We start from the raw sequence: 70,607 nt of genomic DNA, 5'->3' as shown, positions 1-70,607 counted from the left end.
TTGTATGATGCTCCCAGAATCTGGGAGCATGATTTGATATATTATATATCAAATCACCCTATTGCCTAGTGAGTTGTTTCACTAACGGTTTTCAGTTGTGTTAATAAACCTTATATTTTTCTTTTTATCTAACCCTCCTGTCTCTGGGCTCATTTATGTTACATCCCCTGTCGCCTAGCAGAGCCGGGTCGTAACACCAGAATGCAGAGGTAAAGCCTGCCCTATGCATTACAATCTCTACAAAGTAATACAAACTACTAAAACAATGAATTGGAGCCAATTCGAGCTGTCAAAGAGTACGAGGTGCAGTGCATAGGTCACCAGCGTAGGGTTAACACATAGAGAGAACCATTCACACTTAGAGCCAATTTATCAGGATATTTGCAAATTACATGTCTCACTCCCAGCGAGTCAGATTTTGATCCAACATGTAATACTATGTGGAAACCATCTGATTGGCAACAGTTTCAATTTTCAGCATTACAATGACCCCAAACACATTACCAATGCAGGAAATTCATACATGGATTGAATAACATACAGTGAAACACTAACCATGGATCTGCCTCTCCGGAGCTGAACTTCAACATTTTTTGTAAGCTTAGTTGGATCATCTTGACAGAGAACAGATAAAAAGCAGCCAAAACCTAAAAGAGAGCTCTAAATGACCTTCAAGAAGCCTGGAAAACTATTCCTGTGTCACGACACTGTGTCACACTGTTTTGTGTTTAATTTATATTTCTTCTTTATTGTTATTCATGGTTTTAGTTCTCTTGATGTTATATTTGTTGTTCTATCTTCTAGTGCTCCATGTTTCATATCCAATCAGTCTTGTCTCAGTGTCAAGTCCATGTCTCTGTGCTTACATCATGTTTTACTTTGACAGTCTTGCGTCCTATGTTGATGTGTTCAGTTTTGCTTCCCCTTTGTCCTGTTGTGTCTGATTAGTCCCAGCTGTGTTTCATTCTGTTTCTCATTATCCTGCTGGTGTTTGAGTCCTCAGTATTCCCCTGTTTGTTGTCGCATCCTCCCACTCTACGTATTCCTCACTCGTCATGTTGTCATGTTAGGTTATGTCATGTACTCCCAGTTTAGGTCACTCTTCCTAGCTTGAGTTTTTGTTGTATTTCTAGTGCTCATGTATTGTGTTTCTCAGTTTGCTTTTGCCAGCGAATAAAAGCTGCCACCTTTAAGTTAAATACTCTGTCTCAGAGTCCTGCGTTCGGGTCCAACCACTGCCTGCCACACAGCAAACCTTGACATCCTGAAGACCACTTAAAGAAATTAAAAGAAAGTTTACCTAAGAGAGATAAGACTGCATTCATGTTTTTTGCCTTGTTTAATGTATTTCCTTTTTTACAGCCATTTTGACAAGAAATTTTATTTGAATAAGTGTTTGCTTAATGATGGCTCTGTACCGGAATAAAACTAGATTTCCTCATAAGGTTAATAAGACGCCTACCAACTATTTGATGTCCAAATAACTGCTGAGAGATACTCCAAAAAAAAAAAAAAAATTAGTGGCCCCTCATCAAAATGTAGTTTTTTTATGTCATGGTCTCAGTGTCTCCTTGGCTGACTCAGCATTCAGGCTACATGTTTTGTTATTCTCTCTCTCTCTCTCTCTGCCTGGGCGGAGCTCATCATAGGCTCATGCCCTTGGCCCACACACCTGGTTTGATTACCCACCTGTCACTGAGCTGCCTGATTACCTGGGTCACTAAGGTGGTGGCTCAGTAACCTTTGAGTAACCTTTCTCTGTCTCGGTGCAAATCTCTAGCTTGTTCTATTCAGTTTAATTCAATTTTATTTATATAGCGCCAAATCACAACAACAGTCACCTCAAGGCGCTTTATATTATACAATAGATCCTACAATAATAGATACAGAGAAAACCCCAAAAATCATATGACCCCCTATGAACAAGCACTTTGGTGACAGTGGGAAGGAAAAACTCTCTTTTAACAGGAAGAAACCTCCGGCAGAACCAGGCTCAGGGAGGGGCTGCGACCGGTTGGGGTGAGAGAAGGAAGACAAGATGAAAGACATGCTGTGGAAGAGAGACAGAGATTAATAACAAGTATGATTCAATGCGGAGAGGTCTATTAGCACATAGTGATTGAGAAAGGTGACTGAAGAAGAAATACTCAATGCATCATTGGAATCCCCCAGCAGCGTATGCCTACTGCAGCATAACTAAGGGAGGATTCAGGGTCACCTGGTCCAGCCCTAACTATATGCTTTAGCAAAAAGGAAAGTTTTAAGCCTAATGTTGAAAGTAGAGATAGTGTCTGTCTCCCGAATCCAAACTGGAAGCTGGTTCCACAGAAGAGGGGCCTGAAAACTGCAGGCTCTCCTTCCCATTCTACTTTTAATTCTAGGATCGTGTTTGCTTTGTATATAGGTTCCCTGGACCTGTCCCTGTTTCTGGTAGTGTGGTGTGGTGCGGACCTAGTGAAAGCGTGAGTGACTGAACAGGAGCGTGGAATATTCATGAGAGCAGTGTGGATTGAATTGTGTGCAGGGACCTGTTCCTCTCCTTCTCCGGAAACCCCGACATTTTGGTGTTTTTTGTAAATAACCTGACTTTTATTCTAAAGAGCTGGTCTGTGCTTGAGTCAGTTTGGTCCCTTGACATTTTATTTGTTTACATGAAAATCAGTCACTTTTTTTAACACAACAAAAATTCAATGTAATCCCGTTATGCTACCCAACAACATAAAAGGATCCAACAATGTTAAGTATGGAACATCATATGGAAAATCATATATTGAACTCTAAACACAGTAGATGTGAAATGGCAGAAAAGATAAGTGCTCTGTTGACATACACAGAGTACAGGCGTAACTCTGCCTTTGCAGACTGATCAAATATAGAGATAGAGATGAATGGAAAATTACAAATACCTAAATGTTGCTGTCTTATAGACATTCAGTGCCACCTAAATGCAGTAACTGATAAATAAGACAGCACAGCAGTTACATCATTAGATCTTGCTACAAGAGGTCAGTACAGAAAGACTGAAACTGAACTTTTAAATCATGAATACATTAAAGTAGTAGACACATATCACGCAGGTTAAGGCACATAAAGGAAAGTGAGGTAGTGAGGCTGAAAAATTATATTTTCTTTTTCTTCACACAGTCCAGACGGACTGTAGGCTTCTTGTCTGCTAATGGTGGGTGTTTTTCAGGCTTGCTACCTCTTCTTTTCTCCTTCACTTCCAGAGATGGTTGTGTGGGAAAATCCCAGATCAGCATTTTCTGAATTACTCCAATCAGCCCATTTTGCACCCACAGCGATGCCTTGCTCAAAGTAACTTAAATCACTTCCTACTATTCTGATGCTCAGTTTGAATTTCATTGGGTCATCTTGACCATGTCTACATGCCTAAATTCACTGATTTCCAGCCATGTGACTGGCTGATTATTTCTGCTAATGAGAAGTTGAGCAAGTGTACCTAACACAGTGTCCAGTGAGTGTATTTTAGTCATTAGGACCTTTAAAATGTATTACTGCAATTTCTGTCTCAATATATGTGCACATAAAAACATCCCTACAGATGTCTTACTGCAGTCTTCACACAATAAACCACATAAACCAAGTTACAGTAGGTAGTTCTGCAAACTCTCGTAATTCTGATTGTTGTGAAATATATCTCTTTATTTGTTTTTTGGACTAAATATTATTTCAACACTGAGAAGACAAATCATTATCATCATCTAGCACAACTTCAAAATGCTGAATCAATTCCCCTGACCAGCTCTTTCCTGACATTCAAACCAGGAACAACATACCTATAAAAGCTGAAGTATGATCCTTCCACCCACCAGGGAACCACTCCCAGCTGTGGGTTCACCGAACCTTGCTGAACTCATAACAGCAGCAAACAACCAGTCCAGAGACAGACTCAAAAGTGTGGCCTCTTTAAAAATCAGGAACTAAGACAACATGTCAGTAGATATCCTAGTAATTAATGACTTAATTATTTGGGGTATTATTGTTATTATTATTATTATTATTATTATTATTATTATTATTGTGCTACTTGAATTTCTAACATCGCCATTCAAGCCAATTTGTAAGAAAAAAAGTGACAGAAATAAATTAATTATTACTATGCATATTTAGCCAGTTTGTTTATGTGTTTATGCTTATGCATTTCTATTATGTGTCCCGCTTGTCTTTGGCATAAGTAGGGAAATGAAAATAGGAAATACCCCCGAAGTGGCACTTCTCGTTATACCACCTCAACATTTGTTCTTCGTAAATTAACCAAATTGTCCCTCCTCCTCAGATTTCAAATTGAAAGACTCTGTTGTTTGCAGTTTCAAACACCATCAGCAGAGAGCAGCATATTCACTTCATAAACACTCAGCTGCTGTAAACACATGAAATGAGCTGAAAGTGTCTTTTCCACCTGTCTGCACTTGCACTTTTTAATTTGACATTTTTACATTTAGGGTAGAAATTTAACTTTATATTTTCCTATTTTTTCATTGCTTTTATTTAATCTGGCTTCTTGCCCCATATCAGCTGTAATAGTCTCCACCTCACGTTCAACTCCAGTTGGATAAGAGATTACAATGAATTGGTTTGTCTTCCTATTTCAGCTTTACTCCATTAACATGTGTTAGGAAAACTTAGACGTTTTGCATGCAAAAAATGATTTAATTTTTCTATCTCTGTTTATGTTGTATGAATTTTTAATCTCAAGATGCCAAACTGTGTCCATTCTTTGAATTATGATAGATTAGCAATGATGCAAATAGATAAATAGCCAGTTGTAACACATTTGTTACATAACACAATTGTAAATGATTAAACTTCTGATTAAAAACTCCACCAGTTTCACAGGAAACCGCAGATCATTGTTATTGCCACAAGGACTCCAGCCAGGGCTTTCCCCTCGTAGCCGAGATTTGCTTGACAAAGAACAATTTTATTTGCATTTAACGCATCAGAAGTTAATGATAAACTACATTTTCAGACTCAGTTTCAAGAGGGATTTGCACAGTGAAGATCACAAACTCTGAAATACTGGAAAGTCCAGATCTTCTTGATTATGTCATTGCTTGGTTGTTTTTGTATGTAGCTGGGATTTGTGTGTGAAACTCAAATAAGTACACGTGTGAATATTAGAGGCCTTTGAGTATTGTTGAATTTTAAGGAATTTGGTAAGAGGTCACTGCTGAGGTCAATTTTTTGACTTTTAGGTTCTTCACTAATCAAAATTCCTGGAGAACAAAAGATGACTTCAGAGAACAATCTGTTTCTGAATGCTCAGATACGCTGAAAAACTGTTTTTTATTGTATTTCTTAATCTCAGCCTACACCAACCACATACTTCATTCATTCAAACTGGAAAAAAAACCAACTAAAATCAACAAATAGTGAAGAAGCAGGAAATAGAGAATGTGTGATGCATTATATGGATAAAAGCCCCACGCTGCCAACCCATCACAGCTGGGGAGGAGCTGCTCAGCGATGAAGGTGGTGTTTACACGGCTGAGCAGCTCCTCCCCAGCTGTGATGGGTAGGCAGCGTGGGGCAGTTCCTGTGCCTAATACCACACACAGAATAACCTCGTGAGACTCGGAAGAAAAAATGTTTTGATATTTAGATTTTTCTGTGTTCAATTGTAAGTTATTTATTTTTTATCTTCTGCCCCTTTTGTAGTGAACACTGTGGCTGTGGCTTGTTGAATGATGAGATATGATATTGTTTCTATTTCACTCTAACAGTGATCATGTATGGATTATGACCGAGGGCTGATTGATTTCACTCTATGGAATCAGTGGCGAGATGACTCAGTGCTGTCATGAGATGAGGTGGAGGAGGGTCAGGCATTCGAGCAGGAAAGTGACAGCTCAGAGGAGGAGATTGTGGTCAGCATTTACATAAACATTGCCTACAGGACCATTGCCTGCATTTATGTGGGCAGATACAAATATTTTATACAATTCCCAAAGTCATATACAAATTTGTTCTTTGGCTTGTTAATGGAAAGTCAGATTAGAATCATATGATCATAGGATCATACTTCCTGAAGTCTGGACACAGGTTGAAACTGGGAGGTTGTAAGTCCTGCAAAGAACATTGAATGAAAGCTTTATTTTGGAAGGTATAAAACTATTCGTGAAATACTAGAAAATCCATGTTAGTACGCTCACATTGAAGAAACAAATAGATTTATAGCAACAGGGTCATAGTATTGTATCACTTAACCTCTGTTATGACCAGTGTTGGTCAAGTTACTTGAAAAAAGTAATCAGTAACTAATTACTGATTACTTCCCCCAAAAGTAATCCCATTACTTTACTGATTACTTATTTTCAAAAGTAATTAATTACTTAGTTACTTAGTTACTTTTTAAAAACACGATTTACAACCTGAAGAGGTGATAAAGTGATAGATCTTTCAGCCCAATTCTACTTTTTCTACATAATCCATCATACAAAATGTAATCAAATGGAAAAGTCTCTTTTTAAAACTTGTTTTCTTAGTTTTAATCTTTTAACTTTATGCATCAAGCAAAAATTTAATTATATGCAACATTCTCTGACTGGAAGAAATTTGTTTAATATTTAAACCTATTTTCTGCACATTCCAGCACATAAAATATATATTTTTTTGTGTTTACACTCACTCTTTCAAATAGATGCAAGTAAAACACAGCAGAAAATAAATAAAATCAAAGACTAGTGGTCCTTTTGCTCTATTTTCACCTGTAAAGCAGGAGTGGGTTAGGCGGAGGTTTACCCTGGTGCAGGTGTGCCGCAGCGGTCAGTGGAAGAATCCACGAGTTTCTCTGTGAGTATCCCATTACGTCGTAGCGCACTCGGTGCTTGCTTGGAAGTTTTGGGGGGGGGTTTCGCTGTAAAAAGAAGTTGTCTTCCCACGCACACCGGACACTAATGTTTTTGTCACTTTTTATGGAATCAAACTTAAAGTAAGGTCAGTACTTCCACGCTTTAAACGCTGCACGCTCATACTCTCTCCTGCACTCGATTTATGATCCATTGTTGATCTGCACACAGCTGTTGTCATGAACGTTGCACTCGCTTACGTCACTGTCATGAGACATTCTCGCAAAAAAATCACGGTTTTAGTAACGCAGTAACGCAGCGTTCCTATGGGAAAGTAACGGTAATCTAATTACCGTTTTTGCAATAGTAATCCCTTACTTTACTCGTTACTTGAATAAAGTAAGCGGATTACAGTAACTTGTTACAAGTAACGCGTTACTGCCCATCTCTGGTTATGACCATAAAATGTAAGAGCAAGAAAGTCCCTGTGCTCTGTTAGCCAAACCCCCAGAAGTGTGGCATGAATAGAAACTCCAGGATGTCCACTTCATAGTACAGTAGGACTCATATAGACTGACTTAGAGGTCTCAGACTCATGTCCCGAAAAGAGGACAAAAATTAACTGGGAGGACGTTTTTAGCAAAGAAAATTTCATAAATCGTCTCTTTGCAACTATGACAGGCTTTTACATGCCACCACCAACTAGTTTTTTTAGATAATGATCGCACTCTGAGGTTGGTCTCAAGCATCAAACCTCGAGACCACGTCTACGCCCGTCACTACTTTGTAAGCAAGTTGACATTATTTTCTTCCCTGCACACGTTCCTGCCAAAATATTTTTGGCTTAACCTCTAGAATAGCGTCATGTTGTTCATCTTTACATATCATCATAGAACAGTGACGATGACAGGAGATTAATTTAGCATGGGCGTGTGAGAAAGCCAACCAGACAAGGGCTTTCTGTGTCCTGCCTGCCATTTATGGACTTACTTTGCTGTTCATTTTAAGAAATAACAGTATCATCAAGTTTACCTGAAGCATGGAGACTAGTTTAATAGAGAAAAATGTCTTTATGGTAAGAAATGACTAACAAGCTGTTATGTTGAGTTAAGATTTAAATGCCATCGTTTTTTAACACACAAAAAAGACTCTATTCCAAGAAATGCAAATTCTTCTCTGAAAAACAGACCATGGCGTTTTTTTCCTCCCCCATCTTTCTCAAAGTGCACCATAAAACCAGAGCATTTGCATATCCTGCAGGCTGCCTAACAGCACAGACCAGAACTTTTAGTTCCATTTCCTTTTTCCTTGAGTTTTTCGGGTAGTTTCTGCCTAGCTGATTCATGCCATGTATGCCATCTGAAAGTCTTGTTTTTTGTTTTTTTTTGGCAGTTGTACAACCAGGTCTGTGACACATTGTAAGACCAGGTTGCAAAACTTGCAGCACAACAGGCTGAGCATGTAAAGATTCCAAAACCCTACAGGCTTTGGCTCTTCTTGGTGCTAAAGTAGAAGTGGGGCTGCACTGTCAGAAGTGTGATCCCTTTGCCGATTCTGGAGTTTAAACAGTGGTGCAAGGTAACCTTTCAAGCCAGATTATCTCCTCTTGTAGGAACAATGATGAGAGATGAGGTGACAGTTTTTTTGTTTTGTGTTTTTAAAAAAAGAGGGATTTCATGTTTGTGTGGTCAGCAAGGGGAGGGTTGGTGCGGTCGGTTCAGCTGGTGTCCATCATTCTAATCATGCATCCCCTTTTACAGTAGTTGGAGGAGGAGAGGAGTTGACGTAGAGACATTAGAAAGTGGAGTCAGCGTCTAACAGCAACAACAGACATGTGTTTGAAATCACAAAATAAGACATTAACAGTGACATACACCTTGGTTGTCTTGGGTCCGTGCTATAGTGTGGAAAAATGACGCTAATCCAGAGACAGAAGACAGCTGGAGAAAAGAAGGATGAAACAAATCTTCCCAGAGAAAGTGTCCTTTGTATCCTTCCTTATGGCAGTGTGTCAGAGTGGATCATGACCTCGACTGTGACCCCTCACTGGCTACACCTGCTCAACATCCACCTCCACTGCCACCATACAAAAGAGATGAACACCATGTGGCAGAGACAGATTTTTCTAGTGACTTGATATCCAGTGTACTGACCACAGCACATTCATCATCAGAGCTTTCACATCAATTCAATTCAATTTATTTATATAGCGCCAAATCACAAAAAAAGTCGCCTCAAGGTGCTTTATTTTGTACATTAGATACAGAGAAAAACCCAACAATCATATGACCCCCTATGAGCAAGCACTTTGGCGACAGTGGGAAGGAAAAACTCCCTTTTAACAGGAAGAAACCTCCGGCAGAACCAGGCTCAGGGAGGGGCAGGGCCATCTGCTGTGACCGGTTGGGGTGAGAGAAGGAAAACAGGATAAAGACATGCTGTGGAAGAAAGACAGAGATTAATAACAGATATGATTCAATGCAGAGAGGTCTATTAACACATAGTGAGTGAGAAAGGTGACTGGAAAGGAAAAACTCAATGCATCATTGGAATCCCCGGCAGCCTACGTCTATTGCAGCATAGCTAAAGGAGGATTCAGGGTCACCTGGTCCAGCCCTAACTATATGCTTTAACAAAAAGGAAAGTTTTAAGCCTAGTCTTGAAGGTAGAGATAGTGTCTGTCTCCCAAATCCAAACTGGAAGCTGGTTCCACAGAAGAGGGGCCTGAAAACTGCAGGCTCTCCCTCCCATTCTACTTTTAAATACGCTAGGAACAACAAGTAGGCCTGCAGAGCGAGAGCGAATCAGAAAGATGAGACATCAGAAAACAGCCACCTCCACTTTTTCTCCCGTAGCCCACCATACCTAGCAGGAACATGCAGACCCTCCAGACACTGGGCAAAATTCCTAGCAACTATCCTACACCTACAGGAGAATCTGCAGACAACATTGTGATGCCAGTCAGGCATATAGTAAAGACGTAAGATGTAATTAGTTGGAGACTTTTCCTCCATGTGCGGATACTGAAACGGATACAATGAATACTGTATGGATACAAAAATCTCTGCATGCAAACAAAAGGATGATGAGACTATCCAGGAATTTTATGTTTGCCTGACTGATGTTTTCACTGTACACAATAGCACTGACCACCCTGCAGACCTGGGCAATGAGATAACAGCCTGGGAAGCTGATCTGAAAAATGGCTTTATCAAAGGTCTCTGGGAGGAGATGGCAGCAAAGGTTGAGAGAAATTTTATTTCCTGGAAAAACTACAGACTAGGAAAGGTCAGGCATCACGTTCATGTTGATAATGACCTTAAAGCCCAGCAAATCAAGAAAAATGAGAAATAGAAAAAAGGCAAGCCTAACCATGTATCAAAACTCCTGGTGGAGGAAGAGGCCGTCCAAGCACTAGAGGATGAAGTCGCAGGGGCAGAGATACTGGCATTAGCTAAAAATTGCCCTAATGAGGACAATGCTGCTGGTGATAGCTATGGAAAGACAGAATGAGGCTGGGAAGGGGTTTAGGAGAAACTCAGCTCATGTTGATGGTACCACACATTCAGGATACACACAATAACATGCAACCAATCCACACAGACATGACACAAGCCATTTTTTGAACTTGAAGATAAATGATCATAGATAGAGTATCATGAAAGTATCATGCAGCTTTGGTACGAATTGATATTAGGTGGCAAGAAAATTCTTTTCTTGTTGAGAAGTAAATTAATACACACTCTGCAGCTCCTCAAGATGTGTGGCAACTATGGTGTGTGTGTGTGTGTGTGTGTGTGTGTGTGTGTGTGTGTGTGTGTGTGTGTGTGTGTGTGTGTGTCTACAGAAATCCCCACATATGTGCCTGGCACACGGTATTTCTTTGTTCGGTGTCTTTTTACTCACACATTCGTCACTGCACTCGTGGTTCAGAGATGCAATATGCACACCCCACCACAATGATGCTGTTCATTTGGTAATACTCCACAATAGCACCTGCTAGCTATTCCAACCCTACAGGAAGTCTCTAAAACTCACTGGACTCACTGGCCTCACCGACAACAATACCCATGTGGGGTGGCTGTAGCTCAGGAGGAAGCGCAGGTCACCTACTGATTGGAAGGTTGGTGGTTCGATCCCTGTCTCCAGTCTACATGTCAAGTATCCTTGGGCAAGATACTAACCCTCTCTGATGCATCCATCGAGGTGTGAATGTAGTTAGAAAGCATTAAGTATAGAGAAAGTGATTGTGGCATGTTGGCACGCTTTGAGTACTCCGGGAGAGTAGAAAACTGCTATATAAGAATCAGTCCATTTACTCCTAACATTTTTGAGATCTTAGCTCTTTATACAGTAAAGTTACAGTAGGATACAAATAATATCAGGCTAATCCTGCCACAATTTGTTCCCTCTGTTCAAATCACGGACAAACAGTATCCCACAGTTGTTTATGTTTTTGAACCCATTTTGCACAGAGAGGCATTTTTTGAAAAATGTACACAGCAAAATCTCCAGTGTTAAATTAACACTAGAGAGTGTCTATATGGGTCCACACCTCTGAGTGTTAAATACAACACTGTTGAGTGTTAAATTAACACTTTTGACAGTGTTATATGTTTAAAAGTAACCTAGTCAGTTTTGAAGATGAACAATGGCTAACACTGAGCAGTGCTGATTTTCTAACACTGGAATATTTCTAACATTTTGAGTTATTTTCCAGTGTTAGAAAATCAGCACTGCTGTATGGAGCTGCATTGCGGTATGCAGCTCCATACAGCAATGTTACGACTTAGATTACATCTTATAACTCATAACTCTTATGTTAGCTCCCTTCAGTAGCATACTGTCCGAAATATTCGACGGCTGCAATAATTCTTTAAGTGTTATTTTTTCCTTGGTATTCTAATTTCACCAAAGTTTACTAAACTCAACAAACTTAATATTACTTACCGGGACATTTATTCTGTCCTCATTTTCTTTCACTGAAAAATTGTTTCCTGCGGTGCCGTCTTTCATGCTCCTACCTTTGCTAACGTGATGCACATGGCGCAGAAGCCGATGCTGCATTCACTTTGTAATGGGCTAAGTTTCCATTCAGCTTAAACACTCCCAAGAAAATCTCCAGGACTCAGATGATTGGATTCCAGAAGTTTTTACTGGGCACTGTTTTGTGAAACTGTAAACACAATACAATGAAATATACTGTAAACACAATACAATGAAATATATGAAATGTATTATAGATGCAATAAGCTCAAAGCATCTGGCTAATTATCACAGCTTGACAGCCTAGCCGCATAGCTTATATGAGACACAATAAAGCTAACCGAATAACAGACAACGGTTCAAAACGCTTCACCGCTTAATTGTACAAAATGAATTATACTCACAGACTATGCCTTAGCGAAGAGAAAAGGATTAATCCTGTAACGGCGGAGCTGGCGGTTGAATGAGCCCACACGCTAATATCCCGAGTCACACAGTAGATTCACTTCCTGACTCTCAGCGTAAACTGCTCTTGCGTTGTCATGGTTACGAAAATACACACACCGCTCTAAGCTACGATAGCGAGATAAAGAGAACACAAAGAACACATTTCTGGGGGCATAACACTCCCCGCTTGGGGTCTTTAAGAGCCCACATCAATTGGCAGAGTCAGACTTTGGAGAAAGAAGCAGAACTACTTCTGTAATGGGACGAGAGAATCCTCTTCTATTTCCATCTTTAACGACCTCCACTTCGACTCTCCGGACCAGACCGTCCTTCCCTGGAAAGGCTTTCGTGATGATACCCATGGGCCACTCATTTCTCTCTGCCCGATCATCCTTTAAGAGAACTACGTCCCCTTCTTGAAGATTCGGCTGTTTCCCTTGCCACTTGTGTCGAAGTTGCAGTGTTTTGAGGCATTCACGCCTCCATCTGTTCCAAAACATGTCTGCCAGGCCCTGAACTTGTTTCCACTCCTCCCTGAAGAGATCTGCTTCCTCGAACTTGCCTGACGGCAAAGGAGGCGCGGAGCCTGTTTTGAGAGTCAGGAGCATGGCTGGTGTGAGGATGCAGGGCGACTCGGGGTCGGATGACACTGGAATGATCGGCCTTGCATTCATAATTGCTGCTACCTCGGCCATAAGCGTGGTCAGAACCTCGTGCGTCAGGCGAGACTTTCTCTGTTCAAGCAGCATGCAGTCCAAGATACGGCGGGCAATGCCGATCATCCTCTCCCATGCGCCACCCATATGGGATGCATGGGGTGGGTTAAACACCCAGGTGCAGCTCTGTTTACTGAGGTACTTCTCCACCCTGTCGAACCCTGAGTTTTCCTTGTCCATCCCCAGCTCACGGGAAGTGCCGACGAAGTTAGTTCCGCAGTCCGAGCGTATCTGCTTCGCGGGGCCCCTGACCGCAAAGAATCTCCTCAAGGCGTTGATAAAGCTGCTGGCACTCATGGCTTCGATCACCTCAATGTGCACTGCCCTGGAACACATACACGAGAACATCACCGCCCATCGCTTGGAGTTCGAAACGCCTCCTCTTGTGCGGCGTGAAACGATGCCCCACGGTCCAAAGACATCGACACCTATGTAGGTGAGGGGAGGTGCTACTTGTAACCGTTCTGCCGGCAGGGCTGCCATCCGTTGATGTTCGGCCTTCCCTCGCAGCTTCTTACAAGTGATGCATCCGTAGAGCAGACTGCTGATACAGCGTTTGGCTCCCACGAGCCAAAAACCTACGGCCCGAACGGCACCCTCGGTAAGATGTCTCCCCTGGTGTTTTACTGCTTCGTGATAGTGGGACACAAGCAGAGTAGCGAGGTGATGCCGGCCAGGAATGATGATGGGATGAGTCTCGTTCATGCCTAAGCCTGACTGCTCGATCCGACCTCCTACCCTGAGTAGTCGATCCTGGTCCATAATGGGATGCAATCTCCACAAGCTGCTGGAAGATGGTATGTCGACTCCAGAGCCGATACACTTGAGCTCTTCCGCGTAGCACTCACCCTGGACACTCTTTACGATGCACACTTTGGCTTTCAGCAGCTCCTCTTCTGTAGGACGACAGATGTGCCAGCCTCGACATTCGCCCTGCGTCGAGCGAGCGAAGGAGCTAGCTACGTGGATCAAATCTGCAATGGCTGCATGGAGTGTGCTGAACTTGGAGAAGCGTTCAAAGCGTTGAGGGCGTACCACGCCTTTAGCGACATGGGTGAGTTTCATCGTCACCTGTGGACGCACTTCGGCGTCGATGTCGGGGTCGACAAGATTGTACGTCTCTTGAAGCTCGGATGGATGCCCTGATGCGTCGCAAAGAAAGGCTGGTCCTTTGAGCCATGGTGTACTGCTGAGCAGGGCTGATGCTACAGCTCTTGACCCAACGTCAGCTGGGTTCTGACCACGCTTATGGCCGAGGTAGCATGCATTGGAACGTACTTCCACTGGCCGGGACAGGGTGACTGAAGGATACGTTGGACCCTATTGTGTACGTAGACATAAAATCTCCTTGACTGGTTATGGATGTATCCCAGTACGACCTTACTGTCTGTGTAGTAGGTGATGTTGTCGTACGTTGTGTCCATCTCTGCGACTATCATCTCGGCGATCTCGACGGCGAGCACAGCAGCACAAAGTTCAAGTCTAGGGACAGTTAGGCTAGGTTGGGGAGCCAACTTCGATTTCCCAAAGACAAACCCAATCTCAGTTTGTCCCTGCTTGCCAGTTACCCTGATGTAGGCTACGGCCGCTATTGCTCTGACCGATGCGTCGGCGAAGACGCAGAGTTCTCTCCTTAGGGCGCCTGTGGTGGAGAGGGACGTATAAGGCCGTGGTATTTGGAGCCCCTCCAGGTCTTGAAGAGACTGTTTCCATCTAGTCCACTCGGTCTCCATGTCTTTGGGAAGGGGTGCGTCCCAGTCTTCCGCTTGCAAGGTGAGTTCTCTTAGGATCCGTCTTCCATCAATCAACTGTGATGGGTGCTAGAAACCCTAGGGGGTCGTATAGACTGTTAATGGTCGAGAGTACCCCTCTGCGGGTGAACGGCTTCTGATCGATCTTGATCTTGAACGTGAAAGTGTCCGTGCGCATATTCCAGAACAGTCCCAGGCTACGCTGGATAGGCAGATCATCGATGGAGAGATCCAGGCCATTGAAATCCTGAGAGCGATCCTGGGAGGGGAATGCTCTGATGACCGCGGAACGATTTGATGCAACCTTGTGCAGCCTGAGGTTGGAAGCCGCGAGCATCTTCTGCGCTCGCTGGAGAACTGCGATGCCTTCTTCCTCTGTACTGAAAGACTTTAAGGCATCGTCGACGTAGAAATCGCGGTCGACGAATCTCCTAGCATCGCTGCCGTAGTCGGCCTCTGCTGCCTTAGCCGCCCGCCGCAGGCAATACACTGCGACGGCAGGCGAGGGGCTGTTACCAAAGAGATGCACCCGCATCCTGTAATCCACGACGTCAGAGGTAGGGTCATTGTCTCTATACCACAGGAAGCGGAGAAAATCCCGGTGGTCTTCTTTCACGATGAAGCAGTGGAAAATGTGCTCGATGTCGGCGGTGATCGCAACCTGTTCCTTCCTAAACCTCATAAGAACACCTAGTAGGCTGTTATTAAGATCGGGACCACTGAGTAAGACATCGTTGAGCGATACTCCCTCATAGGATGCACTGCTGTCGAAGACCACGCGGGTCTTGTCCGGCTTCCGGGGGTGGTACACGCCGAACAGGGGCAAGTACCAACGCTCCTGACCGGGTTGCAAGGGAGGGGCAGCTTCTGCGTGCGCCTTCTTTAGTGTCTTCTCCATAAACTCTAGGAAGTCGGCTTTCATCCGTGGTCGTTTTTCCAGTGAGCGCCGAAGTGAGACGAGGCGTTCGAGAGCCTGTTTCCTGTTGTTAGGGAGTCGCTGCCTCGGTGACCTAAACGGCAAAGGTGCGACCCAACTGTTGGAGCTGTCTTGGCAACACTCAGCTTCCATTATTCTTAGAAACTCCAAATCTTCCCTGGATGGAGCAAGTTTGTGGTCGTTGGGAGTGCGAGCGAAGACGGTTTGCCCCAAATTGTCTCCGATTAGCGTCGTCGGGGTTCGCGCTGGATGTTGTTGATAGTCACGTGCTTGTTCAAACACCTCTGTCACTTTGATCTGGTTGTTACATGGCTGGAGATGGCTTGTACGACCGTTCCCTAGAACGGCCGTTTTGTAGCTTCTCACCTCCGGTGGTCTGTGAGCACCTCCGAGGCACACGTCTCCGACGATGACCCATCCCAGCTCAAGCCTTTGGGCGAAGGGAGCATCTCCTGGGCCGCTTATTTGCTCTCGGACCTTGTGGACCCGTAAGATATCTCTGCCCAGTAAGAGAAGAATGCTGGCGTCTGGGTCCGGAGGTGGTATCTTGTCAGCGATGCGTTTTAGGTGGGTATGATGATAGGCCGCACCGGGGGGTGGGAATCTCCGCGCGGACGTTGGGAATTTGGTTACACTCGAGGAGTGTAGGCAGAGAGATACTCAGTTTCTCGTCCAATGGCTCTACGGTGTAGCCGCTGGCTCTCCTTCCTGATGTCTCCGTACGTCCCGCGCAGGTCTTTAGTGTGTATGAGTACGAGCGCCCGGAGATCTTGAAGGCTTCGAAGAACTCTGACCACGCGAGGGAGCGATTACTCTGCTCATCCAATATAGCGTACATTCTCTTGGCTTCCTCTCTTCGTCCGTTTGGGAACACCCTGACGAGACAGATCTTAGCACACGCTCTAGCACTCAGACCTTCCCCACATACCTGTGTGCACGTTGCGTTGACCTCCTGGTTATCAGCTTTGTCCTCCTCCCCGCTATCCTCTGAGATGGAGTGGAACGATTTAGATTTCCAGGTAGGTGGGTGAGGGTGGAGGGCTGTCACGTGGGCAGCGCTACCACACTCGGTGCATGTTATCTTGGCTGTGCAGTTCTTTGCAAAGTGTTCTGTTGACGAGCAACAGCGAAAGCAGACATAGTGTTCTTTCAGAAGCTGTTTGCGACCGTCTAAGCTCTTCTCGCGGAAACCTCTGCATTTCCTCAGAGGATGGGGTTTTTTGTGCAGGGGGCAATGTTTATTCGGGTCAATACGTTCCCTGCTTTCCTTAGACTCGAACTTGGCAGTGCCTGAGACTTGTGTTTTGTGGGTGTGAACGGACGTCTTCGTGGGCCTCTCCCATTTATTCATTCTCTCGGTTGGGGGGCTTGGCGTGAAGAGGTTGAAACTTGGGTCCGTACGTGCTTTCGCCTCGGTGCGGATGAAGTTCACCAACACGGAGAAAGGTGGGAAGCTGACGAAATGTTCTTGTTTGTATCTCGTCCCGTGGTATAGCCACTTTTCTTGTATGCTGTATGGAAGTTTCTCGATGATGGGCTTAATTCCTCTGGAGGTATCCAAGTACGACATGCCCGCGAGGTAGCCATCTTCTTTAGCGGCTTGTAGCTCTGACAACAGGTCGGCTAGATCCCGGAGTCTCCGTGGATCTTTTGTCGTGAGCTTTGGGAAGCTTTCTAGTTTGCTGAACAGAGCTTGTTCGACGGCTTCTGGGGAGCCATATAGTTCGTCGAGGCGCCCCCATGCTGAGCACAGTCCAATAGTTGGATTCCTGATGTTGACCGTTTTTATTCTTCTTACCTGCTCTGTTGACTCCTTTCCCAGGTGTCTGGTTAGGAGGTCGAGTTCTTCTGCAGCAGACAGGTCTAGATTGGCAATGGCGTTCTGGAATGATGTTTTCCAGGCCCAATAGTTTATTGGCTGGTCGTCATATGCGGTGAGACCTGAAGTCACCAAGTGGTTACGAGCGAGATATTTGATGAGGTCAGTGGTTGTAGAATGGTCGTAATCACCTCCGTAGAGTGTCCCGTGGACGGGCTGATGCGTGGGAAACGTAGAATCTCGTTTGGGGTTCTGCTGTAGGAGTGGAGTTGGAGGGGGGTAGAAGGGTGACTTGGAGCTCTGTCGTGTTGGTGCGTCGCTTCTCCAAGGGCCCTGAAGAGCTTGGTGTGGCGTAATAGCAGCAGGAGCGGCAGCTTGGGTCTGAGCCGCGTTATGCGGGTGAGTGACTGGCTGAGAAGGGGGAAGGTTATTTTCTGTAGCCGATAGACCCTTGGCGCTCAGGCTGGCCTGTTCGGAGACAAAGGCGGCTACGCGCTGGTCTTTGACAGACTGGCGGACCAGGCTGTTAACTTCGCTGCGTACTTCGAGACCCATATCCTGCAGACCAGCTACTAGGGAGTTCGCCTCAGCAACGGCGGCATCCCTTTCTTTTTCATCGATTAGTGCGTCGAGGCTGGCTTGAATACGTGCTTGCTCCACTTTAAGCTCGATTTCTCTTTTTGAATGTGCCGCTCTAGCTTGCGCGGCTTCAGCCTTTGCTTTTGCCATGGCAATGGCTATGCTGATTTTTGAGCCAGACGATGTACCAGATGAGCAACTGCTCCTTGAGCGCACACACTCTGACTGGTTGTCTCCATTTCCTTTGTCAGCATTGCTACGTTGTGACATTGCGTGTCGTTGGGTCTCCAGTATCGGGAGATGTGGGCTGCGGCGAAGTTTTCCGAGGCTATATTGGAGGCTGCTTATCTCTCGATAATGAGTAGCTCCGTACAGCGGCGATCCTCGTATCCCTATTAGCTGCGTTGCAGTCTTTTCACTGTTATGGGCTAAGTTTCCATTCAGCTTAAACACTCCCAAGAAAATCTCCAGGACTCAGATGATTGGATTCCAGAAGTTTTTACTGGGCACTTTTTTGTGAAACTGTAAACACAATACAATGAAATATACTGTAAACACAATACAATGAAATATATGAAATGTATTATAGATGCAATAAGCTCAAAGCATCTGGCTAATTATCACAGCTTGACAGCCTAGCCGCATAGCTTATATGAGACACAATAAAGCTAACCGAATAACAGACAACGGTTCAAAACGCTTCACCGCTTAATTGTACAAAATGAATTATACTCACAGACTATGCCTTAGCGAAGAGAAAAGGATTAATCCTGTAACGGCGGAGCTGGCGGTTGAATGAGCCCACACGCTAATATCCCGAGTCACACAGTAGATTCACTTCCTGACTCTCAGCGTAAACTGCTCTTGCGTTGTCATGGTTACGAAAATACACACACCGCTCTAAGCTACAATAGCGAGATAAAGAGAACACAAAGAACACATTTCTGGGGGCATAACACACTTACACTCGGATATCTGAGCTTCACCGTGAACACATAATCGTACATTTGATATTTGATTGAATTTTATTGTTTTGCCTTTGGGGTGGCACCTGGGGTGGCCAGTCTGGTTGGGGGTGGCCCCACAGGCCACCCCGCTGGACACGCCACTGCCCTCAACCCGCTGCCCCAGCATGCAACAGCATAGAGGATAGCACTGACCACACCAGAGATAGAACAACATAACATTAATTAGTCCGGATAGTGAAAACTTCTGTTTACGTTTGTTAGACACTTGGCTATGATATTAAACAGTAGACACTGGTGTAGCTATCACGAATTGTGATGGCAGGTTGTTAGCCGTTTGCACACTATGCATATGTAACACTGATGTAGCGCTAATGAGTTAATACAGGCTAGGGATTGAGTGTGATTTTGTGGTTATTATTAATCAGAAGATTTAGGAATGCTACTGGAGCTGATGGGCAGTAATTAAATACACACAACACAAAATGCTTTTGCAGGTACCATGTATTTAACCGAAAGCAAAGAAAATTAAGAAAAGAAAATGAAAGCTTAAATAATCATTCCTGCTGTAGCTATTTAATTAATAGAAAAACCCAGTGGGGGTGCACAAAAACAACTAAGCAAATTCTTCTGGCTTATACCAAGCAATATAGATTCTCAAAAAAAGTTCCCCATAAATAACATGTTAACATCGAAAACACTGATCCACATTGAAGTCCATGAGTTTTATCTGAATATCCATGAGAGATGTCCAAGCGCTATTGTCCATAAACGGGGGAACTGGTGTGTATGATTGTGGAAATCAGTGTATTCGGAAATTACGGGACAGAGCGTCGCCTTTGATAGCTTCCTACCAGTCCAGTGGAAGCTTCAATGCAGAATGAGTCCTGCTCCTAGCCGTTCATTGGCTCGCCATCCTTTTCCATACCCAAAAAAGGTTCACCTGGCCTGCATTAAATAAACAAGGCCAATAAGAAATCACAAGAATAACATACAAAAATGTCAGCCAATTAAGCTAAATACATTAAGTTATTCTTGTTCCTGTGTACACAATTTATAAAAATAAACAAACAATATATTGGTTAAATATAATATTTCTAACCAATAAGGATTTAACTGAAAACATTTCAACTGCTACATACATACATACTATGTAGCTCCACAACATTTGTTATTCAACAACTATCAGTCAAATCAAAATCAAATTGTTTGGACCGGCAGCAGCCGATTAGGGTCAGCTGGTAGCAATACAAACAGTCAATTAAAAGTTCAAACTCACCAATTCCGTTCTGTTCAGTGCACAACAACATTATGGCTCTGGCTCACAGTAATCAGCATCTAAGTTGCATAAGTTAGTTGGTGTTAAAAAAATGCATTAAAACGTGAAAAGCAAATGTTTGCCAATACACACCTGCAACAGCTCTGTCACCTGGCTTGCCTCCACGCATCTGACGGGAGGAAGCCGGGACAGGCTTACTATGACCTACATGCCATTCGATTGGCTGAGCAAAGTCATGTGGTTGGAGTCATGCATTTGTGATGCGTTCAATGGCAGGAAATAAGTGCAGGAAATTACTCTGGGTTACACATACTCTCTTCATATGTGTGTGTGTGTGTGTGTGTGTGTGTGTGTGAGTGCGTCTATGTGGTATGGATTGACATTTGACCTGCGCTGTACCTGGGCTCCGGGGACATTTCGACTTTTTGCTGTGTATTCATGTGTCCCCCTAAAACATGACTTGTAAATGCATTTTTAAGTGTCTAAATAATAATTTTTTCTACTTCTTATGAGGTCATTATTTATCTTTTGACCTGTATTTGCTTAAACTGTAGTGTAAATTCATTTATTAAACTATAATTAAAAGATTTTCTGATTTTCTTAAAAGTCCACCTATACCCCTCACCTGATTTTTGTGTATTCCAGTGTATTGCACAGCGACGTTTCGAGTTAGAGTGGATGTGTGTAGGTACTGCAATTTAATACACATTTTCAATACACACGGCCGGAAGTCATTGTGATTGGTAGGCTATATATATAGGCGGTACCTACAGGAAACGGCGCCACAACTTTCGCGCGCGTGCCCTTTAACAAGTGTATGTCGACGGCAATACGAAGACGGATTAAAAACACAAAGGTAAGCCTTTTTTAATGTAAAATGCACCATGACTTTAATACTATATGAAATTATAGGTGCACAGGCCTATATTAAACTGGTTTAATTTATGCTTTATGGACTGTTAGTGAGTCTTTGAAGAAGTAAAACGGCCCCAGCGTTTGTCATTGAGTAAATAAAATAGGGCTGACGACTAACCGCGTCAACGCGATAAAGCGGGCTAACCCGTGTTAGGATTTACTCGGTGTTAAAGCATTATTGTGGCTTAAACGTGTTAATGCCGACATCGCGACTAACGCGATTAACAATTAAACCAGCGCAGTCTGAGTCAAAATCCCTGATGTCGCTGTTAGCTAATTTCGGGCAGTTTGTCCAATGTCTGTCATTCTGCTGACAGCCCTAAAATAAAAGCAAGGGTATAAGTGTATTTAGTCGTGTATTTATTTATATGCCTGAAGAAAAAACTTCTTACAGTTTTGATGCCTAAGCTTTCTCAGTACTTGTATCACTCTCTGCAGTCGCCATTACAGAAATGTCACATGTCGCCATTTTGAGTACTAGGCCTTTAACATTTTAAAAGAAGGCATAAATTAGCACTATGAATAAGTCAGCTGTGTTTATGCTGTAAACTACACTACTGCTAGTTCTGCTACTACTGATGATGATGACAATGATGACGATAATCGTAATACTTTATATGCTTTGGTAATACAGCCAATCGTACAGGAGAACATGCGAAGGAGACGCATTCCTCCACGGGAGGATGCAGTCTGTCATGTTTCTGCTGGAAGGGACAAACTGGGACTTGATATCCACTACATAAATGCCTTCAAAGGTAAGTTGGTCTTTAGTTTGGATTAGATTTGGAGTTTGTCACTTTGTCTTTTGTCACTCACTTGGTATGCCTCTGCAATTCAGGTCGGGGCATTTTCACGACTGTTCCATTCCAAAAAGGAGACTTTCTTTTGGAATACAGAGGTAAACTCATAACAAAAGAAGAATGTGAGCGGAGACACAGAGTTTATCATGACAGCCTGAAGGTGTTCATGTTTGAATTCAAGTTTGATGGAAAACTCTGGTGGTGCGTATTATATCAGTGTAGTTTGATTAAGATTAAATGACACATTGCTTTTGATTTATGAAAAAAAAAAGCTTCCTAACTAACTAGTTAAGCTAATACTTTTTTGCCTAACCCCACAGTGTGGATGCATCTCAAGAAGATGGGTCATTAGGCAGACTTGTCAACGACAACCACATCAGTCCAAGTGCTAAGATGAAAATATTAAATATCAATGGAAAGCCCCATCTATGCTTATTTGCAAGCAGAGACATAAGTCCAGGCGAAGAAATAGACTATAATTATGGTGACTCGGATTGGCTCTGGAGATGCAAGGTATTTCTACAATTGTACTTTTTGGAACTGATAAATTGCATACCCTAAGCCATTTTTACATTTGTACCTACTCAAATTGGCTTAACGTGACTTAGGGCATCTAGTTTTTCACTGAAATTGAGTATCACCTACTGTGCCTGGGGTAACTATAGCAATGCAGCCGAGCATCCAGTGATATAAATGCCACAGCAAGCATGGACGTCAAGGTGACAAAATGCCTGCTGCTCAGTCTATACTTTAGTGTTCAATTCAGGGATCACGCTGTTAATTTTGGTCGCTATTTCAAACATTTCAGAGTTTCAAAAATGATGGCTTGGATTTTCACGAAGGAGGCGCACTCATAACTTATCGAGTGACACCATTGACCAGCCACCTGGTGGCATTCAGTCTATGTCAAATTTTCTGATCACTTTGGATCACTTGGAACCTTGGTGCAGTAGTTACTGAAAAACTACATGGTACTATAACCTACTGGAAAAACAGGGGTAGGTACTAATGGAAAACAGGCAATTGTGATGGCTGCCACATCAAAGCCCTCTAAAAGCACTAAAAAAATATCAGCAGGTATGCAGAAATAAAAAATGGCTTTCGGTTTCTAAATTTTAACAGTGATTGATGTTTAATGTGATTCTACACAGCAAAATCTCCAGTGTTAAATTAACACTGTTGAGTGTCTATAAGGGTCCACACCTCTGAGTGTTAAATACAACACTGTTGAGTGTTAAATTAACACTTTTGACAGTGTTATATGTTTAAAAGTAACCTAGTCAGTTTTGAAGATTAACAATGGCTAACACTGAGCAGTGCTGATTTTCTAACACTGGAAAATAACTCAAAATGTTAGAAATATTCCAGTGTTAGAAAATCAGCACTGCTCAGTGTTAGTCTTTGTTAATCTTCAAAACTGACTAGGTTACTTTTAAACATATAACACTGTCAAAAGTGTTAATTCAACACTCAACAGTGTTGTGTGGACCCATATAGACACTCTCTAGTGTTAATTTAACACTGGAGATTTTGCTGTGTAGCCTCTTTAGTTAGATTCATTTTAAATAATTTTGTCCCTTGAAGATAAATGGGCCCTAGTGACAGTTCGTTGCTGCTACAGGTGATTGTTTTACTCCTTTAGCAATGGCTTAAAAAATAAAGAAATCACACTGACTATTTGTCTCTTAATCATAGGGCCTTAAATTCTCTATACATGACAGTGAATATTTTAAAGACAATAGCTTGAAACTTATCTTTCTCATACAGTTTATTTAATGTTTCAAAAGCCTCTTCAAAAATGCACTGTATATTCATTCTCTATCTGTTACACACGAAGACTGAGACCAGCCAGATTCAGAAGACTGTGAGCTGCCTAAAGCCGCAACCAAACAGCTTTCCAAACAATGATCTGGACCTGAAACATCCAGAGCCTGAAAGGGTAAATATAATCCAATGTACCACTTAATGAACTAATAATTTAATCTATCATCATTCTTTATGGATGCTGTGTGTGTGTGTGTTTGGCAGTCACCTGGGTGTGATGTGATTTACATGGACCGTGGCTTGTAGGTCCTTTTCATTGTTTCAAAGTGCAAGTCTGGATAACATCTGAGAGTGTGTGTGTGTGTGTGTTAACCACCCAAATGTGACTTAGGAGGACCACACTGTTATTGGGGGACTCCGTCAAAGTTTGCTTCATGGTGACATCACTCTGGTTTTAGGAGGGGTCTTCTCGTATGTCTTGACAGTTTGACCTACAGCATGCAGAGCTGACTGCATGTGCTTTGTTTCTATGTTGAAATTTTTTGAAACTCAGGCTTGAACATTAAGATAGATAGTACTATACAACTTCTTAACTTGTTTTAGGCACTTTTTACTGCTGTAATGCATGGGCTCTCTCTGGCTGTGTACTCTGGCTTCTTCCCACAGTCCAAAGATGTAGCTTATGGGGTTAGGTTAACTGGTGATTCAAAACTGCCCTTTGGTGTGAATGCAAATGCTTGTCCTTCCATGTTAGACTGGCGATCTGTCCAGGTTGTACTGCCCTATGGTAGCTGGTATAGGCCCCAAAACTGCTACCCCACAATCCTGATAAGGATAAGTGGAAGAGGATGGATGATTGCAAAGGAATCAGTTGTTAATTATTGTAGCCAGTATTTTTTTCAGAAGAAAACATTTCTTGAGTGGAAAGCCCCCCCCCCCCCCCCCCCCCCACACACACACACACACACACATGCAAATTAAAGACAGAAGCACAGGACTGCCCAGTACAGTTGCAAGAAGAGCACTTGGTCTAATCTTTGTGCCATCTTTTCTTTGTTGCAGGATCTTGATGAAGAAATGCCTCAGCAAGGCTCAGAAGCCATGCATTCTTCTTCAGTGCAAGATTTTGAAGAGGTAACATTGACCTAGGACAGATTTTAATGAATGTTTCTCATGCACGATGTGTACCTTACGCTATTTGCCGATAGTGAAATGGTCTATTCATCCTCTTGAGTGATGCATTTTTAGTAACTGTCAGATTACTGTTCTTTTGTCTTCATTCTCTATCTGTTACACACGAAGACTGAGACCAGCCAGATTCAGAAGACTGTGAGCTGCCTAAAGCCGCAACCAAACAGCTTTCCAAACAATGATCTGGACCTGAAACATCCAGAGCCTGAAAGGGTAAATATAATCCAGTGTACCACTTAATGAACTAATAATTTAATCTATCATCATTCTTTATGGATGCTGTGTGTGTGTGTGTTTGGCAGTCACCTGGGTGTGATGTGATTTACATGGACCGTGGCTTGTAGGTCCTTTTCATTGTTTCAAAGTGCAAGTCTGGATAACATCTGAGTGTGTGTGTGTGTGTTAACCACCCAAATGTGACTTAGGAGGACCACACTGTTATTGGGAGACTCCGTCAAAGTTTGCTTCATGGTGACATCACTCTGGTTTTAGGAGGGGTCTTCTCGTATTTCTTGACAGTTTGACCTACAGCATGCAGAACTGACTACATGTGCTTTGTTTCTATGTGGTTTGAAACTCAGGCTTGAACATTAAGATAGATAGTACTATACAACTTCTTAACTTGTTTTAGGCACTTTTTACTGCTGTAATGCATGGGCTCTCTCTGGCTGTGTACTCTGGCTTCTTCCCACAGTCCAAAGATGTAGCTTATGGGGTTAGGTTAACTGGTGATTCAAAACTGCCCTTTGGTGTGAATGCAAATGCTTGTCCTTCCATGTTAGACTGGTGATCTGTCCAGGTTGTACTGCCCTATGGTAGCTGGTATAGGCCCCAAAACTGCTACCCCACAATCCTGATAAGGATAAGTGGAAGAGGATGGATGATTGCAAAGGAATCAGTTGTTAATTATTGTAGCCAGTATTTTTTTCAGAAGAAAACATTTCTTGAGTGGAAAGCCCCCCCCCCCCCCCCCCCCACACACACACACACACACACACACACATGCAAATTAAAGACAGAAGCACAGGACTGCCCAGTACAGTTGCAAGAAGAGCACTTGGTCTAATCTTTGTGCCATCTTTTCTTTGTTGCAGGATCTTGATGAAGAAATGCCTCAGCAAGGCTCAGAAGCCATGCATTCTTCTTCAGTGCAAGATTTTGAAGAGGTAACATTGACCTAGGACAGATTTTAATGAATGTTTCTCATGCACGATGTGTACCTTACGCTATTTGCCGATAGTGAAATGGTCTATTCATCCTCTTGAGTGATGCATTTTTAGTAACTGTCAGATTACTGTTCTTTTGTCTTCATTTTCTATCTGTTACACACGAAGACTGAGACCAGCCAGATTCAGAAGACTGTGAGCTGCCTAAAGCCGCAACCAAACAGCTTTCCAAACAATGATCTGGACCTGAAACATCCAGAGCCTGAAAGGGTAAATATAATCCAGTGTACCACTTAATGAACTAATAATTTAATCTATCATCATTCTTTATGGATGCTGTGTGTGTGTGTGTGTTTGGCAGTCACCTGGGTGTGATGTGATTTACATGGACTGTGGCTTGTAGGTCCTTTTCATTGTTTCAAAGTGCAAGTCTGGATAACATCTGAGTGTGTGTGTGTGTTAACCACCCAAATGTGACTTAGGAGGACTACACTGTTATTGGGGGACTCCGTCAAAGTTTGCTTCATGGTGACATCACTCTGGTTTTAGGAGGGGTCTTCTCGTATGTCTTGACAGTTTGACCTACAGCATGCAGAGCTGACTGCATGTGCTTTGTTTCTATGTTGAAATTTTTTGAAACTCAGGCTTGAACATTAAGATAGATAGTACTATACAACTTCTTAACTTGTTTTAGGCACTTTTTACTGCTGTAATGCATGGGCTCTCTCTGGCTGTGTACTCTGGCTTCTTCCCACAGTCCAAAGATGTAGCTTATGGGGTTAGGTTAACTGGTGATTCAAAACTGCCCTTTGGTGTGAATGCAAATGCTTGTCCTTCCATGTTAGACTGGTGATCTGTCCAGGTTGTACTGCCCTATGGTAGCTGGTATAGGCCCCAAAACTGCTACCCCACAATCCTGATAAGGATAAGTGGAAGAGGATGGATGATTGCAAAGGAATCAGTTGTTAATTATTGTAGCCAGTATTTTTTTCAGAAGAAAACATTTCTTGAGTGGAAAGCCCCCCCCCCCCCCCCCCCCCCCCACACACACACACACACACACATGCAAATTAAAGACAGAAGCACAGGACTGCCCAGTACAGTTGCAAGAAGAGCACTTGGTCTAATCTTTGTGCCATCTTTTCTTTGTTGCAGGATCTTGATGAAGAAATGCCTCAGCAAGGCTCAGAAGCCATGCATTCTTCTTCAGTGCAAGATTTTGAAGAGGTAACATTGACCTAGGACAGATTTTAATGAATGTTTCTCATGCACGATGTGTACCTTACGCTATTTGCCGATAGTGAAATGGTCTATTCATCCTCTTGAGTGATGCATTTTTAGTAACTGTCAGATTACTGTTCTTTTGTCTTCATTCTCTATCTGTTACACACGAAGACTGAGACCAGCCAGATTCAGAAGACTGTGAGCTGCCTAAAGCCGCAACCAAACAGCTTTCCAAACAATGATCTGGACCTGAAACATCCAGAGCCTGAAAGGGTAAATATAATCCAGTGTACCACTTAATGAACTAATAATTTAATCTATCATCATTCTTTATGGATGCTGTGTGTGTGTGTGTTTGGCAGTCACCTGGGTGTGATGTGATTTACATGGACCGTGGCTTGTAGGTCCTTTTCATTGTTTCAAAGTGCAAGTCTGGATAACATCTGAGTGTGTGTGTGTGTGTGTGTGTGTTAACCACCCAAATGTGACTTAGGAGGACCACACTGTTATTGGGGGACTCCGTCAAAGTTTGCTTCATGGTGACATCACTCTGGTTTTAGGAGGGGTCTTCTCGTATGTCTTGACAGTTTGACCTACAGCATGCAGAGCTGACTGCATGTGCTTTGTTTCTATGTTGAAATTTTTTGAAACTCAGGCTTGAACATTAAGATAGATAGTACTATACAACTTCTTAACTTGTTTTAGGCACTTTTTACTGCTGTAATGCATGGGCTCTCTCTGGCTGTGTACTCTGGCTTCTTCCCACAGTCCAAAGATGTAGCTTATGGGGTTAGGTTAACTGGTGATTCAAAACTGCCCTTTGGTGTGAATGCAAATGCTTGTCCTTCCATGTTAGACTGGCGATCTGTCCAGGTTGTACTGCCCTATGGTAGCTGGTATAGGCCCCAAAACTGCTACCCCACAATCCTGATAAGGATAAGTGGAAGAGGATGGATGATTGCAAAGGAATCAGTTGTTAATTATTGTAGCCAGTATTTTTTTCAGAAGAAAACATTTCTTGAGTGGAAAGCCCCCCCCCCCCCCCCACACACACACACACATGCAAATTAAAGACAGAAGCACAGGACTGCCCAGTACAGTTGCAAGAAGAGCACTTGGTCTAATCTTTGTGCCATCTTTTCTTTGTTGCAGGATCTTGATGAAGAAATGCCTCAGCAAGGCTCAGAAGCCATGCATTCTTCTTCAGTGCAAGATTTTGAAGAGGTAACATTGACCTAGGACAGATTTTAATGAATGTTTCTCATGCACGATGTGTACCTTACGCTATTTGCCGATAGTGAAATGGTCTATTCATCCTCTTGAGTGATGCATTTTTAGTAACTGTCAGATTACTGTTCTTTTGTCTTCATTCTCTATCTGTTACACACGAAGACTGAGACCAGCCAGATTCAGAAGACTGTGAGCTGCCTAAAGCCACAACCAAACAGCTTTCCAAACAATGATCTGGACCTGAAACATCCAGAGCCTGAAAGGGTAAATATAATCCAGTGTACCACTTAATGAACTAATAATTTAATCTATCATCATTCTTTATGGATGCTGTGTGTGTGTTTGTGTTTGGCAGTCACCTGGGTGTGATGTGATTTACATGGACTGTGGCTTGTAGGTCCTTTTCATTGTTTCAAAGTGCAAGTCTGGATAACATCTGAGTGTGTGTGTGTGTGTGTGTTAACCACCCAAATGTGACTTAGGAGGACCACACTGTTATTGGGAGACTCCGTCAAAGTTTGCTTCATGGTGACATCACTCTGGTTTTAGGAGGGGTCTTCTCGTATTTCTTGACAGTTTGACCTACAGCATGCAGAACTGACTACATGTGCTTTGTTTCTATGTGGTTTGAAACTCAGGCTTGAACATTAAGATAGATAGTACTATACAACTTCTTAACTTGTTTTAGGCACTTTTTACTGCTGTAATGCATGGGCTCTCTCTGGCTGTGTACTCTGGCTTCTTCCCACAGTCCAAAGATGTAGCTTATGGGGTTAGGTTAACTGGTGATTCAAAACTGCCCTTTGGTGTGAATGCAAATGCTTGTCCTTCCATGTTAGACTGGTGATCTGTCCAGGTTGTACTGCCCTATGGTAGCTGGTATAGGCCCCAAAACTGCTACCCCACAATCCTGATAAGGATAAGTGGAAGAGGATGGATGATTGCAAAGGAATCAGTTGTTAATTATTGTAGCCAGTATTTTTTTCAGAAGAAAACATTTCTTGAGTGGAAAGCCCCCCCCCCCCCCCCACACACACACACACACACACACATGCAAATTAAAGACAGAAGCACAGGACTGCCCAGTACAGTTGCAAGAAGAGCACTTGGTCTAATCTTTGTGCCATCTTTTCTTTGTTGCAGGATCTTGATGAAGAAATGCCTCAGCAAGGCTCAGAAGCCATGCATTCTTCTTCAGTGCAAGATTTTGAAGAGGTAACATTGACCTAGGACAGATTTTAATGAATGTTTCTCATGCACGATGTGTACCTTACGCTATTTGCCGATAGTGAAATGGTCTATTCATCCTCTTGAGTGATGCATTTTTAGTAACTGTCAGATTACTGTTCTTTTGTCTTCATTCTCTATCTGTTACACACGAAGACTGAGACCAGCCAGATTCAGAAGACTGTGAGCTGCCTAAAGCCGCAACCAAACAGCTTTCCAAACAATGATCTGGACCTGAAACATCCAGAGCCTGAAAGGGTAAATATAATCCAGTGTACCACTTAATGAACTAATAATTTAATCTATCATCATTCTTTATGGATGCTGTGTGTGTGTGTGTTTGGCAGTCACCTGGGTGTGATGTGATTTACATGGACCGTGGCTTGTAGGTCCTTTTCATTGTTTCAAAGTGCAAGTCTGGATAACATCTGAGTGTGTGTGTGTGTGTGTGTGTGTGTTAACCACCCAAATGTGACTTAGGAGGACCACACTGTTATTGGGGGACTCCGTCAAAGTTTGCTTCATGGTGACATCACTCTGGTTTTAGGAGGGGTCTTCTCGTATGTCTTGACAGTTTGACCTACAGCATGCAGAGCTGACTGCATGTGCTTTGTTTCTATGTTGAAATTTTTTGAAACTCAGGCTTGAACATTAAGATAGATAGTACTATACAACTTCTTAACTTGTTTTAGGCACTTTTTACTGCTGTAATGCATGGGCTCTCTCTGGCTGTGTACTCTGGCTTCTTCCCACAGTCCAAAGATGTAGCTTATGGGGTTAGGTTAACTGGTGATTCAAAACTGCCCTTTGGTGTGAATGCAAATGCTTGTCCTTCCATGTTAGACTGGCGATCTGTCCAGGTTGTACTGCCCTATGGTAGCTGGTATAGGCCCCAAAACTGCTACCCCACAATCCTGATAAGGATAAGTGGAAGAGGATGGATGATTGCAAAGGAATCAGTTGTTAATTATTGTAGCCAGTATTTTTTTCAGAAGAAAACATTTCTTGAGTGGAAAGCCCCCCCCCCCCCCCCCCCACACACACACACACACACATGCAAATTAAAGACAGAAGCACAGGACTGCCCAGTACAGTTGCAAGAAGAGCACTTGGTCTAATCTTTGTGCCATCTTTTCTTTGTTGCAGGATCTTGATGAAGAAATGCCTCAGCAAGGCTCAGAAGCCATGCATTCTTCTTCAGTGCAAGATTTTGAAGAGGTAACATTGACCTAGGACAGATTTTAATGAATGTTTCTCATGCACGATGTGTACCTTACGCTATTTGCCGATAGTGAAATGGTCTATTCATCCTCTTGAGTGATGCATTTTTAGTAACTGTCAGATTACTGTTCTTTTGTCTTCATTCTCTATCTGTTACACACGAAGACTGAGACCAGCCAGATTCAGAAGACTGTGAGCTGCCTAAAGCCACAACCAAACAGCTTTCCAAACAATGATCTGGACCTGAAACATCCAGAGCCTGAAAGGGTAAATATAATCCAGTGTACCACTTAATGAACTAATAATTTAATCTATCATCATTCTTTATGGATGCTGTGTGTGTGTGTGTTTGGCAGTCACCTGGGTGTGATGTGATTTACATGGACCGTGGCTTGTAGGTCCTTTTCATTGTTTCAAAGTGCAAGTCTGGATAACATCTGAGTGTGTGTGTGTGTGTGTGTGTGTTAACCACCCAAATGTGACTTAGGAGGACCACACTGTTATTGGGGGACTCCGTCAAAGTTTGCTTCATGGTGACATCACTCTGGTTTTAGGAGGGGTCTTCTCGTATGTCTTGACAGTTTGACCTACAGCTTGCAGAGCTGACTGCATGTGCTTTGTTTCTATGTTGAAATTTTTTGAAACTCAGGCTTGAACATTAAGATAGATAGTACTATACAACTTCTTAACTTGTTTTAGGCACTTTTTACTGCTGTAATGCATGGGCTCTCTCTGGCTGTGTACTCTGGCTTCTTCCCACAGTCCAAAGATGTAGCTTATGGGGTTAGGTTAACTGGTGATTCAAAACTGCCCTTTGGTGTGAATGCAAATGCTTGTCCTTCCATGTTAGACTGGCGATCTGTCCAGGTTGTACTGCCCTATGGTAGCTGGTATAGGCCCCAAAACTGCTACCCCACAATCCTGATAAGGATAAGTGGAAGAGGATGGATGATTGCAAAGGAATCAGTTGTTAACTATTGTAGCCAGTATTTTTTTCAGAAGAAAACATTTCTTGAGTGGAAAGCCCCCCCCACACACACACACACATGCAAATTAAAGACAGAAGCACAGGACTGCCCAGTACAGTTGCAAGAAGAGCACTTGGTCTAATCTTTGTGCCATCTTTTCTTTGTTGCAGGATCTTGATGAAGAAATGCCTCAGCAAGGCTCAGAAGCCATGCATTCTTCTTCAGTGCAAGATTTTGAAGAGGTAACATTGACCTAGGACAGATTTTAATGAATGTTTCTCATGCACGATGTGTACCTTACGCTATTTGCCAATAGTGAAATGGTCTATTCATCCTCTTGAGTGATGCATTTTTAGTAACTGTCAGATTACTGTTCTTTTGTCTTCATTCTCTATCTGTTACACACGAAGACTGAGACCAGCCAGATTCAGAAGACTGTGAGCTGCCTAAAGCCGCAACCAAACAGCTTTCCAAACAATGATCTGGACCTGAAACATCCAGAGCCTGAAAGGGTAAATATAATCCAGTGTACCACTTAATGAACTAATAATTTAATCTATCATCATTCTTTATGGATGCTGTGTGTGTGTGTGTGTTTGGCAGTCACCTGGGTGTGATGTGATTTACATGGACGAAGTTTATTAGTTGATATCTGCAACTGAATTGAAAACACACCTTTCCAACTGTCCAAAACAAATAAATGTTGCAATATTTTGCTAACAGTGTCACAATCATCGTCTGGTGTGCACAACAATATCATCTTTGGACAAGTGCATTCAGTGTGTGGGACCGGTTTCCTCCCTCAAGTGGCTTGGCTTTAAGTGCAAAGGTGAGACATTTAGTGAATAGGTACAGTGTATAGTAAAAAGCATTAATAGAGTTCAACAAGTTAAGACGTGCTGAAATGAACACTGCTCCCTTTTTAATTAATGGGTGGTCACGTCTAATTAAAGAAATGCAGTATTACCTCATTGGTGCAGGACCTTGTAAAAATGGTATACTTGGGATTGTCCTCAATTCCCCATTCCATAACATAAACTGCTCAAAATAATAAAGGGAACACTTAAACAATGCGATGTTACTCCAAGTCAGTCACACTTCTGTGAAATCAAACTGTTCACTTAGGAAGTAACACTGACAACCAGTTTCACATGCTGTTTTGCAAATAGAGTAGACAACAAGTGGAAATTATAGTCAATTCACCATAATAAAGGACTGGTTCTGCAGGTGGTGACCACAGACCACTTCTCAGCACCTATGCTTTCTGGCTGATGTTATGGTCACTTTTGAATGCTGGCGGTGATTTCATTTTAGTGGTAGCATGAGACAGTCTACAACCCACACAAAGGGCTCAGGTAGTGCAGCTGATCTAGCGTAGCACATCAATGTGAGCTGTGGCAAGAAGGTTTGCTGTGTCTGTTAGTGTAGTGTCCAGAGCATGGAGGTGCTACCTGGATGTGGAGTAGGCCATAGGAGGGCAACAACCCAGCAGCAGGACCGCTACCTCCACCTTTGTGCAAGGAGGAACAAGAGGAGCCCTGCAAAATGACCTCAAACAGGCCACAAATGTGCATCTGTCTGCTCAAATGGTCAGAAACTGACTTCATGAGGGTGACTTGAGGGTCCAGCATCCACAGGTGGGGATTGAGCTTGCAGTCCAACACCATGCAGGATGTTTGGCATTTGCCAGAAAACACAAAGTTTGGCAACTTCAGCACGGGCACCCTATGCTCCTCACAGCTGAAAGGAGGTTCAAACTGAGCACGTGACAGTCTGGAGATGCCGTGGGGAATGTTCTGCTGCCTGCAACATCCTCCAGCATGATCATATTGGCAGTGGGTCAGTAATGGTGAGGGGTGGCATTTCTGTGCCTGCCAGAGAGCCTGACTGTCATTGGGTAACAAGATGAGGTCCTCGGACCCTTTGTGAGACCACATGCTGGTGCATTTGGCCCTGGGGTCCACCTAATGCGAGACGACACTGGGCCTCATGTGGCTGGAGTATGTCAGCAGTTCCTCCATGACAAAGGCATTGATGCTATGGACTGGCCCGCCTGTTCCCCAGACCTGAATCCAATTGAGCACATCTGGGACATCATGTCTCACTCCATCCACCACAAACTGTCCAGGGGTTGGCAGATGCTTTAGTCCAGGTCTTGGAGGAGATCCTTCAGGAGACCATCCGCCACCTCATCCCGAGCATGCCCAGGCATTGTAGGGAAGTCGTACAGGCATCTGGAGGCCACACACATTCAACTACACACTTTCATGCCACTCAACTACCTAAAGAACAAAGTATTTAATAAGAATAATTCCTTCATTCACATCTGGGATGTCCTTTTTTGGGGGGGGGAGGGGGATTAGCAGTGTATGTGTAGTCATTAAAATATCCTTAATGTGAACAGTTTTGTTTTTTTTTGTTTTTTCAGCATTTGACATTACTGCAATGCTTTGACAAAAAACTACTTCACTTAAATAGAACTGCAAAGCTAAATTAAGTCTATCAAAATGTGTTTCAGTTTGTTTAGGGGTCTGGCACAAATCTTGCCTTGCAAAATTGGCAAATCAGAATTGCCACCAGTCAACACAGGTGTGTATCCCATTCATATTTGGCTTGACTTTTTTTCAGTTTATTTTTTACCTGTCTAAAGTATTGATCAATTAAAAAAACTTTTGTTCTTACATTCCAGAAAGAAGAAATTTCTGAATATTCAGGGGAGGATGGATTGCCACATTCAGTTCTGGATCAAATATCAAGCGATGATGATGGCAACCACAGCATATCAGAAGAAGAATATGTGCCAGATTCAGAGTCATATGATGAAGATTCAGATGAAGACATCTCATTATTGCCAAGCACATCAAAAGGTCTGCTATGCCAAGATGACATCTCCAAAGCGCATGAACAATCAGATTCAACGAATTTAATCCACAACTTGACAAAGGACAAGCCACAAGATAAAAGTGAGCTTTGCGAAACTGAATCAGAAAAAATGACTTTAAGTAAAAGAAATTACTGCTATTTTTGTGGCAAACCACAAGCTAAAATTTCCCGCCACCTGAAAACGCACAAAACGGCTCCTGATGTTGTGCATGCATTTTCCCTGCCTAGAGACTCAAACGAGCGTAAAAGTCTGTTAGAGAAATTGAGAAATAAGGGAAATTTTAAGCATAATGCTGCAGTTTTGCATGGTGGAGTGGGACCACTGAAAGTGAAGAGAAGACCCAAGATTAAAGCAGTAGAGGGAAAGTTTGCTCATTGCTTTTATTGTCAAGGGATGTATGTTTGCAAGGATCTTTGGAGACATGTCCGCAGATGTCCTAACAAACCAAAAGATGACACGGATAAAGAACCTGGAAGAACCAAAGTACTCGGCCTGGCTTTAACTCTGGAGTCTCAGTGTTATCCGCAGGTGTCAAGTGGAGTCTGGAAGGTTCTTGCTGTTATGAAACAAGATGAGATTGCCTCAGCTGTGCGAAATGACTTTACTGTTATTCAGTTTGCCCAGTCCCTCTACAATAAACATGGACAAGACCCTACAAAGTATGATTATATACGACAGAAGCTTCGTGAAGCGGGACGTTTGTTGTTGTGTCTGCGCACAGAATTCTCAGTGCATAACATGGAAGAAGCTATTAAGCCTGCTAATTTCCAGAGAGTTGTGCAAGCAGTAAAGAAAGTTTCAGGTTTTGATGAAGAGACACTGTCATACAAAACTCCAAGCCTTGCGCTGAAACTGGGACATACACTGCATAAAATGTCTGACATTATCCATTGTCGTGCCCTCATGACAGAGGATGAAGCCCTAATCAAGTCCACTGATGCGTTCAAGAAGTTGTATGTCTCCAAATGGTCTGAGATGGTGTCTCACCGTGCCTTGAACACATTGAGTGAGGCAAAGTTTAACAAGCCATCAACATTGCCCTTTACAGAAGATGTTCGGATTCTCCATCACTACCTTCAAAAATCTGCAGAAAGTGCCTTTTGCAGCTTGGAGAACGAAGCCACAGCTCAGAATTATGCCCAACTTGCACAAGTTACACTCTCACAAATCATTGTGTTCAACCGAAGACGTTCTGGAGAGGTTTCAAAGATGCGCCTCAAAAGTTTTCTTGAAAGAGACAAAACAGCACTCCACACAGATGTTGCCATGGGGCTCTCAGAAATGGAACAGAGACTCTGTAACTATTTCTGTAGAATAGAAATAATGGGAAAAAGGGACAGAAATGTTCCAGTTCTGCTAACACCAAGCATGCTGGATGCTCTGTCACTACTGGTTAGTAGGAGGCCTGACTGTGGTATTTGTGCCACTAATATCTACCTCTTTGCAAGACCCCGATCAATGAGTCATTACAGAGGAATGGACTCCTTGCGTGTTCATGCACACCAGTGTGGAGCAAAGCAGCCTGAGTATCTAAGATCGACACAGCTCAGAAAACATGTTGCCACACTCTCACAAGTCCTTAATTTGAAAAACAACGAACTTGATCAGGTTGCAGATTTCCTGGGTCATGATATCCGCGTTCACCGCGAATTCTACAGATTACCAGTTCCCACAACACAGCTGGCCAAGATTTCCAAACTGCTTTTAACACTGGAAAAAGGACAACTTTCCCAGATCCAGGGGAAATCACTGGATGAGATCAAAATAGAAGGTTTGTATTGAAAGGAGCAAATATTAGGGCAGTAGTTGAATATTATGCTTTATCAACCGAATTAAAACCTAAAAGCACAGACCATTCTGTTAAATGTCCATGATTTAAGGTTCTTGAAGTCTATTGTTTCATCACTTTGCAACATTTGGCAAACTGCAGAGTGGTGGCCTTAAATAGTAAAACTATGTACTATAATTTCCAGTATTTGTTCTGTATTTTGTCATATCTCGTTGTTAATGTGAGGTTTTTGGGGGGTTTGTGTTTGGTTTTTTGGGGGGGTTTTCCCACAATTTCTCAGATGAAATTGCATTAAGTGATGCTGAAACAAAGGACAGTGAGAGTGAATCAGATGATGATGACACAGCACTCACAATGTTGGCGTGTGGCACCAGTGAGCCTGTACATGCAGTAGCTGATTCCACAAACACAGCGCAGCTCCAAGACACTGTAGATTGTGGTAAGTTACCACTAGCTTGGTTTCTGTGGATAAAATGTTTGTTACAAATATTAAAACTTCAAATTGTGTAATCAGCAGATGAAGGACCACTCACAATGCCTGCAGCAAGTGAGACTGCTGCTCCCTCTGAAGGTAAGGGGTGCAGTTGGTTCTCTAAGCTTATTATTGTTTCATCACTTTGCAACATATGGCAAACTGCAGAGTGGTGGCAAAAAGTCACTTGGATGAGTGACAAAATGTTTCTCCCACTGAAAACGCTACGTCCAGATTAACAGAATCAACGTTTTGGGATTTACTTACCTGGATGATTGAGCATGCATCAAGGGACTTTTATTCAACTTTTTATTCAGTCTTTTATTCACAGCGGAACACTAAATGTCTCATTTTAGAAATTTGATAAATTTTCAAAGAGAATTTTAGCTCGTTTTGATATTGATGGTAGCAACACATTTCAGAAGTTAGTACAGGGTAGCATCCATTCTTTTAACCACCAAATGTTTTTTGTTTTTTTTGTTTGGTTTTTTGTTTGTTTTAACTACTACTACTTTATATATCTTCCAGAGAAAAATGCTGCTCAATCCCACAATTCCCGAAGAGCTCCCAAAAACATGTGGTCCAAGGCTGAGGTTGCTGCAGTGATGAGGCATTTTAAAGACCACATAAACGAAGGGAAACTAGCCACCAAAAATGAATGCAGTCATTGCAAATTGGTAGAAGATCCGGTGTTGGCAGGAAGAACAGTTCAAAACATAAGAGATTTTGTAAGAAACAGAGGATTAACTGCAAAAAGGCAGAAAAAAATGAACTAAAATAACTGTTTAGAGAGCTGTGGTTTTACATCTTGGTCAGATTGCCAATTGTTGTTAACACTGATGTTCTGTTTAAAGAAAAAAAAGTTCTTGTTAAATACAGAAGTAGTTTGTATTTCATAATTTTTACATTTAATTTATTTAGGGTTTTTTTTGACGGGTTATATTTAAAATAAAAAATTATAAATGCATATTTTCTCCCCTTAATATTTACCTTTAAACTATTAAAATTCATTTTAAATGTTTTTAATTTTTCTGTTTTCTATATTTTTATATTTCTGTGGGAAGCGTGGGCATTTTTGTCCATAGATTTCTTTTTTTATTTATGGTTAAAATTAATGTTCAGATCCAAGAACACTAATAAAATGATGTTCCAGTAATCCTGTGTCCTGTCAGATGTGTATTCATGGTAATGATGAGCTATTTACATATTACATCATTGTCCCTTTAAAGACCCAATATTGTTTTTTTTGGACCTCATAAAACACATTGTTGTCAAGTGGACAATGTCTCCAGAAAACACAATAGAGTCTGGTTGGTGTGTATCAGTGTATCTAGACTTCTATAGGGAGTGTATGAGGTCTGAAGTGACCCAAATTTTTTTTCAGATTTTTTCGAACACTTTAACCTCGCTCCCTTGGCTCTAAGTCCTTTCAAAAGGGTAGTCCACTTAAACCACCACCGGGCGGATTGACGTAGTATAGTCCCGCCATACCACATAGACCCGTATGTGTGTGTGTGTGTGTGTGTGTGTGTGTGTTTCTCTGCTTAAAATCAGTATTGTTCTGACAACAGTTTTTACAATAAAATATGTTAATGTACAATCCTTAATATGTTTTATGTGTGGGTGGGGGGGCACCAGAGGGGGTGTTCGCCCAGGGCGCTAAACAGGCTAGGACCACCACCATCATAGCCTTGAAAATGTATGCCATGCCTTCTAATGCTATTACCTAAGGGGAGCATATACGATATGATAATCAGAACTGGTCCTACATGTATATTCCTGATAAATTGATGTACACCCATATTCAATGAAGGGTGACAGGAAGTCGTCAGCGTATTCCAGTGGTTACTGGATGAGAGGCACTTCAACATAAGGTTATCCAAATCACATAATTCTTAAATTCTGGTTTTATGGATTTCATTTGTATGCCTCCTCTTGTCCTTGATCTGTTTTTCTTTACCCTCCAAATTTTAGGGAACTGGAGAGTCCCATACTGTAATGACTCTCTATAGCTAGTCTTCAGCAAATGTAATTCTGCAGATTAAGGAAGATATGTAGTATCTGAGAAATGTGGTTTGACAGACTGCTTCCTCTACTTAAAACTTTGCATCACAAGAGCAAAGTTCCACTTGCACTCCTATTTCTTGTTTTTATGCAGTGCCTCTTAGCTGATGTTTGGGTGAACATTTTGTTTTAATGATTATTTATTTTCAAGTCTGCTTTAAGTCATCAAATGATAAGTAAGGAAAGAGCCATTGATTCCTTACTTCTCATTGTGTCTCTCTGCTTCTCTTTCACCTCACTCCCAACTACTGGTGGCATATGGTTGCTCCTCCCTGAGCCTGGTTCCTGGTTCTCACTATTGCCAAGTGCTTGTTCATAGGAAGGATGTTGTGACCTTGATGATCACTTTGGTACCCCTGATATGGAAATGTCAAAGCCTTTTTATTGGGGTTTTCATGACCAGTTTACTCAACAGCAGGTTGAGTCATTACTTCTGGGTGATGGAGTCACAGCTGTTAGGTCAGCGTATTGTATCCTTAGTGGATCACAGAATGACACAATCACTGGTCTGATTGACAGTGATTGATTCTGTGATCAGTGTATTTCATGCCACACAGTTGTCCTTTTAATCTATCAGTTAAAGATGTATATGTGTTCCACTGGCAGCTCTGTAAACTGTGTGTTCAAATCGAGAAAAAGTACTGCCATAAGTAGTTTTTTTCCTACAGGAAGAGCAAGGATGTTTGATTACTTAACTGATGCTGTCAGTGATATGAACATGTTGTGAATCAGCACAATTTGTTCTTGGCCCTGACACAATTCTGGCAAAACCTATTTGAAATATTGGTGATGCATCAAAAAAATTTCCGTTGTTCAAAAAGTTACTCACTGTTAGCTTGATAAGAGGCTAATATGTGCTACTCTTGGTTTAGTAAGCATACGATGATTCTAGTGGTCAAGACATTCAGACTGAATCTAGTATTGGCTGCAGCTGCTGTTCAGGGTCGTCTCCTCTTACAGAAATATGCCACCAAAGTCCATCCTTGTGAACTTTATCAAAACTGAGATTCTGTGACTTGAAATTGTTTTAAGAAAGAGGACAGCCATATCTAATAAACTGGGAAAGGGGTGAGTGTAGATTTTGTTCATGTTGCCAAAAACGTGTTCTTTCATGTTAGTACTGTAGAAAAACTCCATGGGGAGCAAATTCTGATGATCATGCTGCATCAGCTGGGGGCTTAAACGTTACAGGATCTTCCACTTAAGACTGTTTGGTGTCTACTCTGACCAGTGTAAGTGCTTTACAGTAAAAGTCACATTTGCTCTTTTGGCATTTACTTATACGGTACACGCACATATAGCCAATTTAGAATAATCAGTTAACCGAACATGAACATATCTTTGTATTGTGGAGTGCCAATTGGAAACGCAAGCAAGCACAGGGACACCATGCAAATTCCACCCAGAAGTGTTCCTTCTCACACTGTACCTTCTCACCTTGTAGCAAGAGTATTAACTGATGCATAACTGTGCCAACACCAAACAATGACTCAGTTTGATATTGATGTTGAAGAAATTACATGAACAATTTCATGTTGTCTGAATAATACTTCCAGACAGCGATCTTTGAGAGTGATGTATTAGACGACAACCTTGAAGTGGTTAGCATCAAGTATTGAATCTTAATAAAGCTGTGACTTTCATGTAATGAAGCATTTTATCATTACAAAATTAATCTCTGGCTTCATTTTAAAGATTTATTGTCTACCACTTACAACTGCTGCTTCTCACTTTTGGGTTAAGTCACCTCAGTCACTGTGAGACAGTCATTCACTTTAGTGGTTTTAGTGTCAGTGAATGGAACTTCATAAATTAATGAGAGTCGTAAAAATTACAAAAAGACTTTTTGTTCCTAAGATTTGCATGGGCACAAATCTAGCCAACCCATAGCTACTCCATACACAGACTGTCACCCGATTGGATTATTACTGATTTAAAATTAGGCCTTTTTTTCTGACAGTTTTTGTTGATGTTCACTTAGCTGACCAATGCGGGCTATCGATGTTATCAATGCACTTCTAATTTTGCTCATTTTCTGTGTGAATTTGGTCTTACACTGAGTCATTAGAAGAAGAAAACTTGCTTTCAAAAAACATCAATCACTGTTAATTCCAAGTGTTCCAAAATAAGATTTGGGGAAACCTGCAGTCAGCTGAGACTGAAGAAGTCACTTGGATGAGTGACGAAACGTTTCTCCCACAAAACGCTACGTCCAGATGAACAGAATCAACTTTTGGAGATTTACTTTCCTGGATGATTGAGAATGCATCAAGACGAAATTCCAAGTGTTCAGTGGGTGAAGGACAGAGTTTGAGGAACTAGCGTCCAAACTGCTGCATAGAGCTTACAAGACACTTAATATCTATATTTGGAAAACATGGTGAAACGTTATGTTTCTACAGTGGCATGACAAATGTGACAACGGAAATGACTGCAAAGCTTAAACCACAGCACACAGTGAGTCATACTGCTTATTTATGGCTTTTAAGAAGAAGTATCTTAAGTGTCACTCAGTGAAAATGGGAGATTTACAACCTCATTCCATGTACATGTCTAAATAAGGCCTTATAAAGCCTATAGGCGTGGTCGACTAGTTAACCCTCTCAGGCTCAAATTAAACTTTTTGTTGCTAATGCACAACCAAGTCCTGCAGTGGTACTTCTGATTAAAAAAAAAAACCTCATAAAATATCTATGTGGGGTAATCGGGTAGTTCGTTTTTTAACTGTTGCAAATCGGCAACGCCTGCCTCAAGAGGGTTAAAAAATTCTCATCACAATGCTCTGCTGCAGGCTGCGATGCACCTTCACGCGACCAATAGAAAGAAGATGTAATATGGTGTTATTTTTGTGCCTCTATTCGGAGCCTACGTAAATGGATGAACAGGATGGAGGTGGACCCCTGCCTGGTCGCTTGGATCTCCGACTACCTCACCGACAGACCACAGTACGTCAAGCTGAAGGACATCACGTCTGACACAGTGGTCAGCAGCACAGGAGCACCACAGGGAACTGTGCTGTCCCCTCTTCTCTTCACCCTGTACACCTCTGACTTCTGCTACAACTCTGAATTATGCCACATTCAGAAGTTTGCAGACGACACAGCCATCATGGGGTGTATCTGGGATGATCAGGAAGAGGAGTACAGAAGTCTGGTGAGGAACTTTGTCGCATGGAGTCACACAAACCACCTGCAACTCAACACCTCAAAGACTAAGGAACTGGTTGTGGACTTCGGGAGGTCTAGAGCAGGTCCACTGCCGGTTCAGATAGAGGGGGAGGAGGTGGAGGTGGTCAACAAGTACAAGTACCTCGGGCTGTGGGTGGACAATAAACTGGACTGGTCATGCAACACAGAGAACCTGTATAAAAAAGCACAAAGCCGACTGTACTTCCTCAGGAGGCTGAGGTCTTTTAACATCTGCAGGAAGCTCCTGAGGATGTTTTACCAGTCAGTGGTTGCTGGAGTACTTTTCTATGCTGTGGTGTGCTGGGGGAGCAGCACAGCAAAGAAGGACTCATCCAGGCTGGAGAAACTGATCAGGAGGGCTGGCTCTGTGGTCGGCATGAAGCTGGACACTCTGGTGACAGTGGCAGAGAAAAGGACATTAAAGAAACTGCTGGACATTATGGACAATGCTGGGCATCCTCTGCACACAGCCATTAACAACCAGAAGAGTCTGTTCAGTGACAGGTTGCTTCTCCCCAAGACAAGAACTAACAGACTTAAAAACTCCTTTGTCCCACACGCCATCAAACTGTTTAACTCCTCTCTGGAGGGGAGAGGGAGGGGAAACAGGAGGACAAAGGAGGGGGGAACAACTAAGCTGTAGTGCCTCTTCACCTCACTGTGCAATACCTTTTGTGCAATACTTTTGTAAATAGTCAACAGTGCAATAGACAATACTTGAAATGTGCAATTCACTTGTATTTTTATTTTTTATTCCTATTTATTCTATTTATCCCCTTCGTATATTTTATTTATATAAAATTGCAGGGGGCGCGGTATGAAAGGGAGGGTGGGAGGGGACAAAACGCTTGGACACTGCTAGCACTGGGCAGCCACAGAAATGCAAAGCAGGAGATGAAGCATCGCTGAATATGTTTCCCAACCAACTTCATTCTAAGCCAAAGACTAGAAAATATGGTGAAGCATATCTTCCCTTCACCTGCACAAGTAGGTCTCCCCTGCAGAATTGGTTTTCCCTGTGTCGGGAGCAGCACTGGGCTCTTCAAATCACGGACAAACAGTATCCCACATTCTTGATTTTTAGTTCACAAACACTTGTTGTAATGACTAACTACTCCTGACATTTTGGAGATGTTAGCTCTTTATACAGTAAAGTTACAGTGGGATACAAATAACATCAGGCTGATCCTGCCACGATTTGTTCCCTCGGTTCAAATCACGGACAAACAGTATCCCACAGTTGTTTATGTTTTTAAACCCATTTTGCACAGAGAGGCATTTTTAAAAAAATGTATTGATAGCAATGTTGAATATTATTACACAGGGGGGGAAAAAACAACTACACATAAAATAATCACACAGTGATGCCTCTGCCTTTCTAAATGGAGGGACAGTAACTGCATGTGTAAGCCTGTAAAACCTGAAGATAGAGACAAAATACTTTTAATCTGACTATCTGCCATTTTGCAATTCCTCTCATGTAAACAATAACGTGGCGCACAGCATGACGTGAAAAAAGGCACATACCTTTCACGTTGGGTCCTGAGGAACTCTGTATTCCTTGTCCACAGGTAAACGCAAAAAAGGAGTTTTAAAAAATCTCAGTTTTCGGTGATTCGAAATGCCGTTTACATGTGGACGAAACAGCTGGGTTTTCAAAAATACCCACGTAGGTGTGGACGTAGCGTAAAAGAGTTAGTAGTTTATTTTCTTATTACCTGTAATTTATTGCAGATTACTTGTATTTGCTTAATTGTTTACTAAATGTTCGAGGTGTGAAATAAACCGCAATGGAGCAAAATATGGGTGTATGTGGTTGGAGGATGTGTTTGTGCGTGTGCGCGCGTGTGCGCGCGCGCGGGAGGGGGGCGCGAACATTTTTCTTGTAGAGCTTACAAGACAATATCTATATTTGGAAAAAACTGTGAAACTTTATGATGTTTCTACATGTGTGTGACAAGTGCGACAACGGAAACAGCAAAGCTTAAACCACAACACACAGTGAGTCATACTGCTTATTTATGGCTTTTAAGGTGAGGTATTTTAAGTATCATTCATAAAAAAGGTGGGAGGTTTACAACCTCATTCCATGTACATGTCTAAATGAGAACTGATAAAGCTTAAGGTATATAGGACGTGAAAATTTGCCACTTAATAATTAAGTAAGAGCATGGAGCATGTTCTACATGTCACAACACAAGCAGTGGCGTGTTTGAGCCAGTTTGTAGAAGTGAATGTTTGTAAGAGGTAGGCGTGGTTAACAGAACAGGAACTCCTAGTTTATAAATTGTCATTACAATGCTGGTCTGCTCTGTCACACTCAGTTTGCACTTGGACAATGACACGAAACCTCCTATTGTGGGTCCTCATCCTATATGCCTCTCTCGAGCTCTCCGGTAAGTCACTGGATACTTTTACATCCACCAGCACACTGGCTACTTAATAACTAAAACCTAGTTTTGTCCTACCTTCTGTTTATTCAAACCTCTACCGGTGGCAGGTTTCTTTTCCTCAAGTAGTCCTCTAAATCTCCTAGCCAAGGACAATGTATTTTGTCCGGAATTAAAGACACTATGCTTTAACTCTGGTCTGTTTCATGTTTCGTGCTCAGATGAATTTGCCTCTCAGCCTTTTGCATTTGTTTACTAGACATGTGATTATAAAGGGAACATTAAAACACAGTGGCTGTGTCTCACGCCTGTTGAAAACACGTTTTGTGCACACTCATTACAGTCAAATAACAGAAAGAGGAAGAATTACTGTAAACACACTGCTAGTGTTGTGACGCTCCCTCAGAGTTAAGTTATGGAAAACAACAAAGCCAACACCCCCTCAGGTGCTACTATGTACCAGGTTATCAGGTAACCGTGACTCAGAGTCACTTAATCATTTATTCCAGGCAGGTTTTGCAGACTGGGAAATACAATCTTGAGTCACAAATGTTCTTGGTGAAGCAAAGGACTTTAATTTTGTAAATGTTTCTCCACAAAGTGAGAAGAGAATTAAGCAAAAGAAAAAAAGATGAAAATAATGGTTAATTATTTAATTAAATATACTGCATCTGGTTCCTGGAGCAAGTTATGGTACAGAATGGTCAGAAATTTACAGAACTGGCTACTGGGTGGGAGTCTTAGTCAAGAAAAATGCTACACTGAGAATGATGATTTTATGAGAAAATCTGGAATGCAGAAATAATTCCCATAAAAAGGAACTAATAATATTTTCTAGCTTAAGTTGAAATCAACTTAATAACTAAAACCTAGTTTTGTCCTACCTTCTGTTTATTCAAACCTCTACCGGTGGCAGGTAGAGGTTTTTTTTACAAATGTGATTATAATTTGAGAAGTTGCCCTTTTATTTAATCACGCTACTTCTGCAGGCTCTGTAAATCACACCTGATTTTCACTTTGTTTTACGTCAATACCAGTAATAATTGAGTAAAAATCCCCGCCTTGTGAATGTGATGTGGAACATTCTAAATACTGCATGGATTTGTGAGTTAGGGCAAAAAAAAAAATCAGCTGATGTCAATTCTTTTTTGTGTCAGGATAACGCAAAGATGGTAGTAAAACCCTAAAACGACCTCTTGGTAGCCTGGGGGGGGAATCAAAGAGCAACCTCTGCACCACCCATTAATGCAGGTTAGGTAGTATGTCAATATTTCTATGTGGACAATAAGAAACTATACCCGTGAGCTTAAAAAAATGTGAATTCTGCCAACATTAGTCTCCTGCTAAAACCAGGCAAAGACCCTTTATTTCCCTCAAGCTATCGTCCAATATCCCTTATAAATGTAGACATAAAAATAATCTGCAAAGCCCTCTCAAAAAGATTAGAGAAAATAACCCCCCTCTTAATTCATCCTGACCAAACTGGTTTCATAAAAGGTAGGCACTCATCAACAAACACTCGTAGATTACTTAATTTAATAGACTACTCATACAGTAAAAACACTGAAACTGTCATGGTCCTGGGCCGTGTTGGCCCAGTATTCTTAGTTCTCTTGTATTTTTGTATTCAGTTCCCTGTTTAGGTTCTGTTTCCTGAGTTGCCCTGTTATGTGGTTCCCTGTGTGCTTTCCCTTTGTGACTCTCACCCCCTGTGTGCCCCTCTATGTATTCATGAGCCCTTGTCCCCTTTCGTGTTTTATTCCATGTTTTCCCCAGCCTGTTATGTCTGTGTTCTCCCCGTGCTCTCTCCTCCTGTCTGAACCTCTGTACTTCCTGTTTTACTTTGACAGTCTCTCGTCAGTATGCGTCATGTTGTGTTCACTCCTGCCCTGTCTCGTTATGATTATCTGTGTCAGCTGTGTTCCCCGTGTGCTCCCACTTCCCTCGTTAACCCTCTGTGTATTTATGTCTGCGTCTCCCTCAGTTCTGTGTCGTAGTCTCCCTCATGCTGCGTGGATTTCCCTGTGTCTCTCTCCAAGTATTAGTTTATTGTGCCCAGTTTAAGTTTTGTATTTTCCTGTCATCTTGTCAGCAATAAAGCTGCCTTTTGAGTTCATCCCTTGAGTCCGTGAGTTTTGCGATTGGGTCCTCATCCTGCCTGCCACACAGCCGACCATGACAGAAACCACAATATTATCTCTAGATGCAGAAAAAGCGTTTGACAGAGCTAACTGGAAATTTTTATTTGCAAATTTACACAAATTTGGTTTTGGAAACTCTTTCATAAACTGGCTAAGATTGTTATATAATTCCCCAACAGCTTGTGTCAGAACAAATGACCAGACATCCTCCAGCTTCTCTCTCCTGAGGGGCACCAGACAGGGATGCCCACTCTCCCCTTCACTGTTTGCTCTTTTTATCTAACCATTAGCAGCAGCAATTAGGCTACAACAATTAAGGGCATAAAATGTAAGAAAGTAGAACATAAAAGCAGTCTCTATGCGGATAATGTGTTACTTTTTCTCCAAAACTCACAAACCAACCTTTCTGAGGTAATTACTCTAATAAACTGGTTTTCAAGAGTTTCAGATTATTCAATTAACTGGTCAAAATCTACAGTTCTCCCCATTAACTGCTCCTTCCATAATTCTTCTCCTGCCCCACTACAATCTGGAAATATTAAATATTTAGGTATTAAATTCAGAAATTTCAGACCTACCATTTATCAGCTCAAACATCAAAAGACATGAATGCTTTAAAAGTATTAACATCAGCTCTTCTCTGACAGCATGGTGGGAGTTTCTAAAAATAACAGAGTCTTCATTAATCCCATGCAGACGTACACCTATCTGGAACAACCCTGACATATTACAAAACAATAATATGATTAATCTTACAACACAAAACACTACATAGAGTGCACTATACAGGTCATCGGATGTTCTAGATGGGGTTTACATCTTCCAACAACTGCTCACACTGTCAAGGCAATGCACCAGACAATTACATCCACGCTCTTTGGTTCTGTCCACCAGTGCAGAAGTTTTGGCGCAGGATATGTGAAGACTTATCAAAGTGTCTGAAATGAAAAATTCCAACCTCCCCTTTAGTGTGCTTGTTGGGCAAATTGGATGATGTCACTACAGAAACTAATACAGTCCACATGGTTTTTACTGCCCTATGCATCGACAAGAAAACGGTCCTCATGAACTGGAAAAATAAAAATAATCTTAATTCAAGCCAATATAGAAACCATCTAATAGATCACATTAGTCTCGAGACAGCCTCTGCCACCACATTAGATCAATCCCTCTGGGCTACTTTGATCGGCTTCATCACCTAGCGGGGATGGGGGGTCGTGGTTTGGTCCCGCCTTCGCCATTGTGGTTGATGTGGAGGTGGGACGGGCTTAGGGCGTCTGGAGAATCCCTAGGGACGTTATCCCTGGAGGGCTTAACCCAGGGGTTGTGGTCATAACCTGGTTAGTGGCTCTGGTCGCTCTTAGAGGTTGTTCTCCTTGTGGCCGCGTATAGTAGGGCTGGAGGAGGGTCTGTGCTGGCGGACGTAGGTTACTGGCCTGGTAGCCTGGCTGCCCCTAAGTGGATCCGGGGCAGGCGTGGGGGCTTGGGGTTCTGGGGTGCTTCGCCTCTGTGCTAGGGCTCTGGCTGGGCCTTGGGGGCTTCGGTCCTCCTTGGTGTGTTGCCGAGGTTGTGGGCGGATGGGTGCACGGGGGCTCAGCCCTGGCGCAGGGGGCCTCTGGTGCATCGGCCTAACTAGGGGGCTCTTCAACTGACAGGAAGTTTGTTCCATCCTTGTAGGAGTCCACTCTGTAGGTGGGGGAGAGTCACAGGAGAGGTGGAGAATAAACTTAACCTGGGTGTCTACTGTCTTGTACAGTCTGGGAGATGATTGAATGTTAGGGTGGGTACAGTTTCCTCTGCGGTGGGGTCGGGTGGGCTGCCCCGGGTCCTGTGGGGCTGGGCGGTCCTGCTGCCGTAGGCCCCGGTCTGGATGGGCCTGGAATCCCAGGCCCTCCAAAGGCCTATCTCCCCTCACCACACTCCCTGCCGGTAACTGATGCCCTCAGGGGTCGGTGCGTTGGTGGTTCTTGGTGTCCGGGGCTGGGCGCTCAGGTATGTACCAGCTCACTCCCGGTGCCTACTTGGCAGGGCCTGGTGCCTGTTGCTCGGTCAGGCCTCTTCCGGGGCAAAGGGGGCCCTCGGGCCTCCAGCCTCTGGGCCTGCGGCTCTGGCACAGCTGGCTGCCGGCAGAGCCGGCGGACACACCACTGCAGCCCCTCTGGCTTCTGCTCCGTGGCTACTGGGTGACCCCTCACCTGGGGCTCTCCTCAGCTCTTCCCAGGAAGGTGGCACGGATGCCCCTCTGGTGGTCCTCCTTGGGCTCTCGCACTCTGGGGCCTCTGGATGTCTGGAGCCTGGATCTCCTCCATGCCTGCTTCATGCCCTGGGGGACGGGGCTATGGCTCTCTACATCCTCTAGCAGACCATTACATGGGGAAACCTTTTGAATACAAGCGCGCTGATCCACACAGGTGTGCACACGGGTGTTCACTGTTCATAGACATAAACTACACCTTTATTGGCTGTTATTTCCAAGCACATTGTGCGCTGTCGGTTCTGTTTGCTACACAACAACATTCAATATTTAGTATTTACTGCTGTTTACACTTAGCTAGATTAACGCGATGGTGTTGTGTTTAGTATGTTGCCCTTTTTTTTTTCTTGTTTTCTCTTCTTTTTCTCTCAACAGGTGATCCAGGACATTTTTTTTCTCTTCTTTCTCTTTTTAAGTGCCCTTTCTCACTGTCCCTCTCCCCTTCTGTTTTTCTTTTCCTTCATCTTTCTTTCTCCCTTTCCTATCCCTCAGTCATGTCTGTCCCGTCTGTAACAACTGAAAATAAAATAAATAATAACAACAAAGGTTGATCAAATGGACCAATACGGCAAGGCCGTGATGATCCATTTGGCAGACAACAATTCTGACGGCTAAAGAACCAAATGGGACAGGCAATAAAAGTGGTTCACCTCTTTCTCCAGGGGACATGATTGCGAAAGCATTCATGTGACTAACTTGATATAAGGCTATAAACTTTCTGTTTACAAAAGGCTTTGTTACCAGGAATGCACTTAAAAACTTGAGAATGTAACTTTAATCAAATGTTTAAAGTCACGATGATCACATGTTTGCAACATAAATGACATTTGGAATGGGATATCAAATTATGTAGTCAGGTTAGTTTTTTTGTTGTTGTTTTATTGGTTTGGTTCAAAATAAATAGATACATAAAACTTATAGAAAAGCAGGATGTAAACAGACGAGATTAGGTAGCTCAAATATTGAAAGCAATGAGTTAAGCATTCGACTAATTACAAAATAGACCCTGTTGACACTAGCATCCAAAATTAATATCCTTTTTCTAATCACACATATGTGATTCACTTCCACAGGAAGCCATGGTCCTGAATTTGAGGAGGGAAAGCACTATGAGGTGGTTCGACCGGTCAGACTTCACACAATCAGAAAAAGACACACAGAGGTTTCTTTTCTTTTCTATTTTAAATCCTGTGATGACAATCAAATCAGCTGCTGTTTTTCTCCTGATTATGTAAAATAAAAAAATAAAAATGAATGACTAGAAGCAAAATTTCCTGTTTTTTTGCCCACAGTACCACAGACCAGACACTCTTACGTATGCAATGACTGTGGGCGGACAAGACATAGAAATGCAACTTGAAAGAAATAAGTAAGTTTTTACTTCCCTAAACCTGTGTGTCTGTGCAGTGTGAGAAAATAAGTGGACAAATGGATATACAAGTAATGTAAAATATCCTGTTTCAAAATAAGCAAATTTTTTTTGAATAAACTGGAATTAGACTCACTCTTCACATCAAATAATGTTATGTTATTCTTTATCTTTCTGTATTCAGTGAATTACTTACCAAAGATTACACTGAGTCTTACTACCAAGAAGATGGGACTCGAGTCACCACAGTACCGAATGACATTGTAAGTGTTTGCGTTTGTAGACAAACTTACCTCAAACTTACAGCTGTAAAATTGCACATTTTACTAGATTTAAAACGCTTCAAAGGCTTTTAAGGCTGTTAGTGAACGCTGGAGACATAAGCAGATGAAAAGAAAGTTACATGTTGTCATTTAATAACACAGTCACCATTTTCATGTCCTTGCCAGGATCACTGCTTCTATCATGGGAGGATTGTGAACGACAGTGAGTCATCTGTTAGCATCAGTACCTGTGATGGACTCAGGTGAGCCACCGTCTTAATCTTTTCTTTATTTAAACTGTCATGACATCTTTCCAAAGCGATACCCACCCATGCTGTCTGTCATAATAATTCAAATAACCTCACAGTTTCATTCCTTTGTTGTATTAAGCCTTCATATGAGATGAATAGATTTCAGGCCACCTTGGTTCACCAGAAACAAGTTGTGAAAATACTCTCATTACTATTTAGATGTTAACCTTATCCTAACCCTCAACCAAACCTCACCTCACAGTGACTCTAACTTTAATTAAACCAAAACATTACATTAACATTAACATGTATAATGATTAACATGATGTCAGCATGTTAAAGTTCAGGAAAACAAAAACAAAAGTGCTAAAAGCCACTAAAATCACACTGCAATAATAACAATCTTGAAGTGAAAACAACACAAGAGGAAGTTTGGCCCAATTAAGTCTTTAGATGACAGTGGATAGGTTCCTGAGTTGAGTCAGCCTCAAAGCAACATCTGAAAAATGAATGAACTAACCAGCATGATTTGGTTTAGGGGTTACTTCAGAACATCTGCTCAAAGGTACCTGATTGAGCCACTATCCAGTAACGATGAGGGGGATCATGCAGTGACAACTTTTAATGAAAAGAACTTCACGCCTGCCGTGTGTGGGGTCACTAACACCAGCTGGAGTGACGACTATGAACCTCCAACAAGCCGCAGCCGCTCTAGATCAGGGGTAACACAATTAGTTTTGTCCTCTTCACCAGAGTTCCTCCAAGTCATGACCTCTGAAACCTTTTAGGTCTTCAAACTATCTAAGTTAAATGTGACAGAGTTTAAGTAGACATGCCCAAAAGTCTTCATTTGTGTTGTTCTTTTTCTTCAGGGTATTTCTATTGTACAGCAGCAGAAATACGTTGAGCTCGTCCTTGTTGCTGATAATCGCGCGGTAAAATTAATCTTCTTTTCTAACTTTTAAATTTTTTCCCCTTGGTTTGCAAAATTTGATTTTTATAAGATAAACTGGTGAGAAGCAGGATGAGAAATTTGTCTTGTGGTGTTTCAGTATGTGAAGATGAACAGGGATCAAAAGAAGATGAGACAGAGAATATTTGAGATTGTCAACTTTGTCAACATGGTGAGTCTGTTTTTTTGCTATTTCTATACAGATTCCATACCAATACAGACGCACTGTACTACATACTGTTCTGCAGTAGCTGCTAGCAGTTGGAGTATAATGTTGCATCCCCAATGTTGTCTTCTTCAGGTCTACAAACCTCTGAGGACCTTTATTGCTCTGGTGGGGTTGGAGATATGGACGAATGGTGACCTGATCTCTGTGACCCCCCCAGCAGGAGCAAACCTGGATGCTTTCATGAAGTGGAGAAACTCTGAGCTGGTGACGAGGATAAAACATGACAATGCACATCTTATAAGGTATGGATAAATTGTATAAGTAGAATCAGTCAGACTCAAATCACGTGGAGCAAAATGTCTCCTACTTTCAACAGTAACCGAGCAGGAAAGAGAAAACTAATTTCAGAAATCTGAGTTGTGAGTATCCATATTTTTTTTCTCCCAGGTTAAACCGGCCTGACACATCAGCTTAAGAGGTTTTAAGCTTCCACATAACGCTTGTGTAACTTGTGTTTTATACACAAGATACAACCACAAGCAGATCCATTATTGAATCTTAAATAAGAATGTGCTTGAATGTTCACACCTCAACATTCAGGAAAATTCACAGTAGCTAATCTAATCTAATCTAATCTAATCTAGTAGTAGCTAGATTAGTGAGTAGATGGATGATATGAATCCTGTATATGAATTTAAGACTTTCTGATCTTCTCTTTCAGTGGTATCGACTTTGAAGGACCAACTGTGGGTCTTGCTTTCATCGGGACTCTCTGTTCTGGTCACTCTGTCGGCGTAGTACAGGTGAGGTGTTCATGCTTCCCAGATGATGTATCTCACTGACTTCATAACTTCTGCCCTTGCTTCATGCTGTGGTAAATGTGAATTTTGGAAACATGTTCCTAAATCCATTTAGTTCAGTCATTCCTTTGCCCCTCAAAAATCAACTTAATTGTTTATCTGATACTTTGATTAATGACCAAATACCAGAGAAAATAAATGACAGTTCCATCAATTTATCACTAACATGTAGTGACCACTTCCTGCTAAAAGAGAAAAACTAAGTTAAATTATGATCTAGAACTAGACTCGGTCTACAAAGTCTTCTTTGCACATTTGAGATGCACACATCTCCATAAGTGCAACGTGGAAAACTCATTCTTTGACTAATCATGAATTTTTCACAAAATCCTTTAAAACATTTTCCTCCTTTTTGCACTGCACTTGTAGACCACTACACTAACTCTGTCAATAGATCCATGCAGTCTGAAAGTCCCGACTGAATAGACTGAGAAAATGTTAAAACTGAGACAAACATGTGACATTATTGTGTTGCTCTCTCTTGCTGTTAGTAAATTTTTGCTGCTTTCTTGTGCTTCATTTTTTTCTTAGGATCACAGTGATGCAGCCATAGCAGTGGGAGCAACACTGTCTCATGAGATGGGCCACAACCTGGGCATGGACCACGATGACTCCAGTGGTTGTTTATGTTCTGACGATAGCTGCATCATGGCAGCAGCCCTCAGGTAAGAAAAGCTGACTTGAGACATCCTTCAAGTTGAATGCAGATTCTTTCTGTTAGCAAATAAATTCAGGCTATAACAAGTGACCGTAAATAAACAATACGAGCCTTACAAACCTCACTAAATGTTTTGATCATCATAACATGTTTCATTTGGTACAACAACATAATAACTGTGTGTATTGGACCAAAAAGGAGGTCAGCTGGTGCAGCTCTTAATCTCACATGACTGAAGAACGTGTGTGAGCATGTTTGGTGCGTACGTGCTGTATATGTACCACCATACCGCTTTTGTGCAGCCATGTCTTCCTAGTGTCAGACACTGATCAAGATAACACAAAAAAAGATAATAATACTAATAATGTGTTTGTTCCTCTTCAGCTGGAAAACTCCTCGAAGCTTCAGTAGCTGCAGCAGCAGCAAATATGAAAAGTACCTAACAAGCCGCAGCCCCAGCTGTCTGCTGGACAAACCAGACTACAAGAGTGTCGTGGCTCCCGCGGTCTGTGGAAACGGCTTCAAAGAGGAAGGAGAGCAGTGCGACTGTGGTTCGGTGCAGGTAAATAATCACATCAGCTGCTTAAAAGTTTTATTGTGTAGCAAGTTGATGATCGCATCTGGTGAATCTGGTGAGTTTTATTCATTTAAAAGCAAATCACAACAACAACTGTCTGAAGGGATTTTGTAAGATAGAGGTCTTATAACAACACAGCGAAAACCCCAACAATCAAATAACTGCCTATGAGCAAACATTTGGCAACAGTGGGAGTGAAAACCCCTTTTTAACAGGAGGAAAGCCCTCAGCAGCCTAGGCCTATTGTAGCTTTACAAACTTCTATTTCTTTATGTCTTGCTGGCCTCTCACTTACAGAGACTAGTTGATAAACAGTGTAGCAGTACAAATGTATTTATTACTATTATGCCATAATTCTGATCTGTGTCTGTGCATGCTCAGGTCTGAAATGGCTTCTGCCTTACAGCTATTGATTTCTCAGAATGGAATTCAGCTCCATGTTTCCTTTGTCTGATCTTGACTCTTTAATGAGGTGCTTGCTCTGAGACAAAAAAAACTTTCAGATGCACACCAGATATGTACCTTCTTCGAATGGGCCTGAGCCTGTGCATTCAGACAGATATTTATTTTTTCAAGGCCCAGTATTCAACTGACTTCTACCAGAAGCTGAAGAACTGCTGATTTTTTTCTTTTTTGCAGTATTACTTGGAGTATGTGCTTATGTGTTGTCTTAACACTTTTATGTAGTGTTAAGACTATATCTATAGAATGACAGTGATAGTGTAGCTGAACAGAAATGATTGTTTTAAGTGAACTTCCGTGTTATGCAAACACTTTTTCCAGTGTGTCTGAGAACAGTTTTTTGTTTGCTTGCGATGTGTAACAGCTGAACAGCTTGTGGTTTTCAGTGAGACAAACATTCCAGTCAGAGTGATGTTTAGACCTGTTTTCACCTCTGCTGGAATTCAACAAGGAAAGATCATTAGAAGGAACTGAACGTGATTTATTGATGTACAAAACAGTATTCAGTGGTGTTTATAGATTCGACTCTGATGGCCCATCACAGCAGAACGGAATCCAAGCTATGATGCTAATTAGTGCAACAGCACAAACTACCATCATCAAAGCAGCATGGTGAGTGAGAAAATTGTAAGATGGTTCCAGATAGTGAAGAGAAAGTGCGAAGCAGACTAAACACTGAAACTGTGATAAGGCTCAAGGGAGATAAGGCATGAGTGTGGACTGGGGTAAAGAGAGAGAAGCAGAGCCTGTAGGCTCAAGGCTGCTGTAGGCCAGAAGACCAAGCATAGATCCTGCGACAAAGCTGAGAGCTGTCAAAGGACAGAAGAGAGCGAAAACAGGCAATGGTACATTAATGCATTGAGATCACTTTAATTATTTGTAGAGCTCAGTACTTCCACAGTACTTGAGCATCTTGGTAACCAACATGACTGGGGGAGGGGCAGATTCTGGCCTAAGCAGGTCAGACTCTGGGAAGTATGCCTCATGTCTCTGAAACTAAAAACAGGTTATTCGTCAGGTCACAGCTTTCACCCAGTTTTACGCATGACCCTGCTGAAAACTGCAAAACCAACAAAAATGTGTTGATGATTGTATGAGTGTGATGAGTTTACTGATCCACTTCTGCACTTAGAGAAAATGTCTCTCCTGTTTGTTTCCTATTTTGCTTCTGGAATCTAAGATATGTTTTTCTTTTTATCCTCAAATCTCATCCTGGGAACGGCAGCAAGAAGCAAATTAAATTGGACTTTACCTTTCAGTATTCCTGAATTCTTGTGCATAGAAGAAACACTGGAAGCTGGGAAATTAAAGATGGCCCAGGGAAGAAACAATGTTGCAGAGGCCAGTGATAACAGAAACCAACATGTGGAGACTCAAGCAGCACTCCCAGGGTGGAATGTTGGCTGATTAAGACATCTGTATGCTGTTTATGCTTCCCATACAGACGATGGTGATGCCTGATATGGAAAGGATTGTAAAAGCAGTTTGTTGGGGAGAGTGACAGAGTATGCATTTTAACATCCCCATAGACTACCAATGCAACGGAGATTAACTCAGTCACTCATTCCACGTCATACTGAACAAAACATGGTATCCTTTTTGCAAACTTTGTTTCTTTTATGGAGCGCAACCCCAGATGTGCTCACTGGATATTAACTGATTGAAAAGCCCAAACGGGCACGTGACTTCACAAGTACATCGAGTCCTCACTCGCCCCAGCTGGTTTCAAAACACCAGGATGTGCAAATGCGGATGATGTTGGCTCTTTCAACCACAGGGGTGCTGCAATAAGCAAAAACAGCTCGTTGTGTCTTACATTTTTTTTTGATTACCAAAGTCTTTCTTTTGTTAGGTGGTACTTTGAGATGAAATCCATTAAATATGGCAGCTGTGTCGCACAGAAGTTTGGGTCTTTGTTTTCCAAAACTGTGGTTATATTGAAAAAACAGATTTTAAATTATAAGTTTGTGGTATTTTGTTTACAACACTTTCTTACATGTTTGTACTTCAGACTCAATAATGGTCTTATACCACAAAAGTTCCTGAAAATCAAGAAATAAGGAAGTAGAAAGTAGAAACTGAGAACAGTGATTATACACTATATTGGTGACACTCGACATTGCTCTTAGTAGTTTGAACATCGTGATTTGTGATCATGAGGCCAGCAGACACCCACAGTGGAAATCATTCATCAGGTTCTTTTCTATGTGTCAATAAACCATCAAACCTAGTGATAAAGATTCCTCACGGGAGCAGAGCAAACAGATGTTTAATAATGCATCCCAGCAGTAAGACCCAACAGCAGCCTGATGAGTTCTAATATATCTTGTCCCCGTAGGAGTGCACCAATCCCTGCTGCAACGCCACCACCTGCACCCTGAAAGAGGGTTCACAGTGTGCTGAAGGCGAGTGCTGTGAGAACTGTAAGGTGAGTCAGTAAGAAGACAGATCAGTGTAACTGGTGTCACTTATTTTCATCCCTGGAAGTCTCTCCTCTGGCTGTAGTGATCCAGTTGTTTGCTCAGCTACAGTCCTCAAGTAATTAGAGAATCTTGCAAATGCTTGAACCAACACCACAGTATTGCATTTTGATATTTTGTTTACAGTGCTCACGCAGTCAGAGTGTTTGACATAGCGCTGGAATTTTTAATCATATAACACTTTAAGAAAAACAATGTTTCAGATAACTTACACGTTGATGGTATATGCTCGGCACAGATCTTGCCTACCTCCAGACAGTGCCGTTCAAAGCAGGATGACTGTGATCTGGCAGAGTACTGTGATGGGAAGAGCACGACCTGTCCGGAGGATGTGTTTGCTGTGAATGGGCTCCCATGTGATGGAGGCCAAGGGTACTGCTACAACGGTCAGTGTCCACAGAGACCTAAGCAGTGTGTCAAGATGTATGGATCAGGTAAGTATCCTGTCAATACGCATATGGATGTATGTGAAAGTCATATGGAGAGTTAGGTTTTTATGCAATCTTCTGCTGCTATCAGGTGCTAAGGAGGCCAAACAAGGATGCTATAACTACAACACCAGAGGAGTCTACTATGGCTTCTGCAAACGCCCCTCAAATAATCAGTTCATCCCCTGTCAGCAAGAGTGAGTCCCAGTAGAACGTACAGGGCAACAGTTGCTCTGCAGCCGACCCTTATTTTGATTCTTCGTTCTTCATATTAACCAAACATGATCAGAAACAAACACTGTCTTTCTTTTGCAGAGATGTTCTTTGTGGAAAGCTCTTCTGTGAAGGCGGTAATGACAACCCAAACTATGGCCGGATGGTCGCCATCGGCACATGCAAGGCAGTGTTCTTCTCAGACACCACCGGTGACCAAGGCCTGGTGGAAACGGGGACTAAATGTGGAGATGGAAAGGTAGCAGGCTTCCTGAATCCACTTTTTGCTTACTGCATCTACAGTGTAGAACAAAATAAAGTTAAATATATGTCTGACTTGTCTTTTCCAAGGTGTGCAGCCAGAATCAGTGTGTGGATCTGCAGACGGCATACAGAAACACCAACTGTTCAGCAAAATGCCCAGGCCATGCTGTGAGTATATGATGACACCAAAAACTGATCCATTGAGGTGGAACTGATTTATAACAGTTTTGTGCTGGACTGTACATTCTGGTATTTTCATTATTAGTTCATCTGTTTTCAAAAGGTTATCAAGAGGAGAAGCTGCGTACCCTCATAGTTGTGAACAGGGTTCTAAAGCTTTTAAAGACTTTAATGCCACTGAGAGTGAAATTTAAGATCAACTTTACAAAATCAAAGGGTTAAAAGTAGTTTTTGTGTGATTTCTCGCTGCAAAGTTTAACTAAATCCTTTGTTAGCCGGGGGCAGCTAATCTACCATATCCATGTTTAAAATGTAGCTTAGGTGTGAAAGGTGGATGGAGTCACTGTCATAGCCTGCATTGACTTTTGGACTTAATGTTTTATAACTTCAATCTTAATGGGGTCATATTGGTCATGGCATGTTTGCATTTTGGAGCCAAAAGTAAAGTTGTAAGCTAATACTAGCATTTTGGTAAATGACCTGGATCCATGAGAGGTCTCACTCACTGACTCAAACTAATGGAAGTTTGGCCTAGCAGACAGATTCTGAGGTTAACTTTGTTTTCAAGGCTATATGCACACATTTTAATACTGTTAAATTGGTCAGTTTAGCACTGTGGTCTACTCACATTTGATAGCCAGCTTCAATCAGCCATTCAGCTGCAGCTTTTGGGATTTATCACTGCTGACTTTATTGTTCAGTCCCAGAGGTAACGACTTCGTAGAAATAAGGGGAAAAAATGCATCATTTTGGAATTTTGTTAATATTCTGTGTATTTTGCAAATTTTAAACCCAGGATTTTACAGGATTTCCCCCCTCTGCCAAAAAATCAGTTTCATCTGTAGCAAACTACAATACAATAACACCATAAAATAATGATAAAATAAATAAAAAATTGTGAAACATAACCTAAATATTTGAAGTGGATGTGATAACCACACCAATGGTGGCCATGCAGCTCCAGTTGTTTTAAAAGGTTTAGGCCCTGTAAAGACAAAGACACCCTTCTAAGGCATCCCTGAAATGCTGATGTGAGATATACAAGACATGCCCAAACTTACTCGTGTAGGCTTCTTTAGAACCACGTGTAAACATTTACAACTGCAGTGTGATTGCAAATATGCACTAAATAAGTGTCCAATTTAAAAAGAAAAAAATATTTTAAAAAAACCATATAACAAATTCTTTTTTCACTTTTTGAAATGTGAATGAAATGAGAAAAACTTGAAAACCTCTAAATATTTTTAATTTAACTTTATTTTATAAAATGGCTCAAGCAAGCAACAACTCTTAGTTAATCATAATAATATAATTTAGCCTAGCATCTTATTCATATTTTACTTATAGTCTATGCAAAATGAAATAAAACTAACTAGAGTCAATTTGTCAGAAGCTAAAGCGATAATATAATATACACTATAACTATATACTGGGTAAATCTAGTTAACTACATGGCACCAGTTATACTGGGGCTGAGTGTTTTATATTACTTAAATTCTACTTAAAGTCTAATAATGGCAACATCTTCTTTGTGCTTTCCAGGTGTGCAACCACAAAAGTGAGTGCCAGTGCGAGCCTGGGTGGACGCTTCCTAACTGTGACTCAGTGGACACAGCTTTTAGTGGTACTGGTAAGAGTCATCTACTTCAGTCTACAGATTAAGTTCAATTTACTGTGTCATGTTGCACAACTACAACCCAAGCAGACCGGTTTTTCTTCTGTCTCTGTAGGAAAAACTATTGTCATTGCAGTCACGGTTACACTACTAGTCCTAGGCATCATTGCTGCCATCGCAGGAATCATCTGGAAAAAGCAACAAAGTCCCATCCTGCCAACGTGAGTAATCATGACACTAATGGAGGCCATTGTATGCCTCTGTTTCTGCAAACTCGCCTCCATGAGGGTCATCACCTGTTGATTCAATCTGTGTTTGCAGTGCAACAAATCAGAGGAAGCAGATAGCCGTGCAGAACCCGGCTTACCACAGCAAACAGCCTCCACCCAGTTACCCTGCATCAGGCCAACAGGTGATGTTCTGAATGGAGCTGGAATTTGATCTAAAAACTGTTCCGACACGTTTCTAATGATACCTGAAATTTGTAGGCTGGCAGACCAAAGCGTGAAGGACCTCCACCTCCACCACCTGCAGCTGGGACCAAACCCAAACCAGTCATTCAGATCCACAGAACTGCACCAGCTCCACCAGGGAACAAACCCACACCACCCATTTCAAACTACACAGCTGCACGGCAGGTACCAGAGCTCACCAGCCTTTAACCCGTTTTCTTTACTATTTCAGCTGGAAAAAAACCTTCCCCATAGATTAACCAGCAACTCTTTAATTTGATTGGATAACAAAAAAAGCACATATAATTGGTTGGTTGTCTCCTTTGTTGGCTAGCTTTCCCAAAAAAAAAAGTGAGTTAAAAGATGCTAAACCATTTCATAAAGTTAATGACCATTTTACTAATTCTGTTCTCAGTGCTGTAAGTGATTCATTTTATATTACACACAGTCATCTGAAGATAAAAATAAACATAAAAATTAGCACAGTGTCACTTTAACATTTTTGGACATATCCATCTCTCTTTTGTCCTCCAGGCTCTGAGGCCAGTTCCTCCACCAAAGGTCTGATGTCTGCGTGGTGCCATCTCTTAGCAGCTCTTATTGCTCTCAGTAGGAGGCTGGCGTCACCGCTTTCTCAGTGCTGAAGCAACATTTCTACAATGACTCACAGATTGCACGAGGAGCAGGCCAGACTCTGATTGTTACTAGCATGCCATCCGCTGATGTCGTCATCGCTTTATATTTTCTAAGGCACTTTTTCATACTGCAGGGTTAGAGATACAGACAAGTATCTCTACTAGTGTTCGTATCTCTAACAAGGCAAGTGCAAGTACAGGCATCCCTGACTCTGAATGTGACTTATAACTCTTTTTATCACAGTAATGGCACAGAATATGAGTGTGTGTGCATGACCTAATGAAAATGTTATAACAGTTTTCAGAATTTGTTACAGTTTCATATTTCATTTGTGTTTTTAAAATCCTTATAAATTTCGCTGACTTTAATGTGACAGTCAAAAATCGGAGTGCGATGCTCTGTTGCACCCTACAGTGCTCTGCTTTAAAGTGAATGCACTCAGAGAACTCAAAGCCACCAGCTGAACATTATGAAGCACCTTAAGAGTCTGTTTTTTTTAAATATTTTAAACCATGCTTTCTCTTATGACACTGTAAAAATTTGAGTTGTATTTATATTTTTATCTAAATGTACATATTTATCTACTTTGTTTACAAAATCAGACTTCTGCATGAGTAGAGAAAGAACAGAAGCAATGAGCTTCTTATTGGTGCCTTTTTTGAAGCTGGACCACTAAACGTGTATACAAGATTAGGTCTCACATGCAAGTGGTAAGACACATATCATTTGCCACACCATTAAAATGAGCGACTGTGATGTTTTTTAATGTTGATGTTGTATAATTCTTCTTAATTCTTATATTGAAACATTTTGTTTTACATTTATTTGCATTATGGTTGTTTCCCAATATTTTTTTTACTATAATATTGTCCTGCTGTATACTTTGTCCTATGCACTTACTTTGTAAAGCGGGATCATGCTGTACAATGATTAAATAAAAGTGATTAAGTGACTAACAGATGAAGAACCTTATCCTGTTACACGGTGGCACATAATAAGGGCTGAGATCAATTAAATAGCAAGTGAATGGACAGTTCTTAAAGCTGATGTGTTGGAAGCAGAACAATGGAACAACAATGGAATGGAGCCTATCCCAGCTGTCAAAGGGTGTTAGGTGGGATACACCCAGTGTAGGGTTTACACATTAAGAGAGAACTATTCACACTTCGAGCCAATTTAGAATCACCAGTGAACCTACAGGTGCTGTCTTTACACTCTTGTAGGGTCCAAGTTGGCCATAAAGCGAGCAGGTTTCATCCGGCCATAAAAATACTTCAGTCAGATTCTGAAAATGTGGGAAAGTGAATTAAAAGAGCTTTAATTCTTAAACAGTTTAGTGCAAAGCTTTTTTAAACCCCTTGAATTCAAACTGGAGCTTTATATAAGTCAGAAGAAGTCTGTTTGGAGCAAAGATGCAGCCCAGATATGTTTTATTAGGATGTTTGCAAACTACGTTTTCTTCCCTTTACTCCCAATGCATCACAGCAGTTGGCTGTCCCTCCCTGAGCCTGGTTCTGCTGGAGGCTTCTTCCTGTTAAAAGGGAGTTTTTCCTTCCCTCTTAGGTGGTCGTCTGACTGTTGGGGTTTTTTCTGTTACATTATAAAGCACCTTGAGGAAACTGCTGATGTCATTATATAAATAAAATTTAACTGAATATGGTGTAACGGTGGACCCAAGAAATACCAGCCGGAGCGACTTTGACAGTGCAGAACTTTTTATTAAGCTCGGGGTTGTACGTAGACACATATACTCCGCGCTCTCTTTCTCTGCTGTCACCTCCGTCTCCGTCTGTCACTGCCAACACATAAAGAGACACAATCACTGTCAGATCCCAGCACACCTGTTCACCCCGCCCCTGCGCCGCCCCGGGAGCTCACTGCGTCACGCCTCCTCTGCAGCTGGCCAAGGACCACACCCACGCCACACATCCCCACCGCCCGACTGAGGCCGGGGCCCATCCGGCCGAACCTACTCCCCCCCCCGCGAGCGAGAGAGGAAATCGGCCACGACCATCTGCGCGCCCGGCCTATGGATCACCTTGAACTTAAAGGGCTGCATGGCCAGATACCACCGAGTGATCCGGGCGTTGGCATCCTTCATGCGGTGGAGCCACTGCAGCGGGGCGTGGTCCGAGCAGAGGGTGAACGGGCGGCCCAGGAGGTAGTAGCGAAGGGAGTCGACCGCCCACCGGATCGCCAGGCACTCCTTCTCTACGGTGCTGTACCGTGACTCGCGGTCCGTGAGCTTCCGGCTGATGTAGGCGACCGGCCGGTCAACTCCCCCCACCTGCTGGGACAAAACGGCCCCCAGCCCTCTGCTCGAGGCGTCAGTCTGCAGACAGAAAGGGAGGGAGAAGTTAGGTGTGAACAGCAGCGGCTCTCCACAGAGAGCCCGTTTCACCTGCACAAACGCCGCCTGGCACCGCTCCGTCCACTGGACCAGATCTGGGGCACCCTTGCGGGTGAGATCAGTCAGGGGGCTGGTCAGGTCCGCGAACCCTGGGACGAACCGCCGGTAATAGCCGGCCAGCCCCAGAAACCGTCTCACCTCTTTTTTCGTCTTGGGACGCGGGCAGGATGCAATCGCCGCCGTCTTCTCCACTTGAGGTCGCACCTGCCCGCTCCCCAAGTGGTACCCCAAATACTGTACCTCCCTCCGTCCAACCGCACACTTCTTCGGGTTGGCCGTGAGCCCCGCCTGCCTCAGGGACTCCAGCACCGCGGCCACACACCGCACATGCCCCGCCCACGTGTCACTGTAAATGATGACGTCGTCTAGGTAGGCGGCAGCATAGGCAGCGTGGGGCCGCAGCACCCGGTCCATGAGGCGCTGAAAAGTGGCAGGGGCGCCGAACAAGCCGAACGGAAGCGTCACGAATTGGTACAACCCATACGGAGTGGAGAAGGCCGTCTTTTCCCGGGACTCTGTAGACAAGGGAATCTGCCAGTAGCCCTTGGTTAAATCCAGAGTCGTAAAAAAGCGAGCGGTGCCCAACCGGTCCAGGAGCTCGTCGACCCGGGGCATGGGATAAGCATCAAAACGTGACACCTCATTCACTCTGCGATAATCGACACAGAACCGTATAGACCCATCCTTCTTTACTACAAGGACGATGGGGCTACACCAAGCACTGTGTGATTCTTCTATTACTCCCAGCCTCAGCATTTCCCTCAATTCCCGGAAAACAATTTGCCTTCTATGTTCCGGCAGCCTGTAGGGCCGTGAACGCACCGTCACGCCAGGCCGCGTCTCAAAATGGTGCTCTATGAGAGAAGTACGGCCGGGCAAGGGGGAGAACACGTCGGCAAAGCGCTGTTGCAATGCAGCAACATCCGCCCTCTGGGCCTGTGTGAGATGGTCACTGCAATGGAGGGAGGCGGGGATGCTAGACTTTGGCGCCTCCGGCCCCAACTCATCTCTCCCTCTTACCAAGCTCACTAGAGAAGCGGTCTCCGCCTCCCTCCAGGCTTTGAGGAGGTTGAGGTGGTAAATCTGCGTGGCCCCGCCCCTGTCCGACCGTATCACTTCATAATCAACGTCCCCCACTCGCTGTGTGACCACGAAGGGTCCTTGCCACTTGGCGAGTAATTTAGAGCTGGAAGAAGGAAGTAACACAAGCACCTTATCTCCCGGTGAAAATTGCCTGAGTCTAGCCCCTCTGTCATACAGGCGTCGCTGCCGCTGCTGGGCCTGGAGCAAATTCTCCCGCGAGAGCCTCCCCAGTGTGTGCAGCTTTGCTCGCAGGTCCAGCACGTACTGAATTTCACTTTTCGCAGGGCTCGGACCTTCCTCCCAGTTTTCCTTAATCAGGTCGAGCACCCCCCGCGGCTTCCTGCCGTATAACAGCTCGAAGGGAGAAAATCCCGTGGAGGCCTGGGGCACCTCCCGCACTGCAAACAACAGAGGGTCTAACCAGCGATCCCAATTGCGTTCATCCTCGCGAATGAACTTACGAATCATGGATTTTAAAGTCTTATTCAGCCTCTCCACCAACCCATCAGTCTGAGGGTGGTAGACGCTGGTCCGAATAGATTTAATACCCAGTAATTCGTACAGTTCCCGCAATGTGCGCGACATGAACGACGTGCCCTGGTCAGTCAGTATTTCTTTCGGAATACCGACTCGGGAGATGACCTGAAACAGTGCCTGCGCCACGCTCTTCGCTGAAATGGTGCGTAGCGGCACTGCTTCCGGGTACCGCGTTGCGTAGTCCACCAGGACCAGCACAAAGCGATAGCCGCGTGCACTCCGATGCAATGGCCCGATGAGATCCATGCCAATACGCTCAAACGGGATCTCCATCAGCGGTAATGGGCGCAACGGCGCCTTTGGCACGGCCGGCTGGTTAACCAGCTGGCATTCGGGGCACGACGCACACCAGCGGCGCACGTCGGCCCAAATGCCCGGCCAATAGAATCGGGCCATTATGCGCTCCAGAGTTTTCTCGCCACCCAAGTGCCCTGCCATGGGGTTCGAATGAGCCGCCTGGAAAATCATTTCCCGGCGGCTTTGCGGCACCAATAACTGTGTGCGGATTTCATTAGTGTGAGTGTCACGGCTCACTCTATAAAGCCGATCGTTCCGCAATTGGAAATGAGGGTACGTTCGCGCAGCGTCGGGGCGCACCGAGCGACCATCAATATCCATCACTTGGTCATAGGCTGAGCGTAGGGTGTCATCCCGAGACTGCTCTAGTGGAAAATCTTCCGTGGGGTACACAACGGGAGGCGGCGGGGCTTCCGTGGAAGTCCCCGCCTCCTCCTCCCCCCCAGAGTCAGCGTCGGTTGACCCCGCGTCACCGCCGAGCGCCGCGCAAACGTCACACGAATTTACAGACCGCGATCGCATCCCCGCGTACTGCCCCCGTAAGCTGTGGAACCCCGGCCAATTCGTACCCAAAATAAGGGGATGCGACAGGCGCGGGCTAACCGCCGCCTTCACTCTATGCGTTTTGCCCCTGAATTTCAGCAACAGTGACACTACTGGGTACTTGTGAATATCCCCGTGCACACATTTAACCTCCACCCAGTCAGCCTCCAACAATGCCCCGGGGCGAACCAAACTTTGGTGGACCAGAGTCTGCGTGCAGCCCGTGTCCACCAAAGCATGGCGAATACCCCCTTGACACCTTACCGGCACGCGGTACGTCACTCCTGGACCGGGGGCGGGCGCTGGAGCGCCGGCAACGCGGAACACCTGCCCCACCTCCATGAGCGGACAGTCTCGGCGCAGGTGCCCTGGCCGCCCACACTTCCAACAGTCCGGCCCCGGCGTCTGTGCGGCTCCCCGTGGCTCCGGGGCAACCTCGGCGGCCGCCGGGGTTCCGGCGGGAAGCAGCGGCCGGAACGGGTTCCTGGGGCTCCACCCTGCTGCCTGCTCCGTTCCCGCAGGGCCGCCGCCTCTCCTCTGCGACGCCGCCGCCGGTGGCCTGGGCGGCGGAACACGGGCGCCCCGCCGCGGCTCCTCACGGCCCGGTACCGGGTCGGCCGCCAGATGGTCCTCTGCCAGCGTCACCGCCGCCGTCAAATCCGCCGGGCGGTGGCAGCGAACCCAACGAGCCGTCGCCTCGGGCAGGCCACCCACGAACTGCTCGAGGACGACCATGGTCAGCATCCGCGTCTCCCCAGCCGAGGGGCCCGGTCGCAGCCACCTCGCTGCCGCATCCTCCAGCTGCCGAGCCCAGGCAAACGGCCGCTCCCCCCCCGACATCCTGCTGGCCCGGAACTGACGGCGGTAATCCTCCGGGGAGAGCCCCAAACGATCCAGCACCGCCCGGCACACGTCCTCGAACACCCCCCGCGAGCCGGGGGGCAGGCTCAGCGCCGCCGTCTGGGCCTCACCCGACAGAAGCGGCAGCAGCCGGGCGGCCCACTCCTCCGCCACCAAGGACAACATGAGAGCGAATGAGAGTAAAATATTGGAACGGTTTTTCTTTTAGACAGATGCATAATATCAGATGTGCAGTGAACATAAAAAGAAAATATCGTCAGATGCATCGACCAGCTGAAAGTTTACAGTGTCATCCAGATAACACTTTAATGAATGAGGCCATATCTTGTTTCAGATCAAACATTAAGTCAGCACCATCTTATGTTTGTACTGTTTGTCTAAAAGCTTCTTTTTCTAATCAAGTGAAAATCTGCAAAAGAAACAATTACTCAAAACACCAAACTGTAGCTCAGCAGTGTCTAACTGGTAAATTTGGTCATATGTGTGATGAAGCATGTAATGATTCCTGCAGCTTTCCTGTTGAGAGAAAAAAGGAGTATATCTGTCACATGTGTCACAGTTCCCTCAAAAGTGGACACATGCCAAGGCTTGCTGCTGTCAATGGTTTAGAACTGCAGGATATTCCAGCTGAACTGTGTGATCTCAACATTCTGGAGAGACATCTGATTGCCAAATGCATACCATTTGCTAAGATTATTCCACTTCCAAAGGGCAGAAAACGACTCATACGTGGTAATGTGGTGTGTGTCCCATCTGAGGTCCATGTGAGGTTCTTCTATGTCAACGGTGGTGCAGGAACTGGAAAGTCACATCTGATTAAATGTATTCACTCTGAAGCATCAAAGATCCTGAGCAGACTGCCTACTAATGCAGAAGAAGCTGACATATCAAATCCAACTGTTTTACTGACTTCATTTACCGGTACAGCAGCTTTTTCTATCAATGGCGGCTCTACGTTACATTCCCTGCTCAAACTACCCAGGAGTCTGAAACTACCCATTCAAGGACTTGGTAACCAACTGGATGAAGTCAGATCTGAGCTTATGAATGCTGAAATTATTGTTATTGATGAGATTTCAATGGTTTCAAAACCCCTTTTTGCTTATGTGGATGCAAGAGTGAAACAAATCAAAGGCACTCAGAGACCTTTTGGTGGAATGTCCATTTTAGCTGTACATTACAAGTCATATATCTTTAATAATTCATATTTTAATGATCAATGGTCAACACTTGAAGATTCCCCCATCTCTTCTGAACAAAACGGTCTAACGGTGTGTTCACACCGAACGTGATAGACGCGACCAGAGGGTCAGGTTTACATGTAAAGTCAATGGAAAAGCGCGATGACGCGCGATTGCGGGTCCAGCGACAATTCCAAAGCAGATTTGCGTCGCGAAAACATGTCAAACGCGCGTCAAAGTAGCGTGTCTGGCACACGCGTCAGTTTTTGTGTTGCATTTTGTGCATTCGCGCGTGTCGCGTCTACCGCTCGAGTTGGAAAAATCCGAACTTCAGCGTCAATTCAAACCGCGACAACCAATCAGGAGCCTGGTGACGTGGCTCTGACCTAGGTCAAAGGGGCAGGTCCAGCCAGAGCCCTTCATACTTCATTCAATATGGAGGAAAGGCTAATCAACGCCGTAGCAAACCAGCCGGAGCTGTACGACACCAGCTGCTTTCTGTACCGAGACAGGAATAAAAAGGACCGAGCTTGGAGGAAGATATGTGAAACTGGCAACCTGGTAAGTTCATTCATTTCTCTTTTGACATTTTTGACTGACCCGGGGAAGCCGCACAAAAGCTAGCAAGCCTGCCTACTTCTGCTAGGTTACACTACTTCTGCTAAGTTATGTTATGCTAAGTTATTACATTTCTGCTAAGTCTTAGCTTCTGGTAAACTACAATATTTCCGGTAAATTGTTATGTTTCTTCTAAGTTATTGCATTTCTGCTAAGTTATTAAATTTTTGTTAACTTCATATGGTTCTGCAAAGTTATTGAAATTTCAACACCTTTTCAAATACAGACTTTGATTTCTTCAGCTTCTTTAGCTATTTTCAGCTGTTTTCAGCAGACAGCTTCAGTGTTACAGCATTCACACAGCATTTTCGCGGGAAATGCAAATTTTTCCAGGTATTATTTTTCTTCCGCCTGAAATTATGAACCGAATCACGGCCCGCAGCTTTCCGACAACCCTCACATATGTTACACCATTTCGTGCGTCTCGATCAGGAATGGTGTGCTATGACTTTTGGTAGGGATTCATCGCTCGGCTTACCCAAAATTCCCCAAAAAAGACCCCATTTTTCCTCATTCATTTCGATGGGAAAGGGCATGAAAAAAGGCGCCAACCCAAGCCACTTTGAAGGCCTACCGCTTGGCCATACTTTGTCACAGAAACATCATTTAAACTTTATACTGGTCACAAGACTTTGGACTTTTATTGACCAAATCCATGTTGCGATATCTTTTATGGTTGTTTCACAAGAGCAGTTTAAGTTTTAGGAAAATTGAGATTTTTCACGGAATGTTCACACCACTGTGAACTGCCATAAAACCAGATTGTTTTAAAAATTTGTCTTTCCCTTCCTGTCCCACCCAAACCGTTTGCCCTACATCTATAATTTGTACATCAAAACGTAGCTATCGTTGTCTTCTTTCATCCAGTGGCTTCCTCACTGAGATCAGGTTTATGGTTTTCTCACAAATGCCATCAAAGCGCAGCCTCCTCCCTCTCTGTCCCCCGTAGATAACCATTCCAAAACTGCTCTCAATTTTCAGCTCAAATTTAACATCGGAGGGTGTCTTTACACTGTCACCACGTCAGCATAATACGCTCTACAGGCATGAAAATTTAATATGTTGTAGTCTGGAAGTTCCTGCCACTCACAGTAAAAGAATTTTTGCAATCGAGCCTACAGTTTTCTCTTGGGAAGCATTTGTTTCAGAGCTTAATTCCTGTTTGCCTTTCTCTGTATCCCTGGTGGCAAGGAACCTGGACAAAATTGTTCAAAATTAGTATTATGTGTACTGCAGTTACAAAATACATTATTCAAACTCCAAAATACTTTTGTGATGTCGGATTTAAATTACAAAACATAAATCTTACATAAAACATTTTGTAATTATAAGGATAATTACATAATATATATTAGATACAATATAAAACAGTCAGTTGTGTTTTTTTTTTAACTTTACCATATCATAATTTGATTGGTAGCAACTTTTACCACTACAGTGAGCCAATCACTCCTAATTCCTAAACATGTCAATCAGGTAGTATTGAAGTAAGACATTAACAGAAATAAAGAGTTGTATGTAGCCCTTTCTTTGCATAAATCATTGTTAATATTTTTGAAAAATTAACCTGTGATAAGACAGCATATCAAGATAGAATATGCTGGATAGAACCATATAACTAAAGATGAACCAAACTGTTCACAATTTTATCTAACTCTCAGTTTTAAGAAAGGCTGGTGACCCCTGTTATACAGGGAGTGCAGAATTATTAGGCAAATGAGTATTTTGTCCACATCATCCTCTTCATGCATGTTGTCTTACTCCAAGCTGTATAGGCTCGAAAGCCTACTATCAATTAAGCATATTAGGTGATGTGCATCTCTGTAATGAGAAGGGGTGTGGTCTAATGACATCAACACCCTATATCAGGTGTGCATAATTATTAGGCAACTTCCTTTCCTTTGGCAAAATGGGTCAAAAGAAGGACTTGACGGGCTCAGAAAAGTCGAAAATAGTGAGATATCTTGCAGAGGGATGCAGCAGTCTCAAAATTGCAAAGCTTCTGAAGCGTGATCATCGAACAATCAAGCGTTTCATTCAAAATAGTCAACAGGGTCGCAAGAAGCGTGTGG

The 70,607-nt window shown here is 43.1% G+C and overlaps 5 protein-coding genes across 9 annotated transcripts in view; 4 read left to right on the top strand and 1 right to left on the bottom strand.

Annotated features, from left to right (window-relative positions):
• LOC146562104 (disintegrin and metalloproteinase domain-containing protein 28-like) overlaps nt 1-44 on the top strand; it is a 21,434-nt gene extending 21,390 nt beyond the window's left edge. The window contains exon 20 of the mRNA XM_085295109.1: nt 1-44. This exon is cut by the window's left edge and continues 496 nt beyond it. The gene's annotated coding sequence lies outside the window, so the exon portion shown is untranslated.
• Nucleotides 45-16,186: 16,142 nt separating this feature from the next.
• Nucleotides 16,187-20,449, bottom strand: LOC146562103 (uncharacterized). Of its 2 annotated transcripts, none has more exons than XM_085293574.1 (2): nt 20,421-20,449; nt 16,187-19,957 (listed from the first exon to the last, which is right to left on the bottom strand). In XM_085293574.1, the coding sequence occupies exon 2, from the start codon at nt 18,312-18,314 to the stop codon at nt 16,197-16,199; it is 2,118 nt and encodes a 705-aa protein (XP_085149700.1). In that variant the 5' UTR covers nt 18,315-19,957; nt 20,421-20,449; the 3' UTR covers nt 16,187-16,196. The 2 variants fall into 2 exon arrangements, with proteins under 2 accessions (XP_085149700.1, XP_085149699.1); XM_085293573.1 differs by lacking the exon at nt 20,421-20,449 and adding an exon at nt 20,289-20,385.
• Nucleotides 20,346-23,125, top strand: LOC146562102 (histone-lysine N-methyltransferase set-1-like). Its single transcript, XM_085293575.1, has 5 exons — nt 20,346-21,144; nt 21,838-21,958; nt 22,042-22,204; nt 22,324-22,516; nt 22,812-23,125. The coding sequence occupies exons 1-5, from the start codon at nt 21,106-21,108 to the stop codon at nt 22,920-22,922; spliced, it is 627 nt and encodes a 208-aa protein (XP_085149701.1). The 5' UTR covers nt 20,346-21,105; the 3' UTR covers nt 22,923-23,125.
• A 9,283-nt stretch (nt 23,126-32,408) lies between these two features.
• On the top strand, nt 32,409-38,498 carry LOC146562101 (uncharacterized). 3 transcript variants are annotated; one of them, XM_085293571.1, is made up of 7 exons: nt 32,409-32,506; nt 32,718-32,823; nt 34,522-34,583; nt 34,684-36,649; nt 36,948-37,106; nt 37,182-37,238; nt 37,668-38,498. In XM_085293571.1, the coding sequence occupies exons 4-7, from the start codon at nt 34,987-34,989 to the stop codon at nt 37,913-37,915; spliced, it is 2,127 nt and encodes a 708-aa protein (XP_085149697.1). In that variant the 5' UTR covers nt 32,409-32,506; nt 32,718-32,823; nt 34,522-34,583; nt 34,684-34,986; the 3' UTR covers nt 37,916-38,498. The 3 variants fall into 3 exon arrangements, with proteins under 3 accessions (XP_085149697.1, XP_085149698.1, XP_085149696.1); XM_085293572.1 differs by having other exon boundaries at nt 34,513-34,583; nt 37,185-37,238; XM_085293570.1 differs by having other exon boundaries at nt 34,513-34,583.
• A 6,217-nt stretch (nt 38,499-44,715) lies between these two features.
• Nucleotides 44,716-61,972, top strand: LOC146562100 (zinc metalloproteinase-disintegrin-like jararhagin). 2 transcript variants are annotated; one of them, XM_085293578.1, is made up of 22 exons: nt 44,716-44,787; nt 50,250-50,338; nt 50,469-50,545; nt 50,730-50,808; nt 50,995-51,071; nt 51,598-51,781; nt 51,932-51,994; nt 52,112-52,183; nt 52,313-52,482; nt 52,902-52,983; nt 53,572-53,705; nt 54,083-54,260; nt 57,076-57,165; nt 57,456-57,651; nt 57,737-57,842; nt 57,961-58,117; nt 58,210-58,290; nt 59,845-59,932; nt 60,033-60,138; nt 60,239-60,329; nt 60,406-60,555; nt 60,904-61,972. In XM_085293578.1, the coding sequence occupies exons 1-22, from the start codon at nt 44,730-44,732 to the stop codon at nt 60,934-60,936; spliced, it is 2,361 nt and encodes a 786-aa protein (XP_085149704.1). In that variant the 5' UTR covers nt 44,716-44,729; the 3' UTR covers nt 60,937-61,972. The 2 variants fall into 2 exon arrangements, with proteins under 2 accessions (XP_085149704.1, XP_085149705.1); XM_085293579.1 differs by lacking the exon at nt 60,904-61,972 and having other exon boundaries at nt 60,008-60,138; nt 60,406-60,550.
• The last annotated feature ends 8,635 nt before the right edge of the window (nt 61,973-70,607 follow it).

This window comes from Mchenga conophoros, linkage group LG12, assembly GCF_057382185.1.
Source record: "Mchenga conophoros isolate Kocher_MC1m ecotype Shallow Benthic linkage group LG12, M_conophoros_male_GT1.1, whole genome shotgun sequence".
NCBI classification, from domain to species: Eukaryota; Metazoa; Chordata; class Actinopteri; order Cichliformes; family Cichlidae; genus Mchenga; species Mchenga conophoros.
This window is presented reverse-complemented; position numbering and strand designations above follow the sequence as displayed.

Bases quoted from the DNA above. Each gene is read 5' to 3' on its own strand.
- LOC146562103 (XM_085293574.1), bottom strand. From the start codon at position 18,314: ATGTCACAACGTAGCAATGCTGACAAAGGAAATGGAGACAACCAGTCA.
- LOC146562102 (XM_085293575.1), top strand. From the start codon at position 21,106: ATGTCGACGGCAATACGAAGACGGATTAAAAACACAAAG. The intron at 21,959-22,041 runs GTAAGTTGGTCT...TCTGCAATTCAG, and splicing joins CTACATAAATGCCTTCAAAG to GTCGGGGCATTTTCACGACT. The intron at 22,205-22,323 runs GTGCGTATTATA...CTAACCCCACAG, and splicing joins TTTGATGGAAAACTCTGGTG to TGTGGATGCATCTCAAGAAG.
- LOC146562101 (XM_085293571.1), top strand. From the start codon at position 34,987: ATGACTTTAAGTAAAAGAAATTACTGCTATTTTTGTGGCAAACCACAA. The intron at 36,650-36,947 runs GTTTGTATTGAA...ACAATTTCTCAG, and splicing joins GGATGAGATCAAAATAGAAG to ATGAAATTGCATTAAGTGAT. The intron at 37,107-37,181 runs GTAAGTTACCAC...TTGTGTAATCAG, and splicing joins CCAAGACACTGTAGATTGTG to CAGATGAAGGACCACTCACA.
- LOC146562100 (XM_085293578.1), top strand. From the start codon at position 44,730: ATGACACGAAACCTCCTATTGTGGGTCCTCATCCTATATGCCTCTCTC. The intron at 50,339-50,468 runs GTTTCTTTTCTT...TTTTGCCCACAG, and splicing joins TCAGAAAAAGACACACAGAG to TACCACAGACCAGACACTCT. The intron at 52,483-52,901 runs GTATGGATAAAT...CTTCTCTTTCAG, and splicing joins GACAATGCACATCTTATAAG to TGGTATCGACTTTGAAGGAC.